The following is a 71,579-nucleotide window of genomic DNA, read 5'->3' as shown; positions in this document are numbered from 1 at the left end:
GAATACTTAAAGAACTCTTTATCTGCTTTATATTAAAGTCTCGCACCCTCTCACAACCTTAAATGTGTCTTTCAGAAAAGGATTAATTTCGTAGTCAGCTGTACGATTCTAATTTCGTCAGGTCAAATGCACTTTATGCTAATCTATAGCCTAATACCTTTCAATTTGGTAAACGTCCATATTTTGAGTCGCATATCAGTGTCAAATCGATTGAAAAAAAACAAAACAAAAGAAAACAAAAAAAACAAACGGACTTTTAGTTTCGGAAGTAGCAGCTGTATATTAAAGTATTCATCATTCATAGGATATTTACGCTCGGATTAGTTCGTATTCTTTTCTAATTCTTGAGATGTATTCAATGCTCATAGCTGCTTCAAAGTTGTCGGTGTAAAGTATAAATATATGCTCTATTCTGAGTTGATATATGCCACACAAGTAAATAGCGCTTTTTAAACGCGCTAATTGGCTAGTTCGCAAGTGAATAGCATCACCTCTGAGCAGCCGAAGAGATAAAATCGCACGTCAAGAGTTTAATTTCCGATAATTTTTTGGTATATTGAAAGAGATGAATCACTTTTTCGGCATCTGCGTGGTGTATCGTAATGACTTCAGTGTCGGTGAAAGTGGTAAATATTCATTACCAGCCGCTTCGGGGCTCGGTAAATATCCAGCACTATTCACCCCCACTTTGGTGAATAATTGACTGAACAATATTTATCTTTGCTGCCTGGTCAGAATTTCCTGTTTTCTGTGTGACGTAAGCGTTATAAGGAACCTCTTTAGACAAACTTCATCGGGCCTTATAAAAAAAAAAAAAAAAAGAAGAAAAAGAAAAACAAAAGCATAGTGTGTCGAAAAAGTACTCTTTCCTGGGTAGCCTGGTGTTACAATTGACTGTTTGAACTTTGAATTTTAGTTTTGACTTAATTATGCGTCCTTACGTCCTATAAAGACGATGAATAAGAAGAAGTGCTGATTTAAACTAAGAAAGAAAGTGAACGGAAGACTTTTGAAATCATTGATTTATTTCAGCTCTCGGCAAAACGACACATTTTCAACAAGGATAACAGTTACTCTCTGGGAGTGAGATATTATGGTCTTAGATGACGTTTACCGAAATTGATCCAAACAGAAGATGGGAGTGATACCGCAAAAGATAGAGATTAGAAGAATACATAAGAAGATTTCAAGCAAGCCAAAAAACAAGTAAATGAATGAATACATTAAATCGCAATATTAGAAGACTTTGGCATTTCGCTGTATGATAAATCCCTTATTGACCACACTTGTGCGGTCAAAATGGCTGGATATTAGCTTCCTCCTTTCTTTTTTAACCTTTTTTAGGACTTCAACTTTGCCTCGGTCCATCAGTACGAAAAAAGAAAAATAAATGAAGAAAAAGATAAAACAAACTTGCCCCATATCCAGCCATCTTGATCTCTCGCTTGGTCAATAACGCATATATCAACACACATCAAAGTGCATATTTCGATTTTGACACCTAACGAGCCCCTGTTGCATGTTAGGGCGAAAATCACGGAACGATGGATAGACATTTAGTAATAGCATAGGTGTCCGAAGCTTGTGAAAAGCGAAAGACTAATTCTCGGACACGTAATTGTTGATGAGAGAATCAATAAAGAGAAGAAAAGCGTCACGTGTTGTGTGACGCTGTATTAGATCACACGAGGAATCTGGGATGCCTGTGCTATTTGCAAGCAGATTGGCTGGTGGGATGGGGAGTACCTTCCGGGGAAAGAGTGGATTCTCCAAGTCGTTTTATGTCGTAAAAACTGGCCATGAGGCTTGCAGAAGAAGGCTGGAGTAGGGATAAGAAGGGCGGGATAAGCACACTCGAGGGCAATACAAATTCCAAACCTTTGCAAAGCGGTAGATAAGAATAACAGCACTTAACTTCCTAGGTACAGCATTTTTTTAATTATTAAGATTACATTGTTGCAGTTAAATAGATGAAATCTCTTTGAACAATCAATACGTTACTCATAGAAGAGGTGAATACAAATACTTCCTCTGATATAAGCTTAAAAAACCAAGATTATTTTGTTTTGTTTTCTTTGTTTGTTTTTGTTTTCGTACTTGGCACAATCCTTCATTAGCTATTACGATAGGCAAATTCCAGCTACATCTTTGTGTGTGCCAGCCGCTATATACTGACAGTACATAGTATCTGTCTTTCACGTTAATTTGGAATAAAATTTTTTTTTATCCTTTTGTCACCTCCTAGTATTCTCTCTCAACCCAGTAATTCTGAGCCACTGCTGTTTTTAATAAAACATGAAATTCTTCGTCCTCTTGTGAGAACCCGGATACAATTCTCTCCAGCCGTTGAAACAGGTCATGTTTTCTTCTACGTAGTTTTCCAAAGGAAGACTTAACAACATCCTCTTGGAATCTTACTTTCTTTATTGCTTTACCTTTGCCGCATTCGTTAATACTTTCATATTTCGCGGATTTTAACGTACTGGTTATCTTGTCAAATGGTGATTGTCTCCTTGGGCTGTATCGATGTTCATTTATTTTTTCCCTGGTTATCTTCTCCCTCAAAGCTACTATAGCCTGACTTATCAAATCAAAGTCGAGTTTTGGACTCTTCATGAAATGAGTGCCAACGTTTCCTAATTCTTTTTTCTCCTCTTTTGCCCAAGTTTGGGATGCTGTGCACTGTTTAAGTGTTTTACTGATTGCATCGAAAAACTCTCTCCTTTCTTTTGAGCTCGAGCATATATCTTCATCAATAATTTCATACAGCTCACTTTCGTTCCCGTTGCTCTTTGCCTCTAAAAGAGCATCGTTTATCATGCCGATAAAAAAGTTCATGCAGAGGATAGTAAGAGTGAAAAGTATTAGGAAAGCGAATATTTTGGCGTATATGTTATTTGCCTCAGCTAGTTCATTAATTGGTCTGGCTTTTACTCGTCCAAGAGTGAGCTCGATTTGGAAGTAAGCTCCTTTTAACACGGAAGAGTAACGCTCAGATACAGAGCCAAACATCAAGACGCCGAAGTGCAAAAATGCCATAAATGAAGTCACTAAAACAACGCTAAAGGAAGAAAGAGATCGCGAAGATTTCTTCAATGTTTTTAAAAAAATAGCAACATAATTGTTTAAGCGAATAATCCGCAAGAGTTTTGTGGTGACTATAAACATTAGGATTCCAACTACGGAATTTTCTATTTCATGAAAAGTGATAGCCTCTTGAAAACTTACATTTGCATAAATGTTTTCTTTCAGTTTCCTCATCGTCGAGTTGACTTTACCTTGTCGTGTTATGTACATCACCACGGCCAACAGAGAGAAGACAATTTGGAATACCTCGACCCAATTCCACACGGACTTGAAGTATCGAGAGCGATGTTTATAAAGCCTGAAGCTTTCTCTTCCGGAATACAGAAAAACAAATACAGTAAATAAAAACATGCAAATCAAATAAAACTGATGCGAGGCTGTGTCCGTATCATAAAGGGAAAGAACATTAGTTTGCGCGGAGGCTACTTTCATACCAGATGCATCAATTTCGTATAAGTATGTGGCAATGCCTAAAGTATTTACTGGTGGATTAAAAGTAGAAAACTCGGCGAGGACAACTCTTGTTTGCCTGTCAAGCCAGCCGTTGTTTTGCAAATTTGTTATAATGCTGAATCCAGTATGGTTCCCGTACCCGAGGTCTGCAACAAACCCTCCTCCGTGGTAAAATGACAACTGTCCCCATTTGGGTACAGTCTCTGTTTCCTCAGCATTTTGATAACGCCAGGGCTTTGGGCAAAGCTGTAGTAATTGGACAGTTCTCGTAACATTGTTCACAGGCCTCCAGCCTGGTTTATTGTACGCGGTCTTGTCTTCGTTCTTTGCTGAGTATCCTTCGAAGCATTCTTGGAATAATCCATCCATGTATCTTACCACTTGACATTGGCCTGCAATTTTGGCAAATAATAAACCAGTTCAGGTAGTTTGTTAACGGAAGCATTTCTATCAGTGGTGTGTCACATTTCAAAGTATTGAGCAGACACATATTATTATACTTCTGTTATACAGTGAAAGGAAGCTCTTTGTAGAACACGTTAAAGTCGCGTTTTCCTAAGGGGGCGGAAGAACCCCGTCCATTTAAACCCAACTTTAACTTTAATAAACAAAGCACTCTTTCAAACAGTAACAGATAAAATGGTCGGTAAGAAAAACATTTTCTCTGTTGTAGCATATTCTTCATTTAGAGAATAGAATAAACTATCGTCATTTATATCTAAGTTTGGACACCATTCGCTTCTCTCTCAGACTCAACGGCATATGTATGACCATAAGAGTTAAAATGGCTTGTGGAAATTAAAAGCCCTTTTATTGAAAGACAGAAAATTAAATGAAAAACTTACTCGATTTCACTCTGAGTTGCCTTACTCGAGCCATTCCTACAAGAAGAGAGTGTTTATTACCAATGTACATTGTTTGCTTCTCCTCTTGACCGTTGTACCATCTGCCGGAAAACACTCCGGGAAGGAAAATATTCTGTAACCAGCTCCAATATATTCTATTGTTTGCCACCTGAGTTAACACAAGATCATCGGGTTAAAGAATATTTTGAGAGTAAAAGTAAAACATAGACTTTAAACTGAAATCATCCATTCGGGTTATTATCTATACGTCCGTTTTAAATCAGCAATCCTACGGGTGCATTTCACTTCGCAACACCTCGTCTTTCAGTATCATAACTTTGATTTCGCTTCGAGTTTCAGGCGATGTTTTATGTTGGGGCACACACACTAGGGATTCACCCCTGTCTCCAAATTTCTTGCTCAAAATACCAATCAAAAGACAAGAAAATACCACAGCTATTCCCTAAAACGATTATAAGCAATTTTTTTTTTCCATGTTTCGATCATGAGCTGGTCCGCATCTTAATAGCATTTACTCACTTTTTTGAGGTTCGGTAGACCATCTTGGATTGATTTCGTCATCAGGTAACGATGGTCATTTCTGTTTCCATAGCACACTATCATTAACAAGAAAACGAAAACCAAATAGATAACCAGTTCTGTGAAGTAATGTGACAGGTTCTGTTTCCTTGTCTGGCGTTTCCTCATCTTTTCCACCTCTGATAATTTCAGCGTCCAAAATCTTTGTTTTGAGCGTACACTTTTGGAGAAATGAGAATTTTCGTAGGTATGGACTTTTGATCTTTTTCCCTTTAATTTCAAAATACCTGCCAGCAGTAGAGCTGTAAAGAACACTTTTACTGGTTCCTTGATTGTCACGTCCTGCGCGAACGAGATCAGCATTGAAGACAACCACTGCTCACTGACACTTTTTTTCCCAAATCAGACTGTAGAATATTGAAAACGAAGCGGAAAAAGTACAAGAGCAGAACAACAAGAGCCAAGCAATACCAGTGATCAGGGTACCTTTAGAACAATAGCCATTGTTCGTGGCAGACTTATGAGCTCCTTTCCGAAACAGCGATACTATGACAATGTTTATGGGTGCCACGACTAGTGCGCTTTCAATGCCAGTCACTACTTGTCTCCACGACATTCTCAGTGGTCCAACTTGGATAGGCTGCACATATCTTCCTGGTAACTTATAGAACATCGCGTTAGCAAACATGGATGTCAAAAGCACCAAAAGGCAGCAAGAAAGCCTCTGTACTCTTGTAAAGCGGCTTCTTCTTAGTTTCGCTGCGACTGAAACCCAAATATGCCACTCTGTGAGGCCTCGTCGCCAAAGTCTTGCAACCTCGCTACCTAAATCCATTTGAGTTGCAGTTAAGTCGAATGTTCGCTCGATACGCCCGTCTCCCCGCTCAAGAGCAAACCACTCACTGACCATAAATTTCCACGACTGGTTAGATTGTGCGTCCCGAATCCGAACCTCCTCTAGAAACCACGAAGGACTATCTCCAAAATTGTTATGACTGATCTGCACTCCTTGAATCGTACCTAGTGATTTGTTAGCATTAAATATAAACACATCCGAATTACCTCGAGAGAATAATGTATTGGTGACACAAGGCTCTTCTTGGCTGAGTTGAAAAACACCACTCTTTCCGCCAGATCCGTAAATCTCCATAGCAATTTGAGCAGTTGTACCAGAGTTTTTCCATACCCCCGTAGTAACCACTATCTCGTACTCATGTGTACAATTGGGAGAGGATGGAAGGCTGATCGGTAATCCCTTCACGAAAAGAGAAAAAATCACTTTTTTTTAACACCAGGATTACGTGAATGAATAGTTGATTTACATTATTATTTCACCTCTGACTTCCTTCGCCTAATTTAAAACCCTGAAATAATTTTCGCGGATATGTTATATCTATATAAATCGGAAAAAAAAAAGTAGCAATTTGAAAAGGTTGTGAAGTTGAGCTTAAAATGGAAAAATATACCATTGAAAGAACGGTCAAAACACATTCCACTCTTACATTTCTTGCGTCTTCTTGTCGGCGTTCCTCACGATAACAAGCACAGTTATATAACATAAAGAAACCACTGTTATGGCCACAATAACTGTGATATTTCCAGTTTCGGATAACCGCTGGAACTGCAGTAGAACCTTGTCGAAGTCGATAGGATTGGGTTTAACCAAAACACTTCCCCCAAAAGACGTCAAATGGTTACAACTGCAATTTATAAATTCGTCGGTTGTTGCCAAAATCTGGAATCATAAACAAAGAAAATGGAAGTAGCGATGTGATTTATGAAATAACTTCGGCTGTTATTAATGATCTCACATTGCTCGTTCAAAGGGACCGCTTGACCGTGGTTAATTATCAAATTGATCAGAATTCTAAAAATAGTAGATCCTTAATCCCTTTATTTGACACAGTTTGGGCATCGTTTTGGTCGAGTTTGTGTTAAATGGATAGTTAACTGAAAGTAGACTATCAAAACACCATAATTATCTCTGCAAAGTTATTCAGTAATGCTGGAAGCATCTGAATTATGTTCAATACAAGGCTAAATCATAAAAGAAAAGTTGCCTGAAGATTTAAAGATTAAACGAGGCTTACCTGTAAGTTGAAGTTTGATGTGAATTCTACCGAGTCATCGTCAGGAACAGAGGAGTCACGTGAGATTGCGCGCGCAAGCCAGGTCAGTATTCAACAGTGAATGAGCACAAGAAAAAGGATAGGGTGGGACAAGTAAAATATATAAATTTGTCCTGTATGAAAATACATATGTTGAGTGGGCACGTGACTGTAGTTAGACATTCGGTATAAGTATCACCCTGAATGTAATTGTCATCAATATAAGCTGCCAAGATGTGGCTTTGTAACCTAAGACAAGAGTGGACTGGCTTTATGAGCTTTGTAAATTTCCTAGGGCAAAAACATAGCCCATTAGGAAAACAAGTAAACTTGTAGAAGTTTCTTTTCCAGTGAAATTTGAGATGTTTTTTGGTGCTTCTCCGATACTGTCACAGAGTAGTAGGCATCCCTGAGGTCAGTAGCGGCCATGAAACAATTTGGTCACACACGTTCAATCACTAAACTAAGAGTATCCATTTTGAAATGGTGATAAACAATGCTCTTGTTGAGTGCTTTAAGATTTAAAATCATACGGTGTGATCCATCTTTCTTTTCCCTCAGAAATATGGGGGAAATAAAATCACCAGTTTCCCGGTCAGTTCTGACAACCACACCTTTGTTTAAAAACTTTGCGATCTCAGTCTCAATTATTTGTGACTCAGTATCTGAGAACTCTCGAATGGCCGGTGGCCTATGTTGGACTGGTAGGTATTTAAGGTCGATGGTTGTACCAGTTATCTTATGTAAAATTTCATGATCAGATGTAATAGTTCTCTAGTTGGAAAGGAAACTAGTAAGGTTACCTGCTTTAGAGCATTTCACACTTTGCTCTAAACCTGTAATGATAACTGGAAATAGGGTTTCAAATTTACTTACATCATGAATGACTGTTTGCAATGTGGAATTTAGGCTCCCTTGGAGTCCTCTTTCTTCTGGTTTGAGGCCCATGGTTTCTTTTTGAACGTGTTGTAGCTCTTGCGATACCCTAAAAAAGGCTTGCTATTACGGGGCCTTTGATGTCCAGTTCCTGAATAGCCTTGCTTGTAATCACGCCCTTAGGTGACAGAGCTAGCAATTTTGTTGTACTCTTTTATTGTTTTTAAACTGCTTTGTACATCATCTCTAAAGAGGAAATCCGTAACTGGGATTTGCTGATTGCAAAGGGCACGGAGCTCCTTGTTTATTGAGGGTCTCTTAATATCCCGTCGCCGTAATGAAAGCTGATAAGTTGCGTGTCCCAGCGGCGCAAGCGAAATCGGTCAAAGAGGAAATAATTTTAAGTTTTTCATCCATCTTCCCTTTAACTTTACTTTTCTTCTCAATTGCCTCTGAAAGCGCAATGGTGGCTTTCACAACAGTCTGTTGGACATTTGCGAGGCACAAGTCTTGTGATTTGACCGGTGGTTCGAGCTTACCCCATAGTTCGTGATTCACGAGGGGCACTCTCAATTTTTCGCAGTTGCCGGATCGGACATACAATTCTAGTTTTTTCTTTAAGCTCCGCTTCTTTGAGTTTACCAGCAAATCTCTTATCAATAAGATTCGCCAGATGTTCATTTATATTTAACTTCGTCGCTGTTTGAGTCGTCCGATGCGTCATCGGAATCAGACAAAGCTTTTCTAGCTTTCTTTTTTGAGGGTCCCTGTTGGGAGTTTGAGTCAATTTTTGACTCTGCCTTGGACGTTTGTGGTACTTTCCGCTTCAATGAAGCATCGGTGATGCATGTTGACGTTCCCGGCAAAAGATCAACTTTCTTTTGCAGTCCTTGAATAGCTTCCCATAGTTTATTGGGAGCGATAACATGAGCACCGGTGGTGTCATTATCATTTCCGTCGTTGGCTAACAATGCATTTTCGTCTTCTTCTCCTCCAGAGAGAGATTTGCCGTCTTTCTCATTCATCTCATTCACGTCTGCGTTCGCCATAACCGAAAGCTTACTGCACGCTGACCTGGCTTGCTCGCGCAATCTCACGCGATTCCTTTGTGACGTAGACTATGATGAGGTAGACTCTTAGTTAACTTTACACTCACCTGACAACCAGAAGCTATCCACATCTCAAGTTTCTCAGACCAGTATACACAACTTCCTGAGGATACCTGTAGAGTATAGTTCTTATCTGTTGTGGAATCATAAACTGGTATCACAGAGACATTTTTCCTCTGGGGTGGGTTGGTTGGTGGATCTTTGACTTCGATGCAGGAGCGCTTGCGTCGCCTTCCTCCAAAACAAGATCTTTTCTCCCTTTTGTGAAACATGTTAGTTGTGGCATTGTAATTTTTGAGGTCAAGAAAGTACTTTCCAGGACGCTTAGCCATAACTTTTATTGGTGCAAGAGGATTCAAAGAGCAGCCCGTTTGTCCTTCACTCTTCCCATCCGTGCTTAACATCCAAACGCATTTTTCGTTATGAGAAATAGTGGCATTGAGGTCGTAGTCTTCAACTGTTGGCCGCTGACCAAAACGTATGTAAGCAAACAGATGTACGGTTGGTTTTTGGGGTTTGATATCTAGCATCAGCAGAGTATTTTCATACTTGACATTTATCACGTGGATACGTAGATCGTCACTCCTTGTGAAGTACCATAGCTTCTCTGTAAAATCTTGTTGAGGTTTCAAAGGTATAATGATGATAATGTCTTCTGAGAGATTTGATACTTTAATCAGCTTGTTTTTGTTGTCTTTCAACTGCAAGGACAGAACATCGGAGTCAACTCGTTCCTTTGTGTCGTCCCAAGTATAAGGGTTGAAAGAGAATGAAAGCATCTAAAAAGAAGAATTAGAAAAAAAAATAGACAAGGCTTTGTTTGACCAGTCACGAATCTGAAGTAAACTGGAAAATGAAAATTGATAAAGAAAAATGAAAATGGTAAGCAATGAAACGAGTTTTGTGTGGTCACATCAAGATGTTTGTGCAGGATTCGTATTTGGAGGGGAAGACTAACCTGAACATCTACAAAACTCGTTTGACTAACTCCCGAGACAAACAAGTGGCTCTCAGAGGGTAAGATAACCCGGTCTTTTCCTGTTCTTATTTCAAGCCCTGAGAGTCTGTCTAGGGTATATCTTCCTAGTATCATGGACAACTGTCCTGCACTGAGGGATATCGGTTTTTCATCAGGAACTGTCACGGCCAAAACCGAGTCTGCAATTTTTTCGAGGATCTTCATCGAAATCTTTACCAACATCTTACCCTACAATTCAAAGTAGTCACACAGGTAAAAGAAAAAAAAAACAAACTAAAACAGATTTCGGATTGTAAAATACTCAAAACCAATAAGAGGTTAAACAAGACAAGTTGAATTAGTTAAACAAGTGAGTAATTTTACACATAATTTCTGATACCATCTATAATAGTACCTGTTCTTGAAAACGTGACTTGTCGAAATCTTTGATTGCAATAACTGCTGCTGCCTTCAGCACGATATTTACACACAAAGCCAGGTTTCTCGCTGATTTGGTTATCAGTGGTATGTCTACTTCGTCCTTCGATTTGGCGAGGGACCATAGGAGTGACGTCATTGAACGGATAGCAGACAAGGAGATATTCTGTCGAGTGCATGAATCAATAATGTGCTGAGAACGTTTACTTTGAGTTTTTTCCTTGAGCTCTCGGAAATATGATTTACCATGAAAAATTTCGTGCATTAAAAATTATAGATTAATTGCGAAGCTTTTACAGGGTGGGTAACCAAAAATCACAAGTCGTCATTCGACCGACACTAACTTTTTTGTTTGCTAAATTTCTTATTGTTGATTTGGTTGTTTGCTTGGTGATTTGTTTTCTTTTCCTTGGGAGATTGTTTCTTACACCGTGAAAATAAAGTTTACTTGGTGTTTACTCTTAGCAGAGTTGATGAAAGGTCATTTTAAATTGGCTCAATAAAGCCATGATTTATGTATAAAAACTCCACGTCAAGAACCAATGAAGCCAAACAGTTTTTCAGAGTATGGTTCGCTCTCTTACTCATTTCTCACCCAAATTGATACTGCCTAACTTACTAGTGACTCGGGAGACACCGTATCCAAAGCCTGAAGAGCAGAGCCAATCACGGAGGAACTCTGAAGTAGTTCGACAATAGTTTTCACTTTCAAAGATTCAATTTTTCCAATGATGGAGTTTATGACCTTGAATAAAAGTAAACACCCATGTGAGAACATTATTCTGATAAGGTAAGAATCAGTTGAAGAGATTGAGTATAACATTAGAGGCTTATATTAAAGGTATGCTGCTATAGATATACTTAGATGCACCGTATCAAGTCACCATTTAGCCTCTAACAACCCATGGAAATGATATCTTTGTAAGTGCGTGATTGGTGTAGACGATTTCAACTGATTGAAATTCTTCAACTTTAAAATATTGCATTCCAGATATTGAAAGTCCCTGCTTGTAATCAAATTGAAGTGCGTAAAGTGTCATTTATCGGAGACAATAGTCTCAAGACTTGTTTGCTGATAAATTCAGACAAAGAAGCACTGACAAGTCAGTGAAAATATTTTTGAGACAGTAAAGTATCATTTATTGGAGACAATAAGCTAAAGACTTGTTTGCTGATAAATTCAGACAAAGCAGCACTGACAAGTCAGCAAAAATATTTTTGAGACAGTGAAAAGAAAAATGTTTCAATTTGCTTTAAAACGCTAGTAAAGTGGTCCGAGATTATTCTTAGTTACAAAAAGTTCGTCTTTTTCCTAGTGCTTCATCTTTGGAGAGAGGGCTTGAAATAAAGTTAAATCTGCTATTCGATATTTAGATAGAAAATACCACTGGTCTCCACTGTGAATCTAGTGAATTTTCTTGCGAAACTGATCGCAGGACAGCGTTTGCTATTTGTGCCGCTTTTTCCAGGTTCCCCTTTCTGAAGAACTCATCAAATGAGTTGTCAGTTGCCATGAGAAAGTTTGCAATATCATCTGGTTTTGCTTGCTGAGATGGCTTGATCTACAAAATGTCAAAAGCAAGTATTGATTTAGTTGCATGTTTAAAGAAACTTTTGCTCCTTGGCCCCTAGTTAATAGAACACAAAAGGAACTAATTATATATGATAATTCCCGCAACATTTTCCATGAGGCATAACAGGAATGACTAACCACCCACCTGTGATGTCAAAAGAGTTGGAGAGGTTGAAACGCCAAATTTGTCATTCACTGCAACAATGAACTTTACAGTAAAGTTATCTGCACTGTTGCCGGACGGTATCCAAGAGGTAGTTATGGTATTATTAACGCCTCGATATAAGAAACTGAAAAGGCCGTTTTCCAGTCTGTATTGAATTTGGTAGGATAGAGGGGAACTTTCACTCTTCCAGTTGCTACAGCTAAGATTGATATCAGTCTCCAGTGAAGTGCCACTTGACGGAGCGATCAAGCACGTCCCCCCTGTAGGAGGTAAAGCTACGGAAATGTCATAAGCACTCATTCCACACAATCCGTCCGTAGTTGAAACAAATAATACCAAGCGGTATTTATTTCCACCGACGAAGAAACCTTCTTTGATAACAATGTCACTGGAATTCGACGGTGTACGTGTGATGAGCTGCAGGTTGTTTATCCTTCGCCACATAATTGAGGCGTCTCGCCTGTTTTGTTCGTAAAGTATCCACTCATAGGAAGATATTTTGGAGCAATGAAATCCCTGGCAATGTGATTTCACGCTAACTTTAACTGAGGGGTTGATTTTTGGTTGACAGTTTATGAAACAACTGAAAGAAAACAAACAGATAGTGACTACGCGATATTGCAAAGCTTGAAGGCTAATTCTGCATTCCAAGAGATTCGGATACTGACTTAAAACTAATTGTAGAGGTAGAAACTGCAACGAAAACATTTAAAAAAAACTTAAAACAGTAAAAACTATGATAGAAAAAACAAAACAAAACAAAAAAACAAAACAAAACAAAAAAACGAAACAGAAAAAAAAACAAAAAAGCAACAAACACCAGGCGTGGCAATACTTTTCACAACAACTAAGAAATAACAACAATCAACACAAGCAACGAGAGAAATTATGACTGGCAAAAAACTAGTGTTTAGCGGTAGTAACAGCAATAAAAGCAATAACTTCAAATTGAAACAAGCCCAATAATCTAAAACATCTGAAACAAGAAGGAGAGCAAAAAACTCAGGAAAAAATTAATCACCAACAACTACGGCAGCAATAAAAGCAAACCAAAGTACTAACCTTTGATTTATTTTAAGCGGATTTCCTTCCACCAAATGAATTACTTGATGTACACTTGAATTGCGATTGTCTTTGCTCACAACCAACCTTACGATATAGGTCTTATTAGCAGACATATTACCCGTGTTAAGGGAAATCTGGTCACCATATGCTTTTCTAAAATAACGAATAGTTGTTTTGTTAATAGCTGGAAATACATCTCTCTCTCGCAAATTCACGCTGAAGTAATTCCCGGTGACCTCCCCATACTGCCAAGTAAAGTTCATTCCTGATTGATCCCCATGTGTAGCTTCAGGGTCAAATGAGAGTGAGGCATCCAAAGTGATGTTTATGTTGAGACCACGGATCACTTCGGCGCCGCCAGAAATGACTGCAGCAAGGCTCCTTTTATTACCTAAATGCCCTTAGATACAAAAGAATAGTTATCTACTAAAACCACAGTTAGCCCTGCGTTACTCAGAATAATGATATCACTTAACAAAAACTCTTTCACCTTAGAACATATTTTACAGTTTCTAGTTCCTCTACTTCATGGCTTAAGTCAGAAGAATGGTGATCCGTAAGATTCCCGCATCACATTTTTATTAAGTTGTAAACCTTGAAAGAAAGACGCTGGTCGAAACAAATGACCCAATCAGAAATTCCCCTCCCAACACGGCTATTGAGAGTAACACCAATTACTTGTGCAAGGTAATACAAGCACGATACCACAAACTTGCTTAAAACCTTAACAGCTACTGAACCTAATTGCAAAAATGTCTAAGTTCGACAAATATGCAATCCTCCATACGTGATGATAATGGATTACCTGCTGTTGATGCTGTTGGTGACGCTTTCATCGTTTCTGATGCTGTCCATTTTGATGACCATGACGAATACGGCAACGATTCCGTCAATGTGGATGACAGAGGTATTAGTGATGACGGCAATGATGTTGGCAAGGGTGATAAAGTTGCCAATTTTAACGCTAAAGGGAAAAGTTTAAGAAGAAACATAACATAAACAACCAGGTTTTTTATTGACCTCAGTTAATTTGAAACCCTAAAAGTTACTGAACCTAATTGCAAAAATGTCTAAGTTCGACAAATACGCAATCCTCCAAACGTGATGATAATGGTTACCTGATGTTGATGCTATTGGTGACGCTTTCGCCGTTTCTGATGCTGTCCATTTTGATGACCATGACGAATACGGCAACGATTCCGTCAATGTGGATGACAGAGGTATTAACGATGACGGCAATGATGTTGGCAAGGGTGATAAAGTTACCAATTTTAACGCTAAAGGGAAAAGGTTAAGAAAAAACATAACATAAACAACCAGGTTTTTTATTGATCTCAGTTAATTTATGAAACAATTTTAGTAATAGAAAAAATCGGAGCCCCAGATGGGACTTGAATCCACGACCCTCCGTGATCTAGTCAAATTCTCTAACCACTGAGCTACTGGAGACTCTATGGTGAGCAAGGGTCAATTTGTGGGCCTTCACTGGAACCGCATCGCGCGGCTACACAGCCAAGTATTCAGTTATTCAGTTAATTCAAAACCTTAAAAGTTACTTAACCTAATTGCAAAAATGTCTAAGTTTGACAAATATGCAATCCTCCATATGTGATGATAATGGTTACCTGCTGTTGATGCTATTGGTGACGCTTTCACCGTTTCTGATGCTGTCCATTTTGATGACCATGACGAATACGGCAACGATTCCGTCAATGTGGATGACGGTGGTATTAGCGATGACGGCAATGATGTTGGCAAGGGTGATAAAGTTGCCAATTTTAACGCTAAAGGGAAAAGTTTAAGAAGAAACATAACATAAACAACCAGGTTTTTTATTGACCTCAGTTAATTTGAAACCCTAAAAGTTACTGAACCTAATTGCAAAAATGTCTAAGTTCGACAAATATGCAATCCTCCAAACGTGATGATAATGGTTACCTGCTGTTGATGCTATTGGTGACGCTTTCGCCGTTTCTGATGCTGTCCATTTTGATGACCATGACGAATACGGCAACGATTCCGTCAATGTGGATGACAGAGGTATTAGCGATGACGGCAATGATGTTGGCAAGGGTGATAAAGTTACCAATTTTAACGCTAAAGGGAAAAGGTTAAGAAAAAACATAACATAAACAACCAGGTTTTTTATTGATCTCAGTTAATTTATGAAACAATTTTAGTAATAGAAAAAATCGGAGCCCCAGATGGGACTTGAATCCACGACCCTCCGTGATCTAGTCAAATTCTCTAACCACTGAGCTACTGGAGACTCTATGGTGAGCAAGGGTCAATTTGTGGGCCTTCACTGGAACCGCATCGCGCGGCTACACAGCCAAGTATTCAGTTATTCAGTTAATTCAAAACCTTAAAAGTTACTTAACCTAATTGCAAAAATGTCTAAGTTTGACAAATATGCAATCCTCCATATGTGATGATAATGGTTACCTGCTGTTGATGCTATTGGTGACGCTTTCACCGTTTCTGATGCTGTCCATTTTGATGACCATGACGAATACGGCAACGATTCCGTCAATGTGGATGACAGAGGTATTAGCGATGACGGCAATGATGTTGGCAAGGGTGATAAAGTTGCCAATTTTAACGCTAAAAAGGAAACGGTTAAGAAAAAACATAACATAAACAACCAGGTTTTTTTATTGATCTCAGTTAATTTGAAATCTTAAAAGTTACTTAACCTGATTGCAAAAATGTCTTAGTTCGACAAATATGCAATCCCCCATACGTGATGATAATGGGTTACCTGCTTTTGATGCTGTTGGTGACGCTTTCACCGTTTCTGATGCTGTCCATTTTGATGACCATGACGAATACGACAACAATTCCGTCAGTGTGGGTGACAGAGGTATTAGCGATGACAGCAATGATGTTGGCAAGGGTGATAAAGTTGCCAATTCTAACGCTAAAGGGAAAAGGTTAAGAAAAAACATAACATAAACAGCCAGGTTTTTTATTGATCTCAGTTGATTTGAAACCTTAAAAGTTACTTAACCTGATTGCAAAAATGTCTAAGTTCGACAAATATGCAATCCCCCATACGTGATGATAATGGGTTACCTGCTATTGATGCTGTTGGTGACGCTTTCACCGTTTCTGATGCTGTCCATTTTGATGACCATGACGAATACGACAACAATTCCGTAGGTGTGGGCGACAGAGATATTAGTGATGATGGCAATGATGCTGGCGAGGGTGATAAAGTTGACAATTTCAACGCTATAAGGAAAAGGTTGAGAAAACAAAGTAACATAAACAACCAGGTTTTTTTATTGACCTCAGTAAACTTAGAACCCCGCTTTCTTATGTACAATGATTTAATTAATGCTCGTTTGAAAAAGCCTTGAGTTACTCGGGAAAGAACAAATCACAATTCGTTTCTCAACAATTTTCGGGTCAAATATTTGACATCATTGTACTCTGTAATTGCTTCAGTTTCAGTCCATAGAATACACAGAGACGCATTAAAAAAAAAACAACAACAACAACAACAACAACAAAACAACATCGACGACGCAGTGCATCCTGCAGAGGCCAACAAGTCTAATTTCACGCACTGTCTTGGCGGATAGCTCAAATGCTAGATAAAAAAATAATCTGTGCATTTTCGCAGTTCTTTATTGCCAAGGATGATTTGGTAATGGTAATGGTGAGATTATGGAGAGCAGTGATTGCCTTGATGATTGCCGCATAGGAGAAAGGTGAGGAAAATTCTCATTGTTAAAATAAAATTAACGCTCAAATTTGAAAGCTACGATAAAGTGCTACGAAGTTAAAGTATGGCAATTAATTATTATTATATTTATAGAATCTTAAGCACTTCAAGTATTTGGTAGCTAATGTACTTATTGTACTCACTGTAAGCTTCTGTTCCTTGTCCTGCTGAGATTTTAGTTGCGAAAAGTGGAATACCAGTAGACGTTACGACACTCGACGTGTATAAATTTATCGTGCTGTAGAGACTATTTACATATTTGGTGCATGAGCAGCTTTCTCCGTTAGGACAGGTATGAAAGATTCTCGTATTGAGAGGTGCTGTGTCATAGGACGACATGAGATTTCCACAACATTCACCATTTCCAGAGCATATCAGCTTATACTGAGAACTGATTGGCCAGGTTCTAGTCATGTGACATACGTTAGCTTTGCACTTCTGTGCACAATCATCAGCATTACAGTGCATATTGCACACGTTTCCATTTTCACATAGCTGTTTTGCACACCTGCTCCCGCTACATTCCATATCACATGTTTTGGCCTCACAAGTTTGTACACAATCCTCCGCTCCGCTACATCCCAGATTCATTTTGCAGTCTTTTACCTGAGCTTCACATTTCTGTATTTTACATCCGCCTCCATTACATTTCAGATCACAAATATCAGCCTTGCAATTTTGTGATTCACAATTCTTTTCACTGCATTCCATACTGCAAAAATAAGGACAACTGCTGCAATTCCGAAAGAGTTTGCAATAATTGTCACCATTCGATGTACATTTATTGGGATCACAAGCATTAACTCCAAGCCCAAGACCTGAAGAAAAAATTGTAATGGTGATAATACTTATGACGATAGTTCTGACAAATACAAAGCGAAGCTAGCAGAAATCGCGAATTATTTCGTAGGCTAGGTACTGATTTATACAAACACTAGGAGACTGTTGGCAGCTTCTATTTAATGCATAATATATTTTCACCATTGAAAACAAAATTTTACTTCTTTTATTTCGCTCACACGAAAAAGACGTTTACAGTACAGAGAGAAAAACAAAATACATACATATATGCTAATTTTCTTTTAACAGAAAGTAGGAATAACAAGAGAATGAAACACCTGTATCAATCGTAAGTTAAATTAAAAATTCCTGTGAAATATATCAAATTCAAATAACAACGGTCAAATCATAATATACACAATAACAACACTCCTACTTTTGACATTGCTTATTTGATAGTCTTCATGCCTAGCTTAGTAACAAGATTCTCAAAGCGATGCTTAGGCGAAGGATTCGTAAGGATGTCAGCAATCATCTCGTCTGTACCCATGTATTTGAAGGCGATCGCTCCGTCTTGTACTCTTTCGCGAACGAAGTGGTAACGTATATCGATGTGCTTTGTCCTGGCATGGCCCACGGGATTCTTAACCATCGAAAAAGCCCCTTGGTTGTCTTCATATATTTCAGTTGGTCCCTCTGGAGGTTCTCCCATGTCTGCCAATAACCTTAGAACCCAGACTGCTTCCTGAGCGGCCGTACTGACTGCTACGTACTCTGTCTTCTGTTGTCGACAATGCGACGGTAGCCTGGTTTTTGCTTAGCCAGCTTACTGCCCCACATGCCAGTGAGGAAACGTTTCCTGAAGCGCGACGATGGTCATCCATATCACCCACCCAATCTGCATCTGAGTAACCAATCAAATCTTCATCAGCACATTTCTTGTAACTAAATCCAAGATATGCAGTTGCTTTCAGATATCTGAAGATTCGTTTTGTTGCTGTTAAATTATTTTGAGTAGGATTGGCACAAAACTTCAACACAACTCCCAATGCTTGGGCGATGTCTGGAAGCGTTGCGATTGTAGCATAAAGTAGGCTACCTAGAATCAATAGATACAATGTCAAATCAATCGGTCTGCTAAAATCATATCCCTTTTGCAGCTTGACGTTCAAATCAGCAGTTGTAGATATCGGTTTTCCTTTTGTTTTACCAAACTTTTGGAGCATCTTTTCGACGTAGTGCCCTTGATGAAGGAAGACTTGCTTGTTTATTAGATCTTGAACGATACAGACTCTGACATAGCAATACAGTTCTCCCATATCTTTCATCTTAAACTGCAGCTTTAGACTGTCCTTGACACTTCTCATTTCTGTGATATTTCTTGCTAGAATCATCAGATCGTCAACGTGAACTCCAATAATAGTTAACGCATCGTTTACATACATGCATACATACTTTTTTCGTCACGTAGGCCGATAAAAGGCAGCTAAAAGGCTGATGTGGACTTACAAAGTAAAGTGTATCTACAAAATTAAAATAATAATAATAATAATAACAATAACAAACTTGTGAATTTATGGTAATTAAGAATAGATGTAATACCAATTAAGATAATCTACAGTTAATTGACTGTAGTGTTAAAAATAAATAAAATTAGTAAAATGACATTAATATATGTAATTTACAATGTCTTTATTTATTCCCTATAAACCATTAAATGCTATTTAATCTAGAATGTCAGATTTTGCTTTAAGAGCAGATTTAAAAGAAACAATGTTCGGTTTGCTCTTTAAGTACATGGCTAAGTTATTCGCTGGAATAGACGCATGGCGAGAGAAGAAAGATTGACAGAAGTTACTTTTAGGGCGTTGCACGTATAGTTTCAGACTGTCCCTTAGATTTCTCAACGGAGGGTGTTTAATAGATAGAGAGCTTATGCCAGCCGGAGCTCTATTGTAAAGTGCCGGGTAAGATATAGTTGCAATCCTCTTTTTGTAAATGTATGGTAAGGACTTCCATTTTATCGCTGCCAGGACTTCAGTGTTGGGAGCGGGTTTCTTCAGGATAAATCTCGCAGCTACAATGTCAATGTCCTCTAGGGTCTGAAGTGACACTGAAGATCGCCTTAGTGCAATTGAATACGTAATACTTGGAATGATACCTGTAAAATAAATTGACTCTAAGATGCGATTGTCGTGTCCTTTTAAGTGTTTGAGTTTCTTCACTCTTGCTGAAAAACGTTTGCTCAAAGATTTTACATGTGGCGACCAAGATAATCTTTTATCGATAAGAATCCCTAAACATGTAGCTTTCGAAACAAACGACAACTCATTTTTCCCCTAAACAAATTTTCTGTAAGGGTCCGATGAATTTTGATTTAGAAAACAACATTAGTTCAGTTTTTGCAGGATGAATAGTCGTGAAGTTATCCTTGGCCCATCTGTTTAAGTCGACAATCGCTTTCTGTATCTTCGATAAGACTTCATCAACAGTATTTCTAATACAGAAAACTGTAGTATCATCTGCAAACATTTCAACGGAAGCGTTCGTCGTGGCTCCGGGCAGAGCATTTGAGTAAATGGTGTAAAGTGGGGCCAAGTAAAGACCCTTGGGGTACACCAGTATTTCCAACGATTCTGAGTTAGAACCAATCACGGTGACAAGCTGTTTAGGATTTTTTAGGTAATTTAGGGGCCAATCGTAAAAGGAGCCACTAATGCCTATAGAGTGTAATTTATCCATGAGAACTGTATGGCTGACGCAATCCAACGCTTTCTGAAAATCAGTGAAGACTTCGTCAATAATATTGCTTTCATCGAAGGCTAAACGCCATCGTTCTGTTAATGAGAGTAAAAGAAGTTCAGGTGAGCCTCCTTTTCTGAAGCCCCATTGATTCAAAGAGATTAGATTGTTGCCGTATACGAAGTTGTCAAGTTGTTGGCTTACAAAATTCTCCAATAGCTTGCCCGGAATGCTGAGAAGAGAAATAGGCTTGTAGTTTCCACTGTCGAGAGTGCTCCCCTTCTTGTGAAGACATTTCACTTGTGCTTGTTTCTACTGGCTGGGGAATTTGCATTCCAAAATACTTCTTTGAACCAGTGGCATAAAGCAATCCAAAAATGCATCTCCAATAAGGCGCAGCTCTCTGCTGGATATATCATCAGGTCCACTCGCCTTGCTGGGTTAAAAACCGGACCGATGTTTGCAGTTGTTCGTTTTCCCTCGAAAGTTTGTACTGTCTTCCAAAAATCTATAGCAGAGGTTGTCTCATTACATTTTGATAGCCAATAATTTGATTCCGCTAGTCTAAGGAGTTTGGTGCATTGATTTCTTGCCTTCTTATAATCTATCCGGTCTTGTGAGCCCTTCGGTGTTTGCTGTTCTTTAAGGGTTAGTTTATAGCGTTTATTCAACTCTTTACGTAGGGAAGAGTTCATCCAGGGTAGGCCTGCTCTTCTTATCTTTACTCGTCGAGCGTGAACGTGAGATTTCATAATGTCCTTGTATAAAAACTCCCAAGCGCAAGTAGCATCGTCCAGATCGTCAAAGGCATTGCAGATACTCCATAGGGCAGAAGCAAAGTCCGTTCTTAATGAGTCGAGATCTACCTTTTTGTAATCATATACTGTTTTGAGAATTGGCCTCTGACGTTTTCTTTTGAGATTTACGATTGCATATATTAAGTGGTGATCTGAAATTCCTAAATCACAATCACCCTGGTGAGAAATTTTTTAAGTATTATAGCAGATTACCAGATCAATTAGCGTTGTGAAGGTGTCTGTGATCCTTGTTGCTTTGCTAATGACGTTCTTTAGATTCAGTTTATTCAAAAGCTGACAGAATTTCCAGGTTGAAGAACCAGTAAAATTATGTTGGTAAAATTATATTTGGTTCGTTTCATCCATATGCGATCCAAAGTAGAAGAAAATGTATTTAGGAACGTGGTATCATCAGGCTGGAGATTCATAGAAGCAACTAGAAGTCTCTGAGACGCTACCGTAACGTCAATCCAGGCAGCTTCTGTAGAGTTGTTTACATTTATGTCTTGACGCTCGTATGCATCTAAATATTCAGAAAAGTAGATAACCGTGCCACCGCCTTTTCGGCCATCCTTCCGATCGCATCGGGAAGTTTTGTATCCAGTAATGGCGATTTTGTCATCAGAAATATCCTTACTTAGATGGGATTCAGTTATGGCTATTTAAAATGTCGAAATTTATCGAAGGTAGTAGAGCTTTATTATCCAATAACTTATTAAGAAGACCATTCACATTGATGTGTGAGATCTTCAGACCTGGTAGTTGTAGTTGTAGGTCCGTTTCGAGTGATGGATAAAAATTTTCATTTTCGCGGACATCGTCGTAACATTTTGTAGTTATGGGCGAGTCAGACGAGCAATCTAGTGTTGTTTCATTGCCGAATGGTAAAGACCAAAGGCATATAGGACACCGCCAGGAAAATAAGGGGAGGCTTTGATAGTTCTTGTATTCGCTTGGCTTGATCGAGGCACGTTTTATGTGACACCGCATGTTGCAGTTATCGCAATTTACCGCTCGATGATTTCGGACTACACGCTTGTTACACACTGAGCTTTCATCTGGACCAGGACTTATGTCGATGTCCCTACTTGTGTAGAGTTGCATTTGATGGAATATTGAGTGCGAGTTCGCATAGTAACTTATCCTGGTCGCATGAAAGCCTCTCACATGCCGCACCAGACTAAGATAGCGGATCGTTTTCGTCTTCTGTTGATTGCAGAGGCTTGCGTATACTGGTATGAGAAAACACCTTGACCACGAGAAATCCTACAAGATAGGGATTTTTTTTATTTTCTTGAAGAGTAGGTTGTCTTTTAGTGAATTGGGTGAGCGATAAGAATAGTATTAAAGCGTAAAAGCAGGAGAAAACTAAAGTACGCCCTCCCGCCATAATTCCTGACATTCTGATGAATACGTAGAGATCCGCAGAGGCTTGAATAAAACCAATCTTCTCGATGCACTCCGAAGAACTTTGTTCCAACAACGGGAAGACTGCATTAACCCATACAGCGACTTCTCTAGCTTGCATACCAGATGCTCTTCCCCAGGTCTCAGGTATCCTTCCGGCTGCTGCATGTAAATTTCTTCATCAAGTTTACCGTTGAGAAAAGCTGTTTCTATGTCCATCCGGTGAATCAGCAAATCATTCTGAACTGCAAACGCTAGCAAACAACGTACGAACTACAGGCGAAAAGGTTTCATCCTGGTCAATACCATGTTTCTGGGTGTAGCCCTTGGCCACTAGGCGTACTTTGAAGCGCTCCACTGTATCATTGCAGGAGTGTTTCAGTTTAAATACTCATTTGAATCCAACAGCTTTCCAACGTGGAGCTAATTCAACTAACTTCCACGTCTTATTTTCAATCAGCGAATTGTATTCTTAATCCGTCCTGACTTTCCACTCAGCAGCGTGATCACCTGATCTTGCTTCTTGTATACTTGTAGGTTCATCAATCCCAGAAAGATGATTGGCGACATGGTGTACGCGGTGTGTTGCCGTGTCTGCTTACTCGTCATAACCATATCTGACTAGTGCTTTTCGTATTTTTGCTGAGCGTCGAGATTCTCCTGGGGAGTATTCTTCTAAATTCTTTATTTCTTCTTGTTCTCATTCATCTTTTCTAGGTATTACTTCGTTTTGCTCTGCTTCCCCGCACCTTGGGTCTGGCTCTGTTGTCATGGCTCGCTTCTGGCCGAAGTTGTTCTCATTAAACTCCGCATCTCTTCGGATATACATCTTTCGGTTCGTCTCATCAAAAAGACGATATCCCTTTGTTAACTGCTTACGGGGCGAATTGCTTGGACAATGAGGGCGAACAGGTCCCACAGCACCACATCCAAAACATGTTAACCGATTTCGTGGCGTATCTCTCCTAAAAGTCCTTGTCAGTGCTGATTCAGCCTCATTTAACTGACCGGATAGCACAGATTGCTTCATTTCTTCGTGAATGAGTGTTTTCTGGACATAATACAGGCTAACTCCGTCCACTCTTGCTTCGATAGCAGTGACAAGGGTCGCGAAACTTCTGAGCAAACTTCCTAACGAGGTCACGACTTGATCCTCTTCGGAAATGGGCGCTCCAATTGTCGCAAGTTTATCGGTGATATCTTTCATGAGCTTCAAATGTCATTCCACCGGTGTACCTTCTTTCATCTCGGAACGAAAATATCTCTTCTTTAAAAATAGGGGGTACTCCTTCTTTGGGCTAAACGGGGACGTACTGCTGGACAGTGTATATATGTTTTTTTTCCTCGCTGTCCTGAACAGGGTCTACAATTTACTCGCCTCTGTCCTACACAGGGTCAGAACCTGTCCTGAACACGGTATGGTATCACGAGCCGAGAGACGTTCAGCAGTCATCACAAGGTCATCAGTCATCATTAGATCATAGACGAGAATGCGATTGCCGCCGGTATCCTTTAGCTTAAATTTGTTTCTTCTTATCATCATTACAACAAGCGCGCATCGACAGAATAGATCGTGCCGTTAGGTATAATTTCTGTGTGTCGGATAACGTGATTAGTCACAAGTACATAGTTCTTTTTGGAACATTAGTCAGTTATTGAAGTAACCATTTCTCTTTGATTTTCTATTAAAAAGATCACCTTTCTATAGATTTTGCTTATTGACTAATTTAGAGCTCCATACTTGATGGGCTTTTGTTTAGTTTAAGTATAGCGGACACGCAAACTCTCTGGGTCTTAGACACATCAAACATGATTGGAATAGCTTATCACACAGTTTAAATTCCTGTAAAACGAGAAAGTGGGCATTTTGTCTCTTGTCCTTTACAGGGACTTAAAATAGAGGGTGCTGCCTTACACAGAGTAGGGTTTTAAAGTATTGTCCTATGTACAGGGTCAGGATTTAAATCCCTCAGTAGCACCCCTATACCCAAACATGGGTCAAGAACCCTAGCGAGGGGTCTACCGTTACAGGAGAATATAAACAGCTACATTTTCTTCTTTATCATGAGCAATTATAAGCTGTCACTATGCTCAGAAATACATGCTCCTTTTAGGCTCTTGGTAGTTTGCCCTCCTGAGATTATAGTACCACACTTAGTTTCGATACCGACTACTTTTTATACCATGGGTGTTGAAAGTATCCTTGGGTATCCCTCAATACTTCGAAATTTTATAAATAATGGTGTTGACTTTTCAAATATATTTTATTGAAATGAATGGAAGAGGAAAATGAATCAATAATAATGCTAATACTGAAGATTCAAACGAAAACTGGACGAGGGAGAAGAAAAAGAAAAGGAAATCCGCGAGAACCCGTTTAAAGAAGACTTGAAGTTGTTTCGTTGAGCTACTGAGTTTGGTAATTTGTGAGATGTGAGTGGCGGCATATTGTAAATTCTTATTTAGTTATTGTTTGAACGAAAAAGTCGAGGCAAAATTTTCCCAACGCCATTTGCATGTTTGCGCCTGAGCTTCATTTTTTCATGATAGAACCCTTAATTAAATCAGGCACAAAACCTGTAGCTCAGTAACACATGGTTAACTAGCTTCTTGAAGTTCAGCCTCCTAAAAAAGTTTGCGTGTGTGGGAGCGTGTGTGGTCGGCTCTCACATAGGATACACTAATTTAAAACCATTCTAAGCCTTAACAGTCTGTCTTCGCTCAATCTTTTCGGATGCTACTCGCTGGGCAGCCTTAAGCTCGAATCCTCGGAGTACGCTTAATCTAATCTTTCAAAAGAAGCTTTGGTACTCACTCAGAGTTATTGATAACAGGATTGCTCCCCACAACCGAAAACTTCTCGTCGTCATCATTTGTTTTCGTCGTCTGGATTGAGTTGTTATCATCTGAACCAAATGCAAACTTCTGGCAGAATTTGAGTGGCTGGAGATCGGTCCAAAATAGCCTTTGCAATAATAAATGCAATGCCTCTGAGACCTCTTGTTTAAAATCGCACACCCAATGTTGTCGCCATGTACTGCCGGCTTCCACGTATGAAGCGGGAAACTGACATGCAGGTTATTGACGTTGGATCAAGAAATATTTTAGGTTTGATATCATAATTTTCAGAATAATATTCAGTCGCATTTTCAAACTCTTTCAACAAATTAACACGTGCTAAGCAATAGAAAGCGAAAACCAATACAGTTTTGAATGACATAGTCTTAGATATGTCGAAACGTCTTGTAAATTAAAATTTCAAGTTGTCATTTCTTTATTGAGAGGTATTGTCACTCTGCTGTCTTTACGTCCATATAGTCTTAAGTAAAAAAAAGGAAAAAAGATAACGTAGTGGCGACAGATGTTTTTCATTTCAAACTCACTATCATCTACTGACAGTGGTTAGTGTTGGCTTTTTTTCATCCGTTTACATCGAATTACGTTTTTCTACAGCTCTAGCATCACAGAAGTTGCTTAGAAACCGTGATCACGACTCCGTATGAAATGCTTCTATCGAATAAAGGTTTTTTTTTTTTTTTACCTCATTTTTTCTAATTACCCTCACGTAGTGCAGAGCGGAAGATCTTGCTGACGTGGGCCACGCACTACAAAGTGTTATTGACAAAATATGTGATGTTTTTCATTTCTTAAAATGATGAATGGAAATAATAGCTCAACGCAGCTTCTTTAGTCGTTTGACTTTAAAAGCTGTGACAGACCTATGAATTTCGTCATACTTTCTTCATTTTACATCCTCAATATTAATCTGTACGTACGTGGGGATTATAGTCACGAGGAGTATTTATTAGTCATCATTATTTAGCGCGAACGGAAGAACGGAAGAAGGAGGGTAGGGTGGGGAAGAGGTTTTAGGGTGATCACACGGTTTTCACGGGGGACGGAAAGGGAATCAGTAGTCGATAACAGAATGTGACGAGGAGGATTACAGAAAAAAGACTGCCAAGGAGGGGTTACATAAAAAAGCTACAGAGCCTTATGAGCAATCAGGTAAAGTTTATCATAACACGTCTAAAAAAACTTCCACCTTCTCCTCCCCCTTCATCTCCAGATAATAATTAGTGACCGTTTCCTAATCTGCATAGGAAGATTGAAGATCAGTCGCTTGTCTCACGTTGTAACGTGTGATATGGATTGCAACGTTTAGAATACGTATAATCTTTATACTCCCGAAGATAAAAACGCACAACTTCAGCTGTACCTAGTCTACTTTATTGCTCAAGAATTCACACGACAGGCATGTTTTACTCGCATCCAAAATGGCTATTTGGCAGTGTTCTATAGCTACTGTGTTCATTGTAATAATAATTTGCTGTTTAAACACCCGCATAATAGTTCTAATTAGTTCGCAGATTAGCTTTCTTCCAAAAGAGACGGGTAAATACCCAGAATTTAATAACAATAATACGTTTTTGCTATCAACCAGCTGTTTCTTTAATAATAATAATAATAATAATAATAATAATACTGTGCTCATTCTAATGATAATTTGCTGTTTAAACACCCGCATAATAGTTGTAATTAGTTTGCAGATTAGCTTTCTTCCAAAAGAGACGGGTAAATACCCAGAATTTAATAACAATAACACGTTTTTGCTATCAGCCAGCTGTTTCAGATGCCCTTAGGGTTTGTAGAAAAAACTTTAGAAATGATCGATAATAAAGAAAAACGAATAAGAAAGAAAAAAAAAGGTCAATACACGCAATCTAAAAGGAACGCGGAATCCAAAGGTGTAAAGTTCGATTACTCACGATGACTCAAAAATTTTTCTTGGTCTCATGCCTATAAGAAGACGAGCAGCACCTGCTCTGTCGATGTTCCTTGCTATTTTTTTTTTTTTGCTGTAATATTGTAATAAATGTGCTGTCGTTAATACAACCATGCAAAAAAAATAAAAACGGCCACTAGTGGACAAAATGCCAAAACGGCCACTAGTGGCCAAATTCCCAAGTCGACCACTAAAGCCTGGTTCACATATGATCGCAGGCACTCGCATGCGACCGTACTCGATCGCAGGCGATCGCACTCGATCGCCAGCGATCGTCTGCGATTATATGTGAACAGCTCTGCGATAGTGAGCGATCGAGTGCGATCACGATCGGAGGTGATCGCAAGGATAGAACCACGTTCTATTCGTGTGATCGGTTGCGATCGAGTGCGATCATATGTGAACAAAGTTCTGCGATCATGCGATTGAATGTGTCCAATAATGCTATGCAAGGGACATGATGCCATGAAAACCAATTGTTTATCAACTTTTACACGTGGGTGTGTTTAGACAAGATGCTAGTGAAATTGACACGGAACAGTTTATGGAGGAAATTAGGAAATACGATTGCCTGTTCAATCGCTTTAGCAAAGAGTTCTCTCTTTCTTAAGACTTTCTGCACCAAGAAGCGACGTTTCCTCTTTGGTCTGGCAGCGATTCCCCCGTTTAAGTAAAGACAACAGAAGCAGAATGTTAACACCTATTAAAAGCTCAGCGTCCTTTGCGTCTACTTTGGTTGACTGGAGTTACATTGTATTGCCGCTGAATGGTAAACCGTGGACTCGGTTGTCGGGTGTCTCGAAAACTCAGACCACGAAAACTCAGACCTTACACCCGAAAAACTCAGACCCTTTGGGTGTCTCGACGAAAACTCAGACCTGAAAACCTGAGACCCTCTGGGTGTCTCGAAAACTCAGACCCGAAAAACAAAACATATTTACACCGCGTGAATGCCGCAAGCCGACTTGTTTACTGTTCGTCGATACAGCGGCATTAAGTGCACTGATCATGAAAATTATCTGCCGAGAAAAGAAAAAAACGGCTTGCAGTGTTAGATACGTGCAACGATCATGAAAGTTATACTCAACATTCGTATATATTTTTCTTTTCGTTATCGTATAAGCCAAGTTTATATCCACAACGTGTCGTGTCGTTATAGGCCATTCGCGAGGGTCGACATTAGATACATGACGAGCTTTATGCGACTTTGAAATTCACAGCTGGGTATGGGTTCTAATTTCCGGGGTAGTCAAGAAAATCGAATTAGCAAAAGTACAGATCTGTCATGACTGCACAGTTTGCGGTGATGAAGGTGCTAAGTATATCTTGAGTGCGCTGTACAAATGAAAACCAGATCATGTGTCCATAAATGGTTTGTTTTCGACTCTAATTACACTTAATATATAACAAAGTGCTTCGTCGCGCGTAATACAAAAATTGGCGCGAACGAGATATGGCGGCGAAGCTATATCCTCTTCGCCGAATTTTCGGACTGTCGCTCGATCCTGGCAAAATTTGGTACACTGTATCAAACGACTCGTTTTGTAAATGAAGAGAGTTCATGAGGAGTGATTGAAGACATTGCAGACGTATGCGTCCGCGATCTGGTCGATGGAAATGGTGGACAAGTCGACCCACCGTGGTTTGGTTCGTCGCCAAAGAAGGACACTGTTAATGTTTCAACCCTCTTCAGAATAATTAGAAGATCATTACGACGAAAAAATCTCGTTGAATAGCTAGTGGTTGCTTCAGATCAATTTAGGTTGGTGAGGGAATTATTAAATTTTCACCAGTTTGACTCGGAAATGGCTGGAAGATCGAATTTTCGCGGCAGCTCAAGACAGGTTGGATCGCTTGGATTGGAGACGCCACTATCTACGCCTGCTACAGTAGCCGACACAGTGGTCGCGCCTGTCTCTTTTCAGATATAAAGCGACCGCTTAAAGATCTGCTGAAGTTGGATAAATCGATAGGACCTCGTTTATTCATGAAACGAGCTGGAAGACCTCTTGCAGGTAAGGAAAATTTTTGGGTTATCTAAATGGCTGAATCTAAGATGAACATTTAAATCCACTTTCAATTTGTGCACATACATGTACTGCATGATGCTGCTGCTGATAATGATAACACTGTTTGTTTGTACTGTAGGGAGAGAATTGGAATTGTTCCAATTGATTTAGCTATCAAAACTGGCAAAGGGCTCTGTGGTTCTTAATAGAGTGTTAGCTCTGGCTGTTTATCCAATTGCGATTGCTAATTGTGTTGAGAAAAAGTTAGTAGAGTTTGATTTTACTATACTGTGGATATAACTTCTTTATCATTCCCTATCACAGGTAATGGGTAACTGTTAATTGATAATCCAAACTCAAACATAGACTTACTCTTAGACTTTTTTTTTACTTTTCTCAGGAGCAAGGTGTAGAAGTTGATTGTTTGGCTAAATGAGGAGAATAAAGTTCTGAAAGAAGAAGGCTTCACTGTTGATGGCAAACATTACAAAGCTACCTTTAAAGGTTGCATTTCAGATTGGATTATGCTTTACATAAAAAAATTACTTTTTATTAACCTTTTCAGGTTTAGGTCATATTTATTAAAATTAATTTTTGTAAATTATCATTTTACTTTTATTTTTTTCTTAGTTACATTTGACTATATACATGCTTCTTGAAAAAGTCAATGAAGAAAATTTTGTGCTAGCTGGGCATGGACTCAGTGTTGAACTCTGTTTGTTATGTCATACATTTAAGGGTAATTTGAACATTTTTTTCCAAAAAAAAAAAAACAAAAACAAAAACTAAACAAACAAAACTTGAGCCTAAGCAGTGTCAATGTTTCTAGAAAACAGGCATCCCCATATCCCCTTTAGAAGGTTTTTGGTGTTAGCCACCTAGCCCTTGGAATATCCACTTTGTTGCTTTACAAATTTTAGCATTTGAGATACCATTCCCCTTTGTATTCTTAACAGCCTTCCTCTTTGGATGGATAAATGTGGATACTATTTGAAGTCAAAACCTTAATCAAGAAATTATGTCTGATCCAAAAGATAACTTGAGCAAGTAAACTCTTGAACAGTTGACAGATAGCAGTTAATGATTCAGATCATTAAATGGGCTTCTTTTTGAGTTTTTTTTCTTTTCTATGGAATATGGGCCACTACATGTAGCTACTACTTTTGCACCATTCAAATAATTCACTTTCAGTGTTAATAATTGTCCTTTTCAATTTCAGTTACTGTCTGGCCTTCCTGAAGTAACAGAGAAACTTGACTTTTTTAAGCTGCGACTCTGTGAGAAATGACATCTCCAGGTGCTTTTTGGGAACAAAATATTTGAACTGGAAACTTTGGTAAGTGTTTGACATGCCTGGAACAGCAGAGGAACTGTGCTTTTCAAACTACAGCTGTGTGTTCCTTGGGCACTAAAATGGTAAAATTTCCCTTTCAAACTAATTATAGGAATTAGTTTGTAGTAAGTAAAAGATTGTTGGTATCACCATTTGGCCTGCCTGAAACGGCAGAGGAAACTAGCTTTTCAGGCTGTGACTCTGTGGGAAATTTATCCCCAGGTGTTTCTTGGGCACTAAAGTGTTATTAATTCTACATGAGCCATTATTGAATTTAGTTTATGTCGAGTAAAAGACTGTTGGTATCACTGTTTGGCCTGCCTCAAAGAGCAGAGGAACCTGGCTTTTCAAGCTGTGACTCTGTGGGAAATTTATCCTCAGGTGTTTCTTGGGCACTAAAGTGTTATTAATTCCACATGAGCCATTATTGAATTTAATTTGTGTCGAGTAAAAGACTGTTGGTATCACTGTTTGGCCTGCCTGAAACAGCAGAGGAACCTGGCTTTTCAAGCTGTGACTCTGTGGGAAATTTATCCTCAGGTGTTTCTAGGGCACTAAAATGTTATTAATTTTACTTGAACCATTTTTGAAATTAGTTTTTCGAGCACGAAAAACTGTTGATATCACTGTTTGGCCTGCCTGAAACAGCAGAGGAACTCGGCTTTTCAAGCTGTGACTCTGTGGGAAATTTATCCTCAGGTGTTTCTAGGGCACTTAAATGTTATTAATTTTCCTTGAACGATTTTTGAAATTAGTTTTTCGAGCACGAAAAACTGTTGATATCACTGTTTGGCCTGCCTGAAACAGCAGAGGAACTCGGCTTTTCAAGCTGTGACTCTGTGGGAAATTTATCCTCAGGTGTTTCTTGGGCACTAAAATGTTAATGTAATTACTTATAAACAAGTCTATATTTTGATTGATAATATCCTAATTTGTAACCAGAGGACAATAATTTTGGAACTTTAGTTCTCTAGAGCAGACAAAAGGTTCACCTATTTTAAGCTGGTACTCTGTGGAAGTCTAATTTTTACAGGTGATTGCCAGACACTTACAGGGTAAGATCACATGAAAAATTTTGGTTCTTTGTTTTCATATTTTTTTAGTGAATAATTGTTGAGATCACTGCTTGGCTTGCCTGAAACAGGAAAGGAGCTTGGCTTATCTATCTAGTGATGACTGTATGGTAATTTTTTTCATGTGGTTCTCATTTGCACACAAAAGTGGAAATTATAATGAACTTAACATGATCAATTCAGTCTTTATTCAACTACTTAAAGCAAGCAAAGGAATATTGTTGTTACCTATTCTACAATGAGGCCAAAAGTATTTTTTATACTACATGTATTTGAATCATTACTGTGAGTGGTTTTCTTAAATATTTCAGTCTTAACAAGAAGCCACAATAAAAACTGAATGTCTCATTTGATGGCATCTACATGTATGTGTTTATCCACTGTATGTAGCACAATACAAGTAACTATGAATGTCTATAATAATGGTTTTAATGTTATTCAGTGCCTATATTGTTTCTATCTAGGTGGTGTATTATTGTGATGGAAACCTTGGAGTGACATTTCTTAGTACTTTGAGAAAGATTAACATGCAGGCAAGCAAGAAAAGAAAAGATATGTTGTCAAAAGAGTCATATATATTTTTCTCTTAGTTACATTGTCATATATTTTATAGATTGGGCTTTTCCCATATAATTCTATTTGTTGAATTCCCAAAAATTGGATACCATATGAATTCACATTATCTGGTAGTTCCGTTTCTTCTCCAACATCTATGACTAGTTGTGACTGCAGAGAGGGTTTCTTGGAATTTTGCATTTTCTTTGCAGCTTCTAGGGCAGCACGCCCCGACAGATTAACAACACCTTTTGTTATTTCTGTGGAGCCAATGAAGGATTTTGTCAAGCAAAACTTTACCTTAACTTGGTCAGACAGAGCTCGCTCCACGTCACCAAGGTTGTAATTTTTAAAGGACATATTTACGAAGAGTTTTGTCCTACTTTGCTGGGTAAATGACCCAAAAAAATCAAGTCTTACATTTGTAAAGGTGAAGTGGCATCACTTTGCTGCGAAAGAATTTTAAAGTATTAGTCAAGTCCACAGAGGCGTACAAAATACATTAAAATTTCACGATATTATGATAAACATATTTTTAAGAAACACGAAAAGTAACGCTCGTCTCACTGAAGTGCTTCAAGATGGCATCAGGACGACTTGTAACCCTGAGGTTATATACTCCTGGGCGTATATAACCTCAGTCGCCATTTGAATTACGCTATTTGATCTTCTCTTGGTCTCAAAATATACACCAGTGTTGTTCGTTGCCTGGTAACAAAAAGTACATGACATGGAAAGGCATAGTGAGGGCCACAAGTCTTACTCTTACAACCATTGCAAATAACTGGTTTCGGGGTTCTAGTTCACTTATAGTTTGTAAAAATATGCGGAATAGAGGATCAAGACAACTGGCCATTTTTTGTTCTAATTTTCAATACTGGGCGCGAGCATGTGAGCCGTTGTCGATACAGCCCGGCCTTGAAACTGATGCACTTCGTTCGAGCAAAGCCGAAATTGTTTGCTTTGCTACACTGATAAAAAGCGGCTGTCTGAAGTAAAATTGATCAAAGACCCAACGAAACAGTTAAGCTCTTATAACACGTGGAACTGTGCAGAAAAAAAACCCTTTGGAGAAAGATAAATGGTAACATTACGAATAGTCTGAAGAGTTTGATCCAAGTTTGTTTTTTTAGTACTTACCAGGAACTCTAGGGTTATGTGCAGAGTTTAAACGCTCCATGATTTCTGCCAGCTATTTCAAGTATGCCCATTCCAGTTAAAAGTTGTGGCTTCTCTACTGGAGCCTGCTTACTTCCCAAGTTAGGAAAGACGATACTCTGTGGAGTATCACAACAAGGATACTTTTGGTTGTAATGCTTTTCTAACGCCCTTCTTGTTGTCATGTGTTTCGCGCATATAAGGCAATTTGTAACGTAGATTTCTGCCATAGTTAGTGAGCACCGTTTACGCGTCAAGCCATTCTCGTTCTTGGAGCGGAAGAACCAACTATTCCGGCATGAGTTTCAAACGCGTGTGTGTCAAACCGGAGATTCATTATATGAAAGCTACGACAAGGGATATGTTTATTCAAGCCGGCGGTAGGTAATGAGATTTACCATTATTTCCAGGTCACTACCCAGATCTAAATAGTGATTCTCTTTCGCAGTCAAGTTTCCACAGCAATTTAGCGATCTCTAAAGTTATTACATGCTCTTTAAAAAGAGCACAAAAGCAGCATTTTTCTCCGATTAAGTTGACGTATGAAATACCTGAATAAAGAGGAGTCACTTTCCGAGTGTTTAGCGACTTTGCGTTGCGTTCTACTTCGAGTTATTTGTGCGTTGTCGATTTCTTTAAGAAGACGAAAGCGACGAACAGGAGAGGCTAATTCACAAAGAGCGAATAAAGAAGCAAAAGCAAAGACGAAAAGATAGAAAGAAAAGAGGTAAGCTAGGATCGCAGATCGCCGCAGGCGAATAAATACAGAGGCAGAGGTCCTTAATCAGAAACACGTCGATGAAGGAGAACTCGTTGAGAGGGGGACAACATGGACTAAGTGCCGCTAGTGACAATTTTTGTCTGGGAATTATGGCGAATAATGTTTACAAAAATAAGAGATGGAAGCCTTATCCTTAATACTTCAGAATGCAGTGCACCTCAATCCAGCCAAGAGGCCAGTTTTAGAAAATATATATATATTTTTCCAGTTTAGGAATAGCTGAACCTTTTTACTGGGTGAAAAAATGTCAAATTAACTTTTTTTCGCCACATTGACCCTCTCGCATGTTAATTTGTAGCATCTTTCAGCTGGCTTTAGGTAACTGTTGAATGTAGAAGCAGGAACCACGACAAAAAACGCTCTGCTAAGAGTCAAAGCTACTGATTTCCTACTCTGATAAGAACAGCAACTATGGCGCGCTGTATCATCGATCGATTGATTAATGGCTTTGAGAGCTATGTTCGTACTAGCTAATCTCTCATAGGTTCGTACTTATAATTCCTACTTTTTCTCAAAGATTTCAAAGTGCTCCTGCTTGGCTCAACATAAAGGAAACGACGCACACTTCAATATGGGCGTCTCGTAATTTTTGTTTACGTTGAGAAGATGCATTTTCTACATTTTGTGATCCACGGAGCGCACTCGATACTTACCTCATAATGTTGTCTAGACTGACGTGTCAAATTAAATCTGTTGATAGATAGCCATGTGCCGAACCTCACTTTTCAACACCTTTCTTGTGAAAATCCTTCATTAAATTTTTGCCCCGCAGAGATGCTACGTGAAGAAAAATTAGACCCCCTCCTGACTTTGCGCTATTCAATAGCGCAAAATCGGGAGGGGGCAAGAAATTCAAAGTCGTATAAAGCTCGTCGTGTAGGGTGAAGTAGACCCGAATGATTAGCATTTTCCGGTCATAGCTGTGACGTCATCTTCCGACCGCACTGTAAACTTCGGAAATTAACATGGCGGCGTAAGTGTGAAACCAGTAGTTCATGTTGCGCACGATTGCAGGCTGTAAGCTCAGACTACGCCACGCATCTTTTTAGCGTACGGAGTGGGAGACTAATAAGCAACTCGCTAGACAAGCAGAAGAATGTTTCCGGACCTACTTACTTAAGTAAAGGACTCTATGCTACCTCACCCGATGTTACTTTTCAATACTACAGGACAATATATAAGTACATAACATAGGGTGAGGATTATTCCTAATGATGTCTGAAGCAATACGATATAAGACCAAGCCATACTTTTTTTGCGTTGAAAGAGGGTGTTAGTAATGAAGTCCTTAAAAGTGACATATTAAAAGGAAGCAACTTTGAGCGAAGTCACATTTATTCATGATTATGTGCTTGGGCTATATGTGTACTTTAAAATCAACTACTATCCTTACTATCCCATCGAAGGCTAACATAAGAACCAATATAAAATAGAATTGCGAGTGTTGCAAGTATCTTTGAGGTTTACCGTTTTACGCCGTACGAAAAGCCAGCTATACATATAAAAAGGCTATAAATAAAGAAGAGGAACCTTCCCATCCCCTCGCCCCTCAGTCTTGATGGTTTCGCCTGTTAAACTTCCGATGAGCTGCCTGTTCTAGCGGGAAAATCTGGCGGGAGAATTGAATGTGGTATCTGTGTTTACAATGGAAGAAGCGAAAGAATCTTCTTTTTCCGTGGAAATTTCCGAAACATTCGGCTACGTTCAGTCTTTGGATCATGCCAAAAAGATGATTTCAAAATATGAAACGACGAACACCGTAAAATTTTCCAGTTACGAGGCTGACAAGGACTTTGGAAATCATGGTGTATACTACTGAAGGTAATCATTCACTAAACAACTACATTTAACCAGGAACGTAATTTTTTCATACAGAAACATAAACTTCCATCTTCATTTAAGAATTTCATCATCCACTCAATAGAATAGCTTCTGCTATTTAAACATACGCAATCTTCATCATTATTTTTGCTTTCATTCCTCAGTTGGTTTTATAACCAGCTGTATTTCATCTCTCTTTGTAAGTAAGTATGTGTGCATTCAGAATAAAACTAATAATCTCTTTCAACAATAAATTGCAACATTAAAATTTGAAGCGCAGCCAGGATTAGACATATTAAAATACAATAAGACCGTTCTTTCTCAGTATTTAATATTAAAGTTTACAACTCACTGCAGATTGAAAAAGATACAAAACATGAAAGATCAAAAGCATCAAAACGATTGAGAGATGATATGGTAAAAGCAAATGTGAGGTCTGAGCAGAGAATTTACATAGAGTTTCCTACTGAGACTGACCATGCACATCATCTTATGGGAGAGGTAAGATAATAGAAGGAGAGGGTATGAAGTCCACCTGCAACTGCCAGTACCAATCAATGTTTGGTTCATCAGAAAAAAAAATTAAGCTTTCATTCCGGTATTTAATAAGGTGTCTTGTTGGAGCTATGACACACCCTCTCTGTTTTAAATTAAGCAGAACATGCCTTAAGAGAAATTAATACCTTAACACATATTATTCTCATTTCATTCCAGGGGAGCAGCCTATCTCAGCCTGTGGATGACAGGATCATCAGACAAATTGAAAAGCTTGTCAATGAGGGAGTGAAAGACACCCATGAAATGTGGAGACACCTGACTGTCTACATAAAAAATAAAATATCAGCAAAGGATGAAATCCAACCATCTCCCTCAAACCGTAGGTTTTATCCTAAGCTGAGTGATATAAGGAGCCACATGTAACGAGCTACCATAAAGCACAGATTCTCAAAAATTGATCAAGAGAATGTGGTAGAAAAAGTTATCCAGTGGAAAGCATCTAGCCCAGAGGACTTCATCTACTTTCAGCCATGTGGAGATGTCTCTTCAGCCACAACAGATGGAGAAGACCACACTACAGAACAGGATCCCAGCACCCTTCTGTTTGTCCATCAAAGTGCCTGGCAGCGCAGACTCCTGAAAAGATATGGCAACATTTGTCTACTGGATGCCACACACAAAACTACCCGTTATGCTTTACCTCTGTTTTTCCTTGTGGTGCACACAAATGGTGACTACCAGGTATTTGGATCATTTGTGGTGCAATTCAAACAGCATTCTGATAAAAATCAAACCGGGCTTAGTTGTCATTTGCTTTCGCAAATGCAAAACCTGATCAAAGTGTGGATGATGAAAGGTAGCTATCTAAAATTTATCTAATTGAACTTTTCCAATGCCACCAGTTTTGAGAGTTTCAATTACAGTATTTGTGAGCTCCAATGAAGCATGCAACAGTATATTTGCTAACAATTTTTTGCCAAAACCTAAACAACAAATGAACTATCTGACTTGTGAAAAAAATTTATTTTGGCTGGGAAAATGTGACATATCACTCACTAGTCAGTAAGCTAGGCCAGAGTATCTTGTAAATATTGAGATGCCTTTAAAGTTTTGATGAGCCAACTGCACCATGTTATTTACAAAACAGCATGCAGTGTCATATATAATATAATGTACATGCATGACATATTCTGTGATTAATAAGCCTTACAAGTAAAAATTTCTATGTATTTATTCAATGATAAAACAGGATCATTATATTATGTCGTAACAAGAATTTTCTCTTGAGCTGTTTATTTGGAATAAGGTTTGTTCTAGTCTGCATGCATACATTTTTGTGTTTTCTTTGTTTGACTTTTTCCACACTAAGACAATTCGCCAGTACAATCACAACAACAAATGGCACACATGAAGTACTTGTCACCTAGCTTCTTCACACAATTTTGTCCATAAGGTCTTATGTGTGGGATAAGTTGATTTTAAAAATATCGCACACCAGAAGGTTTCAGTTCTTATTATATGACTGAGAAAATTACCTCTTTATGATTGACTGATAGGAGGCAAATTTATCACTAATTCTTATTTTGAACTGCATTGCTAATGAATGCAAGCATGTTTGTAATTTTCTCAGTCATAATAAATGAGTAATCGTAACAGAAAGCTCTAACGATTAAGGATTTACACTACTTGCAATATTTGAAAATTCTTTCAAATTGCACTCGGTTAAAAGCTCTTCTTTCAAATTGCACTCGCTTAAAAGCTCACTCGCTTAAAAGCTCAATTTTGAGAGAATATTTAAAATATCACTTGTAGTGTAAATCATTAATTGCATTATGTGACATTCACATTCATAGAATTATCAATACAACATCCATACCCCAGAGACATAACAATCAGTTAGATTCAGGGTTGCTCAGAGGGCATAAAATGAAGGTGAAGAGGCAATGATTTGATTGGTACATAACTTGCTCTGAATTTGTAGCTCTTAACCAATTCTTCAAAAAATGTTCTTCAAGTAATTAATTTTATTAAATGTAAGCTTGTAAAATTGACGGAAGTTTTGGCATAGAAAAATAACACTAATATTGCATAAAGTTCCATCCCTTAAACAAAGAAGGCCAAAAACAGAGCGTATATGATAGACACTGAAATACATCACTTAGAATTCTCAAAATAATAACAATAATCCTCACCCTATGTTATGTACTGTCCTGTGCAAAAGGTCCAAATAACGTCAGGTGAGGTAGCTCGAGAATAGGTCGGCTCGTGAGTTCCTCCGGAAACATCCATCTGCTCGTCCCGCGAACTGCTTATTAGACTACAAACGTAAACCAAAACAATGCGTGGCCTGGTCTATCTTACGCCTACAATCGCCCGCAACATACTGGTTTCACCATTACGTCGCCATGTTAATTTCCGAAGTTTATAATGCGGTCGGGAGATGACGTCACTACGATGATCGGAAAATGCTAATCATTCGGGTCTATTTCACCCCATGTTATCTAATGCCGACCATTCGCGAGGTGTGTTGCGTGATGGTTCACTGTACAAATACAGGACCGGCGTCACGCGACAGTAGCGGCGGATATTTGAAACCGGATACAACCATTCGAGGTCCTTATACTTCCCTCATTTTAAAGAATAACTGCGTACAAACACTGTGTATAAACGGTTCTTTGTTTATGTTTACTTTAATATAACATAAGCTTTTAATTAATATTCGTGGTCAATTATAAGACATTATCCGTTCAAGGTTGCATTTTCCAAGCCACACGAGTTATTTTCTTTCCTTTCAATAAAAACGCTTGAATGTACTTACTGTATGATTCACTAAATGTTTTTTGGAAACAACATTGCAATAAAACTGAACACTGAAATAACATTGTAATTGTTTGTTTTGAAATAAATAGTACTTATCGAAACGATTGGTTATAAAATCGATTGCTGGTAAAACCACACTTGCTCAACCAAATGATAGCAATCTCAATCCTTTTACAGACAGACAAATCATTTAGATTACAGATTTAACAAAAGCGACTTCTCATCGACCATTAATGGTCTATTATGCTTAAAATTCAATGCAGGATACTCAATCGCGAGAATTTCTCGAAGTATAAGGACCACGAGAGGTTATATCCGCTACCGTCGCGTGACGCCGGTCCTGTATTTGCACAGGGAACCATCACGCAACACACCTCGCGAATGGCTTCTAACTGGACACGACACTTTGTGGATATAAACTTGGCTTATACGAAAAAAGGAAAGAAAAATATATACGAATGTTGAGTATAATTTTCATGATCGTTGCACGTATCTAACACTGCAAGTTGTTTTTTCTTTTCTCGGCAGATATTTATTTATGATCAGTGCACGTAATGCCACTGTATCGACGAACAGTAAACAAGTCGGCTTGCGGCATTCATGCAGTGTAAATATGTTTTATTTTTCGGGTCTGAGTTTTCGAGACACCCAGAGGGTCTGAGTTTTTCGGGTCTGAGTTTTTGAGACACCCACAGGGTTTGAGTTTTTCGGATCTGAGGTCTGAGTTTTCGTGGTCTGAGTTTTCGAGGTCTGAGTTTTCGAGATACCCTTCGGTTGTCACAGATCGCTGCGATCGGTTGCGATCATATGTGAACATGTGATTCGCGATCTTCTTTGCTAGTTATCGTGAGGAAAGCCGACAAGGAAGACGCAAGAAATGTAAGACTTAATGGGGTTAGTGTGGAATGTGTTGTGATCGTTCTTTGAATGGTTGGTTTTTCCATTTTCAGGTCAACTTCACAAGTTTTTCAAATTGTTATTTTTTTTTCGACTTTATATGAATATAATATATCCGCGAAAATTATGTTAGGGTTTTAAAAGAGGGCGAGTAGAATTTAAAATTTTTGAAGGGCTCCGGTATGTTTTTCTCTTCAAAGAAGTCAGATGGGAAATAAGAATGTAAATCAGTTATTCACCCAGATTCATGCTGGTGTTAAAAAGGTGTCTTTTTCTTGTCATGAAGGGATTACTAATCTGCCTTCCATCCTCTTCACATTGTGCATATGAGTACGAGATAGTGATTACGACGGGGGTGTGGAAAAACTCTGGGACAACTGCTCAAATCGCTATGGAGATTTACGGATCTGATGGAAAGAGTGGTATTAGTCAGCTTAGTCAGTAAGAGCCTTGTGTAACTAATACCAAAATTCTCTCGAGGTAATTTGGATGTAGCTATATTTAATGCTAACAAATCGCTAGGCACGACTCAAGGAGTGCAGAGTAGTCATAACAATTTTGGAGATAGTCCTTCGTGGTTTCTATAGGAAATTCTGATTCGGGACATACCGTGAATCCAACCATTCGTGGAAATTTACGGCCAGTCAGTGGTTTGCTCTTGAGCGGGGAGACGGGCGTATCGAGCGAATATTCCACTTAACTGCAACTCAAATGGATTTAGGTAGCAAGGTTGCAAGACTTTGGTGACGAAGCCTCACAGAGTGTCATATTTGGGTTTCAGTCGCAGCGAAACTAAGAAGAAGCCGCTTTACAAGAGTGCAGCGGCTTTCTTGCTGCCTTTCGGTGCTTTTGACTTCCATGTTTGCTAACGCGATGTTCTATAAGCTACCAGGAAGATATAAGCAGCCTATCGAAGTTGGACCACTGAAAATGTCGTGGAGAAAAGTAGTCACTGGTATTGAATGCGCACTTGATGTGGCACCCATAAACATTGTCATAGTATCACAGTTTCGGAAAGGAGCTGGGAAGTCTGCCACGAACAATAGCTATTGTTCTAAAGGTACCCTGATCATTGATATTGCTTGGTTCTTGTTGTTCTGCTCTTGTACTTTTTTCTGCTTCGTTTTCAATATTCTACAGTCTGATTTGGGAAAAAAGTGTCACTGAGCACAAGGCTGTCTTCAATGCTGATCTCGTTCGCACAGGTGACAATCAAGGCAGCGGTTAAAAGTGTTCTTCACAGCTCTACTTCTCGCAGGCATTTTGGAAGTAAAGGCAAAAAAATCAAAACTACGTACCTGCGAAAATTCTCATTGATCTAAAAGTGTCCTCTCAAAACAGAAATTTTGGACACTGAAATTATCAGAAGTGGAAAAGATGAGGAAACGACAGGCCAGGAATCAGAACCTGTCACGTTACTTCACAGAAATTGTTATTTATTTGGTGTTCGTTTTCTTGTTAATGATAGTGTGCTATGGAAACAGAAAAGACCATCGTTAGCAGATGAAATCAATCCAAGATGGTCTACTAAACTTCAACAAGTAAGTAAATACTATTTGGTTGGGAGTAATCCTCAGCCGAAATTCTTGTGATTAATCAGCCTCAGATATTCTTCAGTACTAAGATTATCGAGTACAGGAAATAAAGTTGAATGATGGCGACCTGCTCAAAAAATGGAAAAAGAGGTGTTGCGATGTGAAATGAACCCGTAGAAATACTGATTTAAAGCGGACGTGTAGATTATAACTCGCATGCGTGATCTCAATTTAAAGTTTACCTTTTACTTTCACTCTCACAATGTTCTTTTAACCCGATGATCTTGTGCTAACTCGGGTGGCAGACAATAGAATGTACTTGAGCTGGTTGCAGAATATTCTCCTTCCTGAAGTGTTCTCCAGCGGATGGTACAACAGTCAAGAGGAGACGCAAACAATGTATACGGGTAATAAGCACTCTCTTCTTGTTGGAATGGCTCAAGTAAAGCAACTCAGAGTGAAATTGGGTAAGTTTATTATTTAACTTTTTGTCTTTCAGGACTTTTTAATTTCCACATGTGATTTTACCTCTTATGGTTATATACATACCTTGGAGTCTGAGAGAGAAGCGAATAGTGTCCAAACTTAGATATAAATGGCGATAGTTTATTCGTCTTTTCCCTAAATGAAAAATATGCCACACCAGAGAAGAATGTTTTTGTTTCCGACCATTTCAACTGTTACTGTTTATAAGAGTGCTTTGTTTATTAAAGTTAGATTTAGGCTTATATGGACGGCGTTCTACCGCCCCCTGAGGCAAACGCGGTTTAAAAGTGTTCTACAAAGAGCTTTCTTTTTCTTTATAATAGAAATGTATGTGTCTATTTAATACTTTGAAATGTGACATACCACCAATAGAAATACATCCATTAACAAAGTACTTAAAATGGTTTATTATATGCCAAAATTGCAGGCCAATGTCAAGTGGTAAGATACATGGATGAATTATTCCAAGAATGCTTCGAAGGATACTCAACAAAGAACGAATACAAGAACGCATACAATAAACCAGGCTGGAGGCCCATGGACAATGTTACGAGAAATGTCGAGTAACTACAGCTTTGCCCAAAGCCCTGGCGTTATCAAAATGCTGATAAAACAGAGACTGTACCCAAGTGGGGACAGTTGTCATTTTACCATGGAGGAGGGTTTGTTGCAGACCTCGGGTACGGGAACCAAACTGGATTCAGCATAATAATAAATTTACAAAACAACGGTTGGCTTGACAGGCAAACAAGAGTTGTCCTTGCCGAGTTTTCTACTTTTAATCCACCAGTGAATATTTTAGGTACTGCCACATACATTTACAAGATTGACGCATCTGGTCTGAAAGCAGCCTCCGTGCAAATTGATGTTCTTTCCCTTTATTATACAGACACAGCCTCGCATCAGTTTTATTTGATTTGCATGTTTTATTTATTGTATTCGTTTTTCTGTATTCTGGAAGACAAAGCTTCAAGATTTATAAACATCGTTCCCGTTATTTGAAGTCCTTTTGGAATTGGGTCGAGTTATTCTAAATAGTCTTCTCTCTTTTGACCGTGGTGATGTATATAACACGACAAGGTAAAGTAAACTCCACGACGAGGAAACTGAAAGAAAGCATTTTTGCAAATGTTAGTTTCCAAGAGGCTATTACTTTCCAAGGAATAGAGAATGCTGTAATTGGGACGCTAATGTTTATCGTCACCACAAAACTATTGCGGATTATTCGCTTTAACAACTACATTCCTTTTTTTTCAGAAACATTGAAGAAATCTTCGCGATCTTTTTCTTCCTTTAGAGTTGTGTTAATGACTTTATTTAAGGCATTTTTGCACTTTGGCGTCTTGATGTTTGGCTCTGTATCTGAGCGTTACTCGTCAATTTTAAAAGGAGCCAATTAATGAACTAGCTGAGGCAAATAACGTATACGCCAAAATATTCGCTTTCTTAATACTTTTCACTCTTACTATCCTCTGCATGAACTTTTCTATCGTTATGATAAACGATGCTCTTTTGGAAGCAAAAAACAACGTGAACGAAAGTAAGCTGTATGAACTTATTGATGAAGATATGTGTTCGAGCTCAAAAGAAAGGAGAGAACTTTTTGATGCAATTAGTAAAACACTTAAACGATGGACAGCATCCCAAACGTCCGCAAAAGAGGAGAAAAAAGAGTTAAGAAACGTCGGTTTTGTTCAGACTACTAAATAACTTCAACTTTCGACAACGGTTTAAATCACTCCTTTTAATCCAACGAAAGGACTGCTAACTTCAAGCGAAAAGCACATCTTCCTATATCCCATAATAGTAACAACAAAATTTCCTTAGTAGGGTGGTCTCATCACAGGTCCAGTCTCACTGGGGGGCGTGATATCCTCCCACTGCGGGTCCGGGCCCGAACAACGTCAGCATTCATTCCAAGAGGAGTTCAAAACTCAACTTTGATTTGTTAATTCAGACTATAATAGCTTTGAGGGAGAAGATAACCAGAGAAAAAATAGATATACATCGATGCAGCAAAAAGAGACAATCACTCTTTGACAAGATAAGCAGCATGTTAAAATCCGCGAAAGGTGAAAGCAATAATAAATGGAGCAAAGGGAAAGAAAAAAGAAAGTTAGATTTCTGGAGGATATTGTTAAGTCTTCTCTTCGAAAACTACGTACAAGAAAGCATGACTTTTTGCAATGGCTGGAAAGAATTGTATCTGGGTTCTCAGAAGAAGACGAAGAATTTCATGATTTATTAAAAACAGCAGAGAGGCGAAATTATTGGTTTTAGAAGGAATTTTGAGAAGTGGTAAGAGGAAGAAAAATATTTCATTCCAAATTAACATGAAAGGCACATACTCCTTACTGTATCACAAAGTGGCTCGCAGACACAAAGATATAGCTGAAATTTTCTGGCGTATCGTGATACCAAATGTAGGATTGTGCCAAGTAGGAAAACAAACACAAACAAAGAAAAAAAAACAAAATAATCTTTCTTTTTTTTTGAGGGGGGGGAGGGGTTTACATTTAGTTGAGCTTATGTCAGAGAAAGTATTTGTATTCAATTCTTCTATGTTTATGCCTCCCAGTTAGCTCAATGGATGGAGCGCTGGACTGTTGTGAGGGAGGTCGAGGGTTCGAGCCCTGGCCGAGCCAACACTCCAGGTCTTCAAAATAATTGACAAGAATTATCCTACCGCTCTATATCATCAAGAAATGGTTAGATATTCTAGTCTTCTCGGATAGGAACGAATAAATGGAGGTCCAGTCTCCTGCAGGGTTAGGGGAAGGAGATATTAATTTCCCACGCACGAGATTACTGTGTGATGGATGTCCTCCTATGGGGTGGGATGAGTGGGTTGGGATCGATTTTAGGCAGGTGAATCTAGTAGAGGACTACGTGTCCTATTGTTCTCTCGCCTGTACACCTTACGAATCTTTAGATACAAATGGAAATATGAGAAACGTATTGATCATACAGATATATTTCCTCTATTAATTTAACTGCAAAGATGTACTCTTAATCATTAACAAAGTGCTGCACAGAGGACGGTATGTGCCTTTATTTTTATTTACCGCTTTTTCAAAGGTTTGGAATCTGTACTGCCCTCGAGTGTGCTTGCCCCGTCCTTCTTATCCCTACCCCAGCCCTCTTCTGCATACCCCAGTTTTTATGACATGGGAAGACTTGGATAGTTCATTTTTTCTCCGGAGGTTACTCCTCATTCCCTCAGTCAATGTGCTTGCAAATACCACGGGCGTCCCAGGTTTCTTGTGTAATCTAACACAGTGCCACACAAAACGTGACAGTTCTAATTTCTTTTTGATCTCTGATCAACACTTTCGTGTCCGAGAATTAAAAAAAAGTCTTTTAATAGGATTACACAATTACAGGTGAACCAGTAGTTTCCATTGTGGTCCTTGCAAACAAATGAAACAAATGGTCTAAATTGAACATAACATCATTAAGAACATCATTAAGAACCCCAACCGGCCGGAGGCAAACTAGTTGGCTATTTACAAGCGTGGCCAAGGATGTGAACTCGGGGCTACCGTGAAACAAATCCAGTGGTGAGGGTGGGACTCGAACCCGGGAGCGGCGGATTACGAGTCTGACACTCTAACCACTCGGCCACACTGCCTCCTTGGCTAGACATTCTAGTCTTCTCGGATAGGAACGAATAATTAGTCTCTCGCTTTTCACAAGTTTTGGACGCCTGTGCTAATACTAACTGTCGATCCACCGTTCTACGATTCAACAGAGGCTCGTTAGGCGTCAAAATCGAAATGCACACTTCGATAGGCGTTTTTGAAATTTGGGTGATTTTTAAAAGCGTTCTGTGAGCATCAAATTAAATGAAATGTTCCCACATAGAATTAAACTATACCTTAATCCTTCCTACACAAATTTATAAAACTGATGCGAGCCTTCTTCTTTTGCGCTTTTCGTGAGCAAAGTATGTTTGCCTCTGCTCGAGGCACTGATTTCCGTCACTTTACAGCTACCGATTCGCGCTCCAGTTTTTGTGAATTTTGTGGGATAAAGAAGCAAGTCTAGGGGGAAAAAAACCTTACCACGTTTCTATGTTCACTCTAAGGTGTCTCTGGATAAAATGCGAAGGTTTTCGATTTTTCGACCATGCGTCACATTTTTCGATTTTCACTCGGTCAACTCACAAAGTTCACCGAGTAAAAACCTCTCTTAATATTTATAAATCATGGTTATGCTAATTTATGTAAGACTTACTCCAACTCTTCACATAGAAAATTATCATTTACCCATTGCAGTTTATTAGCTTTTCTTCTACATCATTAGAAAGTAAGGTAGAAAGAAAAAGTATATAGTTAATTTAATATAAATATACTAAAGTAGGAAAGAAGACGGTCAAAAAGGGAACTAAACTATCCATTTACCTGAACCTTTTATAGTCTTACCAATGGTCGGCAGGTGCATTTAGATGCATGTAAACGTGGTCGTTACCACGTTTCAGAATCGTGCGTACGTGTCAGGTAAATGATTTTATCTTAGGAGAATGGTAGGATATGGTGGAGTGCTTCTCGAAAAATATGCGAACTGCCTCACAGATTCGTCAGCTGTCTTCGCATTTAGATAGGGCTTCCGTGATATGACGAAAAAAATCTTCACCACACAAATATGGCAACGTCTTGGAATAACACGCGCTCTGACTAGCTATAACAGCGCACCATTTCATGATAGCTAAAAATGCACGGTGCAAACCTCAGCGGAAATTGCAATTTTAGTTTCTTTTTTTTTTTTTGGATTTATTTCAATTCTGGTGTCTTTGAAAAAATGCAAAGAAAACGAGCTATCTGCAATATGAATGTATGTGGGCAAATGTTTATAATACACACCGTAGGTAAAACAGTGTCTTCAAGTATGATCACGTAGTTAACGTGGAAAAAAAAGAAAATTCTAAGCCTTCCGAATGTAGGCATGAATTACATTTATTGCGAAGGCAAAATTAGATCAAACATGTCAAAAAACGGACGAAGCAGTTAGTAGATTACCTTTCGCAAAAATATTTAAACTTTATCGATCTTCTTTTCTTAATTTATTCGTTTTCCTTTATTCTAGATCATTTCCAAAAACATTTCGCGAAACCCTAAGGGCAATCTGAAACAGCTGGTTGATAACAAAAACATTTTTTATCGACTTTTGGTATTAGCCCGTCAATTTTGGGAGGGAACAGCTAAATGAAAAACCATTCAGAACTATTATGTGCGTGTTTGAACATAGCAAATTATTATTAGGATTACAATGTAGGTTGCAATTGCAACCATTTTTCGATTTGAATAAAATATGCCTACTGTGAAACTCCTTAAGCGATGAGGTGGTCGACTGGGTACACTTGCAGTTGTGTGTTTTATGTTCTTCGGAAGCAGAAAGTCTACACTGAGTCGAAACGTCGCAATCCATATCGAACGTGACAACTCTGTGAGACAAGTGATTTATCTTCATATGCGGATTATTACTAACTAGGAATCGGTCATTACTTACAGCCTGGAAGAAAAAAGGAGAAGGGGGGAGGGTAATTCGGAGTTTTTAGTCTTGCTACAATAGCCTTACCGAATCCCCTCGTTGGATTTTTAATAGTATAATTATCCCCTCTCATTGGCAATCAATTGTCCTTAGTCCCTCTCTTTATATTCTGTTAGCGACGACTAATCTCCCCTCCGTTCCCCCTGCAAAACATGTGCTCCCCCCTGCAAAAATCCTCCTTATCCCCTCCCACGTGATAAATAATGATTGGCTCCTTACCGCATTCTCATTGACTAAGAGCCACATAGTCTAACGTGAGACATTCCTCAGTGCCACTAAAATAATTATTTCAATATATTAGCAATGAAAACAGGTAAGAGTCATATCTAATAAAGAAATGAGTAGGTCTGTCAGATTTTAAATTTAAAAAAAAAAGGAAGCTTTTGTAAGCTATTATTTTAAGAAACGAAAAACGTCACACATTTTGTCAAAAAAAAAAAACCTTCTACTTCGTGGCATAAGCAGGTTAGATCTACCGCTCTGCACCACTTAGTAAGGACCAATAGAAAAAAAAAAAGAATCATCAGAGAATTATTGTAAGTGGAGATGTAATTGTTTCAAAGCAACTTTTGTGATGCCAGCGCTCCGAAAAAAAACCTTAGTTGGATGTCAACGGGCTAGATAAACAGAGCTGTCAACTGTCAGTAATTAATAGTGACATCCAAACTGAATAAAACATGTCGCCACTAAGTTGATATTTTTAGCCTGAGGCTAAATCATTCAAGAAAGTTCTGGTTTTCGTTATGTATTGCGCATCCCATACCTCCCTATTGAAAATTCTTTACAACTCGAATGAAACATTTACTGGAAATGTCAATTTCATAGCTTTTGTTTTTTTACTTTAGCGAAAAGGCTTATTTTGACAAAATTTCAGCAGAGAGACCCGACGTCTATAATTTGCATAACAGTCAACTTACCGCATCATATGCCGGAACTGAGTAAACCGCTGCTTCTAGCTCAAAACAACAGTAGGTGATGGAACTTTAAATATTACTGAAAAGAAAATTCTCACAAGCCTTGCATTTACATTGGCAAAAGATATTTTGAACCGATCTTCAGCTACTGAAGAGTGGTCGGAAGGTTGCGTTTGGATCAGCTTACAGGAACTCAACTCACATAACGGAAGGAAATGATGACAACGAGATGCTGCCAGTTGTTGGGAATACTCTTGTTATCAATAACTCTGTTGAGTGAGTACTAAAGTTATCTTTAAAAGGTTAAATTCATTGAGCATTTGTCATAAGTGTATTCTGAGGAGTCGAGCTTATATATGGCTGTCCGGCGACTAGTCTTGGAAAAAAATTGGGTAAAAATCTTTTGGCCCGATTTCTAGTTTAAAGACAAAAATTCTGGAATAACCAAATAGATGATTGGCGCCGTTCGAAGCCCGCTTTATTTCTCAAGCGGTTTCGGAAGATTTTCTATATTTTGTATCCAATTTTGCTCTAAATCTTAGGTATTTACATTGTTATTGATTCAACTTTCTCTTGAATTCAGTTGAATAAATGACATGTGACGAGTCCACAACACCGACAGGTGGAAATTTTCTTAATCCTCAAGAATATCTCTATTTAGTATATACTAAAACAGGGGATAGCGTTGAGGGCGCGCTCTGATTGGCTAGAAAAACTCCGAATATCCATTGCTATTTGCCTTCGAGCAACTCGGGAAAAAATGGCGTCCCGGTTTGCATTCGTGACAAGCGAAGAAATCACTCAAATTAACGACGAAGCAGTCCCTGAAAACACAAAGAAAGCAACTACATTTGGTTTGGCCATGTTTAAAGGTAATGGTCTATGTTTTTAACCCGGAGTTTGTCGATAAAAGCCAATGAGAAAGGTTTTGTTTACTTTTTGAGGGGCTGGTTGTTTCAGTCCTTTCCACGTGGGAAAATGTTGGAATGTATGAATTAAAATCAATTTTTGGTGGTGTATTTTATCTCAGTGTTTTAGTATATACTAAAACAACTATTCACCTCAGTGTCGGTGGTTAGCGGTGGATATTTACCTCGCCGCTTCGCGGCTCGGTAAATATCCACCACTAACCACCTTCCCTTTGGTGAATAGTTGTTAAATATTCCTCAATACCCATGATACATAAGATTGCGTCGCCTCTTAATCTTAAGCTACTAAGAGGCCTAAAGCGGATGTATTTCTGGGAGCAGGTAAAACGCATAATTATCGTGAAAGACCTATAGATACAAGAAATAACTATAAAATACAATGTAACAACTCTTGTCCATTTAAAAAGTTACCAAAAGGGTGTTAGTTTTTTAAGAAATCAATATTTAACTTAGCTTAGCGGTAGTATAATTCTTCATGGAAGGAAATGTTTTATATGTTCGAATTCCATATATTTATGTGCGCTCTTTTTTGCAAAGGTACTTCTCATGAAAACTATATGCAATACCTATTTTTTAATCATCTACTTGCTGAGCAGAGGACTCACGTCAATTTTGTACTTATCACATTTAGTGTCATCACTATAAATACAGGCTAAAACCTTCTTGGAACACCAAAAAAAAAAAAATCTGGAATGAACTAACTAGTACAAAATTAACCAATGAGCTAACTTTTAACTAGTTGAGTTGGCTTATCATATTCAAGAAGTAAGAAGGTGTTCAATCATCAATCCAAAATGTGGTAACTCATCGAAAGCAAACTTATTCAGTACAAATTTCTACTGCATGAGTTTGAAATATACTGAGGCAGTTTGAGTTTATACTTAATTTAAGAAGTTTACAAAGAGCCAATCAGTATTAATTAAGGCCCGTTGAAACGACTTCAACATTTGCTTCAAGTTCATTCAACACTTTGGTGAACCAATTGGTCAGTGCATTTGAACAGGTCGTCCAACATTGTTGATAACTTAATAAACTGTTAAAAGCTGTTGAAAGCGTGTTGTGCCATGCTTGAATCGGTTTAAACTTTCATTGAAAATCGATTCAACTCCTCTTTGGTAACGCCTTTGTAAGACCTTTCTAAGGCCTTTGTAAAGCCTTTGCAAGGCCTTTAGAAACGCCGCCGCACAACTTCATTTTTGTGTTCAACATTTGCCTACCATCCGTTCAACTTTTGTCGAAAGAATGTTGGTTAGGTGTTGAAATCGTTTAAAAGAGCCATTAGGGACCTATAGCGAAGCCGCACTCCAACTTCAGCATAACGTATGTGAGCTGCCTTGATAGATAATTTGCCGTTGTGCGTTTTGTTCACAGACCACGCAGATCAAACGCTGTTTGTTTTGCAGAGGACAGCTGAGAAATGTACAAAGTTTTATAAGCACGTGCTGAGCTATGTTCCGCCCATTTGATCTTTTGTTTTGCCATGTAATCTTTACCGTTACCGTCATGGTTTGCATTAAGAGAACTAGTTCTTACCCTGTCAATCAAAATTTCTCATTCTTAGGCTCAATTGCTTTGCGATCAAAGCAAACAAAAAAGTACTTTTTTGTATACTGCCTAGGCTAGCATCCGCTTACACCACACACCAGCACACCTCGCACTACACCTGGAGAGGACACTCCAGTTACACCCATGGGGTCGACACAACATGGAGAACGGCAGTTTACTGGTGTTAAGCTACTGCCCGATTGGCGTAGAGCGACGCGCCAGGGGTAATTCTCGTCGGTGGGAGGGATCTTCGAGTCCACTGGAAAGCTACCGCCCGCCTCAAGCTGGGCAGCCAATAAGGTACTGTTCCGCCACGGTTTGCTTTCTTCATTGGGTGCAAGGAGATCAGGAGATAGCCAACAGGCAGACCGCAAACTTTGCACCAGGCAACAACAAAACTCATCACAAGAAACCAGCCCTGAAACTAGGCTGCTGGAACGTTAGAACAATGCTGACGGGCCTCTCGGAGGACCTTCAGGATGTCAGCGACTCTAGGAAAACGGCTATCATTAACGACGAGCTCAGGAGGCTTAATGTGGACATTGCCACCTTGCAAGAAACGCGACTTGCAGACTCTGGAACATTGAAGGAGAAAGACTACACCTTCTTCTGGCAGGGGAGGAGCTCGGACGAACCACGCCAGCATGGAGTGGGCTTTGCAGTGAGGAACAACCTGCTGAATATGGTAGAACCAGGAAACAGAGGCTCAGAACGACTCCTCACTCTCCGCCTGAACACCACGGCAGGCCCTGTAACCTTTGTCAGCGTGTATGCTCCAACACTCTCCGCTACACCTGACATTAAAGACGAGTTTTATGATCAACTTACAGCCACGATCAGCAACATCCCAAACAAGGAACAACGCATTCTTCTGGGCGACTTCAACGCTAGAGTAGGAGCTGATCAAGGATCGTGGCCTTCTTGCCTTGGAAAGTTTGGCATTGGCAACATGAATGACAATGGCAAAAGACTGCTCGAGCTATGCACTTATCACAACCTCTGCATAGCCAACTCCTTCTTCAACACCAAACCTCAGCACAAGGAAGGTCTCCTGGAGACACCCGCGCTCAAAACACTGGCATCAGCTAGATCTCATCCTGGTCAGACGAACCGCCATTTAGAACGTCCTCCTCACACGCTGTTACCACACCACTCCTTGGTGTGTTGCGAGGTCAGGCTACATCCAAAAAGGTTTCACCGTGGCAAAAAGAAAGGGAACCCTCGCATTGATGTCAGCAAGATAAGCCAGCCTGATCTGTGGAGCAATTTGCTGAGAGGTTTGAGAATCAACTGGGAACCTCACAACCAGGCGACTCCGCAACTGGGAAGTGGACCACCTTGCGGGATACCATGCACCGTACTGCCTTGGCCACCTTTGGAAAAAACACCTCGAAATCGCATGACTGGTTCAAGGCCAAATTCGCTGAGATGACCCCCATCATAGAAGCAAAGCGTGCCGCTCTAATGGAATACAAGCGGTCACCTTGCGAGAAAAATCTACAGATTCTTCGAGCTGCAAGGAACAAAGTCAAACACACTGCAAGACGCTGTGCCAACGATTACTGGACAGAGCTCAGCGAAACCATCCAGACTGCAGAAATTACTGGGAACATAGTAGGGATGTATGAAGGCATCAAAACAGCAATGCGTCCAACTAAGAACAAGACAGCTCCCCTGAAATCCACCACAGGGGAAGTCATCACAGACAAAAGACAACAGATGGAGAGATGGGTGGAAGACTACTCTGAACTCTATTCCCAACATAATGTAGTAACAACTTCAGCCCTTCACGCCATAAAATGCCTACCTGTCATGGGAGAGCTTGATAGCGAACCTCCTATTGACGAACTCAGCAAGGCTATCAACAGTTTGGCCTCGAGGAAAGCTCCAGGCAGTGACGGGATCCCCCCTGACCTGATCAAACACTGCAAGACTACACTATTACAGCCTTTACATGAAGTCCTGTGTGAGCCCTGGAAAGATGGGGCTGTACCACAAGACATGAGGGATGCTAAGATCGTCACCCTCTACAAAAACAAGGGACAACGCAATGACTGCAACAACTACAGGGGAATCTCCTTACTTAGTACTGTGGGCAAAGTATGGTCCGACTACATAAATTAGCTGAGCGTGTCTATCCAGAGTCTCAATGCGGCTCTCGAGCTGAAAGATCAACAATAGATATGGTCTTCTCCCTCCGCCAGCTTCAGGAGAAGTGCAGAGAGCAGCAGATGCCCCTGTACATCGCCTTCATCGATCTCACCAAGGCGTTCAACCTCGTCAGCAGAGAGGGTCTCTTTAGAATCCTATCCAAAATTGGCTGCCCTCCTAAACTACACAGCCTGATTGAGCCCTTCCACACCAACATGCAGGGGACTGTGCAGTTCAACGGCAGCATCTCTGAGCCATTCAACATAAGCAGCGGCGTCAAACAGAGCTGCGTACTTGCCCCCAACCCTTTTAGGAATCTTCTTTGCCTTGCTTCTAAAACCTGCATTTGGCACATCAAAAAGAGGGATTTACCTGCATACAAGATCAGATGGCAGGCTTTTCAATCTTGCCCGCCTGCGAGCCAAGACCAAAGTGCGTGAAGCCCTGATAAGAGACTTGCTATCTGCTGTAAAGGCAGCAGTAAGCTCACACACTCAGCAAGATCTTCAGTCACTGATGGACCGTTTCTCCCAGGCCTGTAAAGACTTTGGACTTACCATCAGCCTGAAAAAGACTAACGTCCTGGGACAAGGAACAGAAACACCACCAACCATTACCATCGACGATTACGAGCTTGATGTGGTCCATAATTTCACGTACCTAGGATGCACTGTCACTGACAACCTCTCCTTAGATGTTGAGCTTGACAAAAGAATTGAAAAGGCGGCTGCCACACTTGCACGCCTCACTACACGTGTGTGGTCCAACCCCATGCTTACAGAAAAGACCAAGATAGCAGTGTACAACGCCTGCGTCATCAGTACACTGCTATACGGTAGCGAGACATGGACGACATATTCCAGACAAGAAAGACGACTGAACACCTTCCACATGAGAAGCCTCCGCCGCATCCTGGGAATTTCGTGGCAAGACAAAGTCCCAAACACAGAGGTCTTGTCTCGTTCGGGTCTGCCTAGCATGTTTACCTTACTCAGGAAACGCAGACTCCGCTGGCTAAGCCACGTTCACCGCATGCCAGACGACCGCATTCCCAAAGACTTACTGTATAGTGAGCTGGCCATTGGAAGTAGACGCACTGGACGCCCACTACTGCGATACTGAGACGCTGTGAAGCGTGACATGAAGGCTTGGGTATTGACACAGTGACCTGGGAAAAACTCGCAGCTGATCGGTCACAATGGAGAGGAACCGTGACCAAGAACTTCAAAACAGGAGAGGAGAAGCTGACACAAGCCGCCACAGAGAGGCGGGCCCGCAGAAAGCTTCGGATCAGCTTTGTCCAACAGACAACATACAAATGCAACACTTGCAACAAGGACTGCCACTTACGCATTGGTCTTCACAGTCATAGTCGCCGATGCTCCATCCAAGCACACAACTAGGATGCTATACCCATGGTCGACCCTGACCGACGGAGGCCTACTACTAATTAGCATTTTGGCGCAATTTTCTTTTCTCGCTCACAAGGTTATAATTTCTAAATATCTAATGAAGAAATCATGTTTGATATGTCTAAAACCCAGAGAAATTACTTCTTTACGCTCATACTAAACATAAGGCCATCAAGTATCAATTTCTAAATAAGTTGATTAGCAAAATCTGTAAAAAGGTGTTTTTTGTAGAAGCGAATTAAAGATAAATGATTATTTCAGTTAATGCCTGATGTTCCAAAAAGAATTGTCTACTGGTGTCTAATCACGTTATCCCACACACGGAAGCTAGACCCAACGGCACGATCTATTCTGTCAATGCGCGCTTGTCATAGTAACGATAAGTATAAAAAAATTAAACTAAATGATACCTTTACCTTTCAATTACTGTATAATTTTCCAAAAAGATATGTTTACTTGAGAGTAATCACATTATCCAAAACAAAGAAACTAGACCTAAGTGTACGATCTATTCTGTCAACGTACACTTGTTATAATACTGATAAGAGGAAAAGATTAAAAGTAAAGGATACCAAAAACAGCGGCACCTAACGTCTCTCGGCTCGTAATGCTATAGGTCTAGGACAGGCGAGTACAACGCATACTCTGTTCAGGACAGCGAGGCCGAAAAAAGCATACCCTGTCCCGCAACACATGCCCGTTTAGCCCAAAGAAGGAGTACCCTCCCCTCCTGGGTAGACCCATAATCAAAGTAATTAGTTAATTAACGACGATCCTTGCAAACAGCAACAAGAGCCATAGAAGAATGATATTAAAGATGCAATATTAGATGGAGTGCAGGGTGATAACTCTGGTACATTAAAAAAAAAGATGCTAACAGTATGCTAATGTTTTTATAAATCAGTACTTAGCCTACGAAATTAATTCACGAATTGTGCTAGCTTCGCTTTGTATTTGTCAAAACTATTGGCATCAGTATTATCACCATTACTCTTTTTTTCTTCAGGTCTTGGGCTTGCTGATCCTGCTTGCGAACCCAATAAATGTAGATCCAATTGTGACAATAATTGCAAGCCCCTTCGGAATTGCAGCAGTGGTCATTATTTTTGTACTATGGAATGTGATGAAAGCAATTGTGGACAACAAATTTGCAAGGCTGATATTTGTAAAATGAAAAATAGTGGGGTCGGGTGTTCAAAACAGCTATGCGAAAATGCAAAAGTGTGCACAATGCATCTGGGATGTAGCAAAGAGGTTTGTGAACAATCTTGCAAGGCCGAAACATGTGATATGGAATGTAGCGGAGGCAGGTGTACAAAACAGCTATGCGAAAATGCAGAAGTGTGCAATATGCATCTGGGATGTAGCAGAGAGGATTGTCAACAATCTTGTAAGGCCAAAACATGTGATATGGAATGCAGCGGAGGCAGGTGTACAAAACAGCTATGCGAAAATGCAGAAGTGTGCAATATGCATCTGGGATGTAGCACAGAGGATTGTCAACAATCTTGTAAGGCCAAAACATGTGATATGGAATGTAGCGGAGGCAGGTGTACAAATCAACTATGCGAAAATGCAAAAGTGTGCAATATGCACTGTAACGCTGATAATTGTGCACAGACGTGCAAAGCTGCCACATGCAAGATGACTAGAAACTGGCCAAACAGCTCCCAGTATAGGCTAATATGCTCTGGAAAAGGTGAATGTTGTGGATCTCACATGTCGTCCTACGAGACATCGCCTCCCAGAACGAGAATCCTTCATAGCTGTAGCAACAGAGAAAGCTGCACATGCCTCTACAGTACTTCAAGTTTATACACGTCGAATGTCGTTACTTCCACCGGCATTCCAGTTTTCGCAACTAAAATTTCAGCAGGACAAGGAACAGAAGCTTACAGTGAGTACAGTAAGTACTTTAGATACTAAATATGTGAAATACTTAAGTTTCTATAAATATATTATTTAATTACCATACTTTAACTTCGTTGCACCTTATCATAGCTTTCAAATTTGACTGTTAATTTTATTTGACAATGAGAATTTTATTTAACTTTAAGTTTGGCAGCAATCATCGACGCAATCACCGCTATCAATCATCTCACCATCACCATTACCATCACCATCATCACACTCATCATTAGCAGCAGAAGCATTAGCATCTTCATCACCCACATCAAAATATTTATCATTATCAAAACCAGCGACAGCATTATCAGAAGCAACATCATTGGCAGATGGATCATTATCATCATCATCGTCACCAGTAGCATCAGCATTAGCGTCATCACCATTGGCAGAAGCAGAATCATCGGCAATTGCATCATCGTCATCATCATCATTATCGTCATTAGCAGCATCAGTATCAACGTCAAAACCAGTAGTAGCAGCAGCCGAAACATCAGCTGTTTCATCGTCATCAATGCCTTCTCCATCATCATCACTATTGTTAGTAATGATGACGACAGCAGCATCATCGTCAATCTCTCCGTCGCAAGGGACATCTTCGTCATCGACGTTGGAAGCGATTAAGAATCTGGCACGTGATATCTTTCTCTTAACTTTTATATTTATAATTAAATACTCTTTCAGTTATCAACGTTATTGTCTTTCTTTACCTCAGGCAAATGAATATGTCTCTGAACTAGGTGAAATACAAATTAGTGGAATCAGCTCCTTAATGGTATGAGTTTAAAACTTTCCTCTTTTTTTCTAGTAAGTCACTAAGTGTATAGAACATGAACAATGATTAGAAAGAATTACCAATGCAATGAATCAATTCTTAAGCTTGAAAAGCGTCCAAAATAACTAGTACATCTTTATGATGGCGGTGGAAAACTTCGAGTTCATTCTATTTCTTCCTCTTTTCCTTTTCTTTCTTTTTTCAACGAGTTCAAACGGATCTTACTTATTATCGCCATCGTCGTCATCATCACCATTATCATCATATTCCATTACTGTTGTGATTACTATTATATTTTCATCTTCAACTTTGTTAGTATTATCATTGTCATGACATGAGCTGGTATAAGTGGAAAATTGATCCCTAAAGAGGATGTTTCTACTTCTTGCTTGGACGAGTTCTTGGACACCAGTTGGTCATCCTTACTCATTTCCTTATCTATTTTTTATAATCCTGCCAGGAATAGAAGAAATATGCCCTTGATAATATATTGCGCCGGTAATAGTTCCCTAAACCTCTTTTGTAAGAATTTCCGACCACAGTCAGGAGGTCTGCGGGTTGAATACTCATAAGAAACTTAAATATTTTGTTTAACTCGCAAGGGTGCAGATGTTTAGCATCTTACTTTAACAAAAATATCTCATGCTGTTACAGGTGGCTATAAGGGTTTTTGAAAACTTCATCACCCGTATTCAAACCATTTCAAAACGCAAACAAGAGATCGAAATGACAAGAAAATCCACTTTCTATGTGGCAGTCGCATTGGAGGAATTTGCCCTTAACTATGGCAAGTACCACTTGACTGACTCGAATTCTTCAGTTAAGATCGATAGCCACAATCTAGGTAAGTCAGGGCAATGATTTATTCAGATTTGTAATTATGCATTTGCTTGTTAATCCACTGACTAACTGGCTGATTTACAAAATGGTTCATTTGCTTTGATGATGTAATGAATTGTTGATAAGTGCGATTTCCGATTCTTCTTTTCATTACATTGACTATACGCTATATTATTTTTCCGGCGATTAAAATTATTAAAAGCATTTAAACCTTTAATTGTCGATGTCTTAGTGATCTGTAAAGGATTGTACTTTCCGATAGAATATATATATATATAAAAGCAGTCAAACAAGCAAGAGTACCATTTTAGGATTACGGTTACTTTCGGTCCAACGAGAAAGACATTTCTTCGAAAATATGCTATTCTTAATTTCGTCATTTGTTTTCTTTTTCCCCGTCAGTGCTAGCTATACAAAAAGCCTACCGCCAAAATGCTGGCGACTTCTACCTTGGAAAACAAGAACTGTCAGCGAGCATGGAATTATCCTCTGCAAATTTTGCAAACAACGGTTTGTATTTACAGAGGTTTCAAATCTTCGATATGCTAATACAATGCATTTTTTTCCTCTACAAGTTTTTGCAGTTTTGAAATACATCTACTGACATATAGCAGTTTTTTTTTGTTGGTTTACACAATCTATTCTAATTGATTTTGACTTTAAGTATATTCTTAAGTGTGAATAGCAGTTTCAATTTTGTCCATTCAAATAATGTAAGGAACCTGCAATTTCATCTACACCTGATTGTAAATAAGTAAGATATTTATAGAAATGCTGTGTTTTATCTTAAGCTTTTAGATTTTAGATAAAAATATTAATTAAGCGCTGGAGACATAGAAGACAGATTAACTCCTAGCCTTATATAAGCTTTAGTCTGTTAGTATTATTCATATGCGGCAGTATATACATCTGGAAGCCCAGATAAAAACAAAACTACAGCTGTGGCTGGGCGATAAGCTGTGGCCAGCCACAGAGCCTACTGGGATCTATATATACATTAGAAATATAAGTGAGTAAAAATAGTTCATGTCTTAATATTTAATAATGTTCTATGGAACTCGATTTCGCTGTTCATGTGTAATATCTAGTGACTCAGCTTAAATGTTCTTGCAATACGAAGTGAACTTGTCAGGACGGCTTTCTGCATCTGTCCGAAGATAGATTTCCTCTTGGCTATCACCATTTCTTTGATATTCTGCTCCACTTCTCTTGAGCAACAACCAAGGACATCTATTATTATACTTTAGAACATAGCTAACAGAGCCGCGCAATCCAATTCATTATACGTAAGCGTGCTGAAAAACCCGATACTGCACGCTGATAGCGTGAGCAAATCGCTTCGCCAGAAATTTTTTTTCGCACAAACGTCCATTGTTAGCGCGGTGAAAAATGATATACTTTGCGACAATAATGTATACAAACAGAGACTCGGCCCACCAGTCCCAAAACAAAGACAATTTTCCGACCTCGGGTAACCCTTACGCTTCTTTCGTGCTCTCCAAACTTCCCGCGTGCTCCATAACTCGCTAGAGCACGCTAAAGCATGAACCAATTGTTAAATATTAAATGATCTTGTACGCGGGGTATCTGTCTGTGAGTTCTATTTGTTTGTTAATGTTATTAGTATTATAATTGTTATTATTATTATTATTATTATTATTATTATTATTATAAGCGCTGCGTATGACTATAATAATTGTGACTTTGAAATCGCAGCTGCCGAGGGAGCCATTGACATTGTTTAATGATTTTTAGCAGCCTTTTATAGAAGGTTCTAGATGTGCCATTCACCTTTCTCTTTTCTGTATAGTTTTAGATATACTTTTACTCATCAGATCATTAGACTTTGAATCTTTTCAGATTTGACTTCGTTATTTATAAATGAATAAAGGCTGATAGTTTCGAAAGAAACTGTTTGGGGCTGTGTCGGTGGGAGTAACGAAATAATTTGGATATATCAACAAAGTTGAAATGGTAAATTAGCCACCGTAATGATTACAAAAGCTGACGTTTCGAGCGTTAGCCCTTCGTCGGAGCGAAGGGCTAACGCTCGAAACGTCAGCTTTTGTAATCATTACGGTGGCTAATTTACCATTTCAACTTTGTTGATATATCCAAATTATTCCGTCATTTATAGTTTTCCAGACGCTTTGACAAAAAAAGGGAGTAGATGTGAGCCGAAAGTGAGTTATTTTGGATCGTTTTTTGCGCTGTTAATATTTTGTATTGTAGAGGATTTTATGGAAATTATTGCTAAATAAAAGTGTTATCATTTACATTATTATTATTATTATTATTATTATTATTATTATTATTATCAATATTGTTATTTTTATTATTATGGCAGTTATACACATCTGGATGCCAGATTAAAAAAAAAAAAAAAAAAACATTAGAGCTCTAGGCAGCGAAACCATAGCTAGCTCTGTGTATACATTTTCAGAAAATATACTATTTAAAATTTCGAATACATAAATCAACTTCAAATTCTATAAATAGTTAAAAGAAAGTCGTTAAATAAATAAATAAACAACACCCTAAAAGTTCCTAAAGTTGCGAGTATATTGTTATTACTATAAATTATTATTATAAATTAACCTATATTTTAACATAGCGCGCGCTTGTCCTATCTAATTCCTATTGCGTCATCAGGATCAAAATCTTTATGTACGCACGGCCGTGCTCAATAAAAATGACGTGTGCAGTTTCAAAATAGCTGCAGAATTTCCGTCCTATGAGTTCTTTAAGTTAAAGTTTCGGAAAGCGATATCAGTAAATGGATAATCAACCAAACTTTTCTTTGGCTTTCGACCTTCCCGTAAGTAGTCAAGCCAACAAGCACAACGAAAACGAAGCACAACAGGCCCGTTTCCCGAATTCATCGGAACAGGAGCTGGAGAAAAGTTTATCTGAAAGACATTCAGCAAGAACTAAGAAGAATACAAATTGGTCTGTGGCAACTTTTAAATGTAAACGTCTCTGTTGACGACGTTTCTTCTGTCCATTTGTTAAACCTTCCGAAAACCATTTAATTACAAAATCAACAAAACAATCGGAGACGCCAACATCTCGGGTAACTTTCATTTCAAAAAAACATTACAGCTACAATGAAACATGGTTAGTTAAAAACAGCAGTCACGCATTATCTTTAAATTTAATGGTATTACCATTATTTCCTTCCGTAATTTAGGTGTAATGAGAATAAAATACAGACACCGCTAGAACGAATGTCGCCTGGCCAACTCGATACAAACCTTCACAGATTCTACGCAGAGGCCAGAAATAAATCCGGAGATGTGTACAGCAAATCTACTTTCCTTGGTTTTCGTCACGGCATTGAAAGATATCTGAATGCACTACCACTGAACAAAGGCCTAAAGCTAATTTCTGATCCAAGATTTAAAAGGCCAAAAGAAGTGCGGAATGCGACAGTTGTCAGCTTGAAGCGTCAGGGAAAAGAGAACGTAAAACACAAACCGGCGATTGAAAACGAAGATTTGCTGCGGCTAAAATCCTTGCAAGTTCTCGCCTTGAGCGGCCCACTTTCTCTGCTCCGTAACGCGTGGTTCCATTTCGTCCTCTTCTTTTGCAGAGGAGGTCGAGTGGGTCAGAAGACCCTGAAAACAATCAGCTTAAAGTTTAAGGTGGACCCAACTGGACGCAACTTGGCGACGATGACGCATGATGAAGCTACCAAAAATCATCCTGGTGGAATTGCCGACGTTTCAAGCACCGAAGAGTTGGCCCGAATGTACGAAACAGACAATGTGAACAGACGACGTGACAAAAATAAAACGTCTTTCAGCGCCCAAACTGTTGTCGTATGTTATGAAAGAATTGTTCCATGCTTTAAGCTGTGTGTCTATCGAGTTATGGATGCACTTGGGAAGTTTGGAGAGCACTCAAAAAGCTAGAGTTACTCTCGGCTGCGCCTCGAGCAACTCTTACGCTTCTCTCGTGCTCTCCAAACTCCCCGCGTGCACCCATAACTTAATAGACGCACGCTAAGCATGAAACAATTCTTAAATGTATAATAGTGTAGTTTAAGTACAAAAATATATATTATATATCTAATGTAATTCGATATTTAACAACTAAAAGCTTCTTTAAATAAGTACGTCTTTAAATATTTTTTAAAAAGATTCAACGATTCAACAAGGACCAGGAACCACAGCAGATTAATCGCATCCATGAAAACGACAAGAAGCGGCTGTACTCAAGGAGAGTGTTGAATGTTGAGCATGGCTCGTTTACGCCGCTTGTATTTAAAAATACGGGAGGGATGGGGATGGAATGCATAAGATACCACAGCCGATTGGCCGAGCCGACAGCCGCTAGGAGAGGGGAACGATACTCGCAAACAATTTCCTGGATCCGAGCAAAGACATCATTTGCCCTCCTTCGGTCGGCCTTAGATTGCCTTCGAGGATCGTGGGTGAAGCGACGCGCTGCGTATGACTATAATGATTGTGACGTTGAAATCGCAGCTGCCGAGGGAGCCATTGACACTGTTTAATGATTTTTAGCAGCCTTGTATATAGGGTTCTAGATGTGCCATTCACCTTTCTCTTTTCTGTATAGTTTTAGATATGCTTTTACTTATCAGATTATTAGATGTTGAATCTGTTCAGATTTCACTCCGTTATTTATAGTTTTCCAGACGCTTTGACAAAAAAAAAAAAAAAAAAAAAAAAAAATGAGTAGATGTGAGCCGAAAGTGAGTTATTTTGGATCGTCTTTTACGCTGTTAATATTTTGTATTGTAAAGGATTTTATGGAAACTATTGCTAAATAAAAATTGTTATTTTAATTATTATCATTATCATTATTATTGTTATGAGTTTTCTATGGAGTTCATGATATAATTTTTTTAGCCCAATTTTGTTTCCTTTTTCCTTTTTACTATCAGTGGTTGTTGGGATACTGCACATGAATCTTCATGAAGCACTATTTATAGATCAACCCTTCACAATCACAACAGGCAACACAAGGTGAGGGTACTTCCCTAAGTTTCTGAACCAAATGTGCCTTCCAACAAAAAGAAACAAAAAAGAAACTCGATTCGTTTAACTAACAACGTCATCAATTTTCAAATTCTATTGAAAGAAGTCGATGACTTTTTCAGCGTCTAATAAAGAATCTTTAACGTAACAATGTTTTGTAAACGCTCCCAAAAGAAATACTATGATCAAAATTAATCAGGTTCATGCTTAAATTCTATTTTCTCTATAGGTATTTGGACTCTGGGATAATGGCTGTGGCAATGGATCCAAGACCAGAAAAATTGCAAGAGAATGTCATCTTAAAGTTCAGAAACCTAAATGTAGGAACAAGAACAATTTTAGTATGAATTGTTTTATGTTGTGTTAACTATTCCAAAGAGATAACATCTATTCTTTAATTAGGTCCATGAAGGAAAGAGGAAATGTATGTTCTGGAGTAGCTTAAATGAAAGGTAACAGCTGGAAAGTATCATTTAGCCAGTTCCAGAAGTAACTGGATCTTGAATCTCAAATCATGAAAAAATATTCTATGAATATTATTCTTGAAGGTCCGAAGATTCCCCACTCGATTTTGATAAAGCCTTGAACCTTTCCCCACGTTCTGAAAACGACTGTCAAGGTCAATCTGTTTGCTCTAAAATTTAAGCCATTGATTTGTTAAATATTATTTTTATAAATATCGCTGATAGAGTCCTTCTATGAAATATAATCACATGTTCACTGATTTGTTAATTTACATCATTTTCCTTGTTCGTTATCTTTGCTTGTTGGCTTGCTTTCTTTTTTCACCTAAGTTAGGTTGTAATAATGCTTAACGACTCTATTTAAGAATTATTTAAAGACGACTTTATGAGAGACAGGGAGCTGAAAAGATGTCATCAGATGTCAATATCGAAAGTATTCGATGACGTATGGAGGTTATAGACTCATGGAAGGAGGACAGAAAATTAAACTGCCGGTACCCCAATGGTTATTCGGGTTAATTTCCATATTTTATCATTATCATTACTTTTGTTATTATTATCATTATTATCATTATTATCATTATTATTATTACTAATTATCAGTATTTTATTATTATTATTACTATTATTATTATTATTATCATCATCATTATTATTATTATTATTATTATCATCATTATCGCAGAGAAATCAACTGAATGCAAATGCAAATCAAATGAATCAATTATGATGATGATGATGATGATTATTATTATTATTATTATCATTATTAATGCTATTACTGTTATTTTTATCATCATTATGCGGCAGTATATTCATTTCGATGCCCAGAATGAAAACAGATCTATAGCTGGGGGCTGGGCGATAAGCCGTGGCAAGCCCCAGCGTCGACTAGGATCTATATCTACGATTAGAGATAAAATGATCACTATCATCGTTATTATTAGTATTATTGTTATTTTCAGTTCAGGTGAATTTTCAGAGAGAGGATGCTATGTAGTTGCATCTGAAAGCAACTCAGAAGAAACAGTTTGCAGCTGCGATCATCTGACTCATTTTGCTGTCTTAGTTGACTACAATGGCAGCCCAGGGGTAATGAAATTTATGTTCAGCATTGGTTATACAGCTCGTTTAGGTTAATTAACGAGATATCTATGTCTCTTCATGTCTCTTCACAGCTCACAGAGGAGGACGAAACCATTCTGGAAAGAATCACTTACGTGGGACTAGGCCTTTCTATTCTCGGGATATTTTTGACGATTATTCTATATTCCTCCCTCACGTAAGTACTGTAAGAATAAAGAGCTAGGTCTCTACAAAATTTTGAAGGTTTTAGGGCTTAAGTTAGACCAACTTGTCTAAAAAAAGATAAATAAAAAATTAGACTAAACAAAAATAATAATTATAATAATAGCAGAATAACGTACGATAAAAAGCTGAATGGCAATCAACAGCGAGTAAGAGAAACTAGTACACAAAATACCTTGTCAAAGATTATCTTGTCTTGTTTTGTTTCTGTCTTGTCTGAGTTTTTTGTTTTTGTTTTTGTTTTTTCTGTTCGATTGTTTGTTTTTTCATTGCTTGCTTGTTTTACTAGAGACATATGGCAGCCTCTGTCGCAAATACGTTTAAGTCTTTCTGTGGCACTCGGAACTGGACAAATAATCTTTCTCGCTGGTATAAACGCCACAGAAAATACGGTAGGTGACATTTTCATCCATTTATGGTTTATTTGCTTTTTAGGGGCTTAAAGATGTTCTGTGAATTAAAAAAAAAAACATGAAAAACAGAGAAAAATTATTATCTTCCTTGCAGGCCTCTTGTATCACAGCAGCAGCTTTTCTGCAGTATTTCCTGATGGCTGCCTTCTGTTGGATGTTGGTTGAGGGAATTTACTTCTACCTGCTTCTTGTGAAAGTTTATAACATCAACACCAAGATGCGCATGTATCACGTCATATCATGGGGTATTTTTATTTATCTTGTTGCAAGTTATTTTTATCCTTTTAAATCGTCTCAAATCGAACGCATGATTTCTTGAGTTGCACTGACTTTTTTCTACTTCTGTTAAGGTTTGCCAATAATCATGGTGGTCATTTCATTAAGCATAGCGTCTGGAAAAGATGGAATTCAGAGTTTTACAAGTGAAAAATAGTATGCGAAATTTTAACTACTGCAGTTGTAGTTTCTTCCCTTTCTTTTTCTTCCATCTCCCTCTTTTTATTCAAATAATCTGAATTTCATGAAATATTGCAGGCGTTAAGGCCTCTTCCATTCTTTCTCTCCATAATTTTCCTTTCGCTTGAATCTGTCTTGTTTTATTTTGTTTGATTTGTGTTACACTTTAAGGATGTTTTGATGCAGGGGGGTTGTGGGGGGGGGGGGGGGAGCTAGGGGCTATTTGCCACAAATTCATTCTCATCTATTAATTTTTTTATACTCGTTCCCAGTTGCTGGCTGTCCTCGACTAACAACCTGATCTGGATCTTCGTGACATTTGTGGCTTTCATTGAAGTTGTGAGTTTGTGATAAATTGATACCTCATCAGTATTGTCATCCCCTTGCTCGTACAAAATGTTTACGGTCTTTGAAACTCCACAGTATTTTTTAAAGATACCCTCCTTAGTGCTGACGTCGCAGTACGAAGGAATGGATGTGTCATATGAATCCATTCACCATGAAACTCACAGGGAAGTTTTCTGGTCCTTTGCGGTTGAGTTTAATCATGAAGATTTGTGAATTGATTCCTCTTGCTCTGTATATTAGCAAAGTAATACCCTGGCGCAGCACAGGGTTCTCTAGTCCTCATTATAGAGGCACCAGAGCGAGCAGGCCAGCTTACCGCTGGGTATTTAATCTCTTAAAAAGGGTTCAGACTTATACTTTTTTCAAACGCTCGTAGCAAGATGGATAAAACTTTTCTGTCTTCGATGATATATCTTAGATTTCGTGCTTCTTTCAGCTCAACATTTTGATAATCGCCCGAGTCGTGAAGGAGATGAGCACATTAATCCAACCAACAGGGAGAGAGAACCATATGCAGCAGATACGGTGAGTTTTCAAATTTAACAGCTATCTAATAGTTGTCATAAACTAAACTCGGGGGAGGGTACATAATAAATAGTTGCTACACAGACTTCTCGAGTAATGTGAACAAATAGTTGCCTCATCTAGCGTCACAGTACTTGCCTATTTTCCAACCTAGATATTATTGGACGATGAGGCACTATGATTTAGAAACGGTTATTGTTATTGATATTTCTGTCGTTCTTCAGACTTGGCATTAAAACATGTGCGGTGATGATTCCACTGCTGGGTGTCACGTGGGTCTTTGGTCTTTTGTTACCATTACACAAAGCTTTCGCTTACATTTTCACAATCTTCAACTCTACTCAGGTGAGCTTTTAAAAAACGTGGTTAATAGTGAAATATTAGTCATCCATTTAACACTTACTTAAATACCATGATCAGACACTTTAACCTTGGTCAGATGATACTGACTATTCAAAATTAATCTACCCAACACGAGACATTCTTATTGGCTCACGAGATATGTGACTTGCTTTAATCAATTCATTCTTTCGCCATATTTATTATGATTGCTGAAAGGAATACCAAACGATCGAACCTCTCTCACCTCGGATTGTAAAAGGGTTAATTCTGAAATAATTGTCTGTTTTAGGGTATCCTGATTTGCCTACTTCATTGTGTGCGAAACAGCCAGGTGAGTTCAATACAATAATGAAGATGTACACAAAACGAATTGTGAAGTTTTTAGACATAAAGAAAGACTTTTGCGGTTAGCAACTGAGATTTTGTCGCCTTTACATCTACAGATTAGAGAGCGTTTAAAAAGAAAGATGAGCGTCATTTGTCCTTCTGCTGCAGATCAGGGAAACTCTGTGAAGAAGACCTCACAAGTTAATCCAAGTAGTGTCGGCAATGTGTGGGCAGTCAAAATGCAGTCCTTTAAAGAATAGCATTATATAGTACTTCGGTAATTTAATTTGACCTACATTAAGTGATGGGGTTTTTCCAACTGTAAACAGTGAAAAATCCCCAGGGAAAAGCCCACAGGTTGATGCAAGTGATGTTGAAGACGTGTGGGCAGTTCAATAGCAGTCGAAAAATGAGTTTGAATTAAAAAAAAAAAAAAAAAACGCAGCATAAATACTTTGATTAAATAGACCGAGAATGAGAGTTGATAGTTTAAAACGATCAATCAGGCCAAGGTAGTTGACATGTATCAATTGTTGAGTTTCGACCTGTCGGTGAAGCTAAGTGGTTCCGAGCACGTCGTCGGCTGTAAGAAATCTGATATTTGATGCAAGGAGTCTAGCTGATCCTCTGATAGGTCTGCCTTTCAAGTCTTAAAAACTGTTAAATACTTTTTTTAATTATCGAGCTAGGGGCTAGTCCCACGGAGCTTTTTTTCCTTTACTCATAGACATATAAAAGTTTAGTAATTATAGGATCATCGTATGCAATCAGGGAATGTATGTATTAGCTGCAAGCCAATGTATGTAACTAAGAAAGAGGTTAGCTCTCGTATTTTAGATTTCAAAGCAGTCTGTCCTTGAAACAATGGATTTTTTTGTCTTTTAATGATTACCCCCCTCGAGGGACGCATGTCTTACATTCAAGCATCACTTGTTTAAGATTAATCTGCATTTCACTTTCTTTCCTTTACTCCCCTGTTTAGTAATATTTGATAATGACGTTATCTTGGCCGTTTTGTCATTTTGGCCACAAGTGGCTATTGTGGCATTTTGGCCGTTCGTGAACCTTTTGGTATTTTGGCCACAAGTGACCGATTTGGGTTCTTGGCCATTAGTGGGCATTTCGGCATTTTGGCCATTAGTGGCCGTTTTGTCATTTTGGCCAGAAATGGCTATTGTGGCATTTTGGCCATAGTAAAGATCTTGGCATTTTTCTGTTTTGGCCTTTTGTAAGAAACTACGACGAAATTCATAGGTCTGTCACGAATTTTAAAGTCAAACGACTAAGGAAGCCGTGTTGAGCTATTATTTCCATTTATTATTTTCAAAAACGAGAAAAAAAAAACACATTTTGTCAATAGCACTTTGTAGTACGCAGCATATGCAGGTAAGGTATTTCATTCTGCACCACTTGAGAGCCATTGGAAAAAAAAAATTACGAAAAAAGAAGAATGAATAACAGCTGTCGCCACTACGTGATCTTTTTTTCTTTTTTTTAATAAATTTTTTTCACAAATTTTTTTTCACTATATCATTCAAAACTTTATTGTTTTTCGCTATCTATTGAGTAGCCTATATTTATTAAAAAAAAAAGAATCTGAAAACGCGAATGAAGAATATTCTTGAGATTTTGATATCATACCCACTTTTTTTCTTGAGCCAACGTCAATAACTTGCAAGTCAGTTTCCCGCATTATACGTGGAAGCCGGCAGTACACGGGGGACAACACTAAGTGAGTGATTTTATATACATACAAAGCTTTGCTTTCATGTCCAAATCGAGCACTCTATCTAGGATGAGTCATTGCCGTTGCAATTGCGCATGCTCGCTCGTTTACTCTAGTTTGAGCACTCTGGCATGGCTTAGACGATACCACAAAGGTTGGGTCGTTTGGGGTGACCGTCTCGGTTCTCCCCCATCCTAGCATTAGCACTGCACTGATGAGGCCCAGAAGGCCGAAACAGTACTGTCTGCAGTTATATATATATATATATATATATATATATATATATATATATATATATATATATATTACGTCCTTTTTTCCTCTCATAATATATATATATATATATATATATATATATATATATATATATATATATATATATATATATAAGAAGTCTGTAAGTCGATTTTCGCGTGGAACAGTGCTCAATACGTTGAAGCAGAGCAGAATAAATATTACGAGAGGAAAAAAGGACGTAACTACATTTCCCGACAAGCCTGTTTCGTGAATCGCTTCACTCTTCAGGGGTTTAATGAAAGAATATTCATGTGACTATCGTTTATATACTAGGAAAATTTGCATAATGCGCGGTAAACTTAAAAACTTTAAAGTTCAGTTGTTGCGTAGCAACGCTTTGTTTCTGTGTAACGAACTCGTATCTTCATGCCGACACAGAAACAAAGCGTTGCTACGCAACAACTGAACTTTAAAGTTTTTAAGTTTACCGCGCATTATGCAAATTTTCCTAGTATATAAACGATAGTCACATGAATATTCTTTCATTAAACCCCTGAAGAGTGAAGCGATTCACGAAACAGGCTTGTCGGGAAATGTAGTTACGTCCTTTTTTCCTCTCGTAATATTTATATATATATATATATATATATATATATATATATATATATATATATATATATAAAGTGTGACTTGATTTTCGTAGAACAGTGCTCAATACATAGAAGTAGAGCGAAGTATATATTGTGGGAGGAAAAAGACAAGTAAACTACAAGTTCATCCCTACAAGCCTGTTTCGTGGTCGCCCACTCATCAGGGGATTGAGTGATGAGTGGGCGACCACGAAACAGGCTTGTAGGGATGAACTTGTAGTTTACTTGTCTTTTTCCTCCCACAATATATATATATATATATATATATATATATATTTCTGAACAAAAGGAGGTTTACATGCATTACATTGATAATCGCGAAGGCTATTTTGGACCGATCTCCAGCCACTCAAAATTTGTCAGAAGTTCGCATTTATTTCAGTTTACAGGAACGCAATCCACACGACGAAAAAAATGTCGACGACCAGAAGTTGCCTGTTAATAGCTGCCGGATTAATATTCTTTTGTTTAAATTTAAATTAGCCTTTCTGGCCTCGCTTGAGATAATGTATTCTTTTGAATTTTGTACTGGAGAACGAGGCCAGAAAGGCTAATTTAAATTTAAACAAAAGAATTTTTATCCGGCAGCCATTTATGAAAGTGGTCTATGGGGAACAATTCTATTATCAATGTCTCTGTTGAGTGAGTGCCAAAGCTTTTATTTTTTAAAGATTAAGATTACGCGTACTTCGAGGAGTCAAGCTTAAGGCTGTCCGGCGAGTAGCATCCGAAACAATTAAGCGAAAACAGACTTTAGAATGGTTTTGAATTAGTTTATCCTTTATGAGAGCCGGCCACACACGCTTACCTCAAAGGGCCAAGACAAAATGTGTTAGGGGGATAAACCTCAAGAAGCCAGTTAACTAATGTATTACTGAGCTACTGGTTTTCAGCCTCATTTAATTCAGGGGTCTATTATGAAAAACTGAAGCTCAGGCGCAAACATGCAAATGACGTTGGGACAATTTTAGCCCAACTTTTTAATTCAAAGAAAAACTAAATAAGGACTGACCTAATACCTCCACTCACATCCCACAAATTACCAAACTCAGTAGCTTAACGAAACAACTTCAAGTCTTTCTTTAACGGGTTCACACAGATTTACTTTTCTTTTTCTTTTCACTCGTCCAGTTTTCATTTGGATCGCAAGTATTAGCATTATTATTGATTCATTTTCCTCTTCCATTCATTTCAATGAAACATATTTGAAAATTCGACATCATTATTTATAAAGTTTCGAAATACTGAGGGATACCCTGGGACATTTTCTATATTCATGGTATAAAAGTAGTCGGAATGGGAACTAAGCGTCGCACTATAATCTTAATAGGGC

At 38.7% G+C, this 71,579-nt stretch overlaps 4 protein-coding genes and 3 long non-coding RNA genes across 7 annotated transcripts; 3 read left to right on the top strand and 4 right to left on the bottom strand.

The window, feature by feature from the left end:
* Nucleotides 1-1,927: 1,927 nt before the first annotated feature.
* LOC148736856 (polycystin-2-like protein 2) lies at nt 1,928-6,180 on the bottom strand. Its single transcript, XM_088751324.1, has 3 exons — nt 4,926-6,180; nt 4,386-4,554; nt 1,928-3,932 (listed from the first exon to the last, which is right to left on the bottom strand). The coding sequence occupies exons 1-3, from the start codon at nt 5,286-5,288 to the stop codon at nt 2,242-2,244; spliced, it is 2,223 nt and encodes a 740-aa protein (XP_088607450.1). The 5' UTR covers nt 5,289-6,180; the 3' UTR covers nt 1,928-2,241.
* Nucleotides 6,181-8,935: 2,755 nt separating this feature from the next.
* On the bottom strand, nt 8,936-10,219 carry LOC148736855 (uncharacterized). The gene is made up of 2 exons (XM_088749196.1): nt 9,977-10,219; nt 8,936-9,797 (listed from the first exon to the last, which is right to left on the bottom strand). The coding sequence occupies exons 1-2, from the start codon at nt 10,217-10,219 to the stop codon at nt 9,003-9,005; spliced, it is 1,038 nt and encodes a 345-aa protein (XP_088605322.1). The 3' UTR covers nt 8,936-9,002.
* Nucleotides 10,220-11,784: 1,565 nt separating this feature from the next.
* Nucleotides 11,785-13,437, bottom strand: LOC148736854 (polycystin family receptor for egg jelly-like). The gene is made up of 2 exons (XM_088749195.1): nt 12,133-13,437; nt 11,785-11,976 (listed from the first exon to the last, which is right to left on the bottom strand). Exons 1-2 carry the CDS (start codon nt 12,859-12,861, stop codon nt 11,785-11,787), a joined length of 921 nt encoding a protein of 306 aa, XP_088605321.1. The 5' UTR covers nt 12,862-13,437.
* Nucleotides 13,438-28,773: 15,336 nt separating this feature from the next.
* On the top strand, nt 28,774-34,162 carry LOC148736853 (uncharacterized). The gene is made up of 5 exons (XR_015997101.1): nt 28,774-29,475; nt 29,870-29,973; nt 30,689-30,805; nt 31,906-31,985; nt 32,340-34,162. It is a non-coding gene; the product is annotated as an uncharacterized LOC148736853 (long non-coding RNA).
* A 1,524-nt stretch (nt 34,163-35,686) lies between these two features.
* Nucleotides 35,687-39,097, bottom strand: LOC148736851 (uncharacterized). Its single transcript, XR_015997390.1, has 2 exons — nt 38,881-39,097; nt 35,687-37,324 (listed from the first exon to the last, which is right to left on the bottom strand). It is a non-coding gene; the product is annotated as an uncharacterized LOC148736851 (long non-coding RNA).
* Nucleotides 36,557-37,111, top strand: LOC148736852 (uncharacterized). Its single transcript, XR_015997389.1, has 2 exons — nt 36,557-36,691; nt 36,905-37,111. It is a non-coding gene; the product is annotated as an uncharacterized LOC148736852 (long non-coding RNA).
* A 9,610-nt stretch (nt 39,098-48,707) lies between the features above and the next one.
* On the top strand, nt 48,708-69,325 carry LOC148736850 (uncharacterized). Its single transcript, XM_088749193.1, has 18 exons — nt 48,708-49,166; nt 55,934-56,833; nt 56,985-57,607; nt 58,262-58,451; nt 58,850-58,957; nt 63,357-63,438; nt 63,680-63,770; nt 63,853-63,902; nt 64,880-65,006; nt 65,093-65,196; nt 65,512-65,614; nt 65,730-65,880; nt 65,986-66,067; nt 66,364-66,430; nt 66,876-66,964; nt 67,189-67,309; nt 67,596-67,637; nt 67,750-69,325. Exons 1-18 carry the CDS (start codon nt 49,106-49,108, stop codon nt 67,891-67,893), a joined length of 3,135 nt encoding a protein of 1,044 aa, XP_088605319.1. The 5' UTR covers nt 48,708-49,105; the 3' UTR covers nt 67,894-69,325.
* The last annotated feature ends 2,254 nt before the right edge of the window (nt 69,326-71,579 follow it).

The sequence above is a fragment of the Stylophora pistillata genome, chromosome 2 (genome assembly GCF_964205215.1).
Source record: "Stylophora pistillata chromosome 2, jaStyPist1.2, whole genome shotgun sequence".
NCBI lineage: Eukaryota > Metazoa > Cnidaria > Anthozoa > Scleractinia > Pocilloporidae > Stylophora > Stylophora pistillata.
This window is presented reverse-complemented; position numbering and strand designations above follow the sequence as displayed.

Bases quoted from the DNA above. Each gene is read 5' to 3' on its own strand.
- LOC148736856 (XM_088751324.1), bottom strand. From the start codon at position 5,288: ATGCTGATCTCGTTCGCGCAGGACGTGACAATCAAGGAACCAGTAAAA. The intron at 4,555-4,925 runs GTGAGTAAATGC...GTGTTAACTCAG, and splicing joins GTCTACCGAACCTCAAAAAA to GTGGCAAACAATAGAATATA. The intron at 3,933-4,385 runs GTAAGTTTTTCA...CCAAAATTGCAG, and splicing joins GCAACTCAGAGTGAAATCGA to GCCAATGTCAAGTGGTAAGA.
- LOC148736855 (XM_088749196.1), bottom strand. From the start codon at position 10,219: ATGTTGGTAAAGATTTCGATGAAGATCCTCGAAAAAATTGCAGACTCG. The intron at 9,798-9,976 runs GTTAGTCTTCCC...TCTTCTTTTTAG, and splicing joins CGAGTTTTGTAGATGTTCAG to ATGCTTTCATTCTCTTTCAA.
- LOC148736854 (XM_088749195.1), bottom strand. From the start codon at position 12,861: ATGTTTTCGTTGCAGTTTCTACCTCTACAATTAGTTTTAAGTCAGTAT. The intron at 11,977-12,132 runs GTGGGTGGTTAG...GACATTTTGTAG, and splicing joins CAACTCTTTTGACATCACAG to ATCAAGCCATCTCAGCAAGC.
- LOC148736850 (XM_088749193.1), top strand. From the start codon at position 49,106: ATGATGACAACGAGATGCTGCCAGTTGTTGGGAATACTCTTGTTATCA. The intron at 58,452-58,849 runs GTAAGTCAGGGC...TTTCCCCGTCAG, and splicing joins GATCGATAGCCACAATCTAG to TGCTAGCTATACAAAAAGCC. The intron at 66,431-66,875 runs GTGAGTTTGTGA...TGCTTCTTTCAG, and splicing joins TTGTGGCTTTCATTGAAGTT to CTCAACATTTTGATAATCGC.